Genomic DNA, 72,089 nt, shown 5'->3' with positions numbered 1-72,089 from the left:
CCACTTAATTGCCCTGAAGGTTGGGCCTTTTTCAGAGTAGAATTTGAACAGTTTCAGGGTTCACCCCCATTAACTCCATTTGGGGTTTTCTTGGCAAAGATACTAGATTGGTTTGACATTTCCTTCTCTAGCTCATTTACAGATAAAAGAACTGAGGAAAACAGGATTAAACAAGTTTTCGAGAGTCACATAGCTCCTGACTTAAAAACTACACTTGAAGATGAGCTTTCCTGACTACAAGACTTGCACTTTATTTACTGCAGTTAACTAGCTGCCCCTACAGTGAATTCCCTCTATTATATGACTAACAAGTTATTATCTACTTTTTCCTTAAAGTGTGAAGGAATCTAGTACCTACTAAAGTGACCTACTACAATTTAGAATAACAATTATTCTAAGGATTAAAACATTTTCCTACATAAAGACTAAATTACTTCCTTTAACTTGAATATTCTCTCTTTCTCTCTCTGACTCTCTGACTCTATCCCTTTTTTTCTCTCTCCCTTCTTTTTTCCTCCACCCTTTTCTTGTTATCTTTCTCTTTTTCATTTTCTTTTTATAATGAGCTCAATAATCATCTACATAAACATTTCAATAAACAAAGAAAAATAAAGGGAGAATTGTATAAGATATTATCATGTCCACTGTTACTTTAGAAGCATTTATACACATATTTTGATATAACATAATGAATGAAAAGATGCTTTGTATATCCTGTATTTGTATTAAATAAAAATTTTATTGATACTCATTTTTCACATGTCTATCACAATTAACATTATCTCTCCATCCACTTGCTAGAAACTCTTAACAAATATATACATATATAATACATATACAAATATAGGAATTATGCTATATTTATACAAATGTATGTATGCATGTATAGGTAGTTTTCTTATGCTACATTTCAAGTAATATATGAGTTTTTGTTTTATTTTGGTTTTATTGGGGGCATTGCTTGTTACATAACCGTGTAGATTCATATCAAGCTTGTGAAACACTTGTATCAAAACATATATATCCTAGAAATCTGAAGTTTTCCTTTGTCTTCATAAAATATACTTAATCTCCAGCTTGATATTTACCATCATTTCAGTGAGATATTCATTTTCCTTATCACTCTTTTTCATATAGTTCTCTTTCTTTCAATTGGGAGAAGAGAAGAAAACAAAACCTATACTAAATTTTTCTTCTTTACTTTTCTGGCTATGACCTTATAAAAGCTAGAGATATTTCCCATCTTCTGTCTCATGGTACAATAACATTTATCATCAGATAAGATGTCTCCCAATGTTCTTCTCAGCTATTCGAACTGGTCAAAGTACTTCCATTTCTACACTGTTCAGAAGAAAATTTTCAACAGAGACATAATTTTTTCCCCCTTTTGTGGTGACCGCATTAGCACCCTGGATACCTTAGAATCAGCTCGAGTCAGGATAAGCAAACATCTTTATTCTTGGTCTTTAGCAATAGAAGGGAAGGGAATGGCCACATAGGATCTCCAAGATCTCACCTCCTCATCTCTCACCCAGAGTGAGTCTGGCCAGTCTCACTGCATCTCCTAGTCCCTTCCACAATTCTCTGTATGCACAAAATGATTGGGCCAGCACAGGATAGTGGGAAGGGCCATTTTCCAAACATATTCTTATAGAGTATTGTCCAATCGGTAATTACCCTCAAGTGCTCAATTGTCTGACCTCAGTGCATTGACTCAAGAGTTTCAGCCCTTTATATCTCCTGCTTTCTTTTATTTTAGAACACAGGTGGACATGCCATCCCTGACTTGTCAGGGAGGTGAGAACCCCAAAAAGGAAAAGAAAAGAAAGCACTAAAAAGAAGATGATCACGTCCTCCCTGACAGAGGAACGGAGATGAAAAGCACCAAAGGGAAGCTGGGCTGAAGGGTCTTATTAGAAGCAGGTATGCACAAACACATCAGCATGAGATTACACAAGCACATAGCAATAACCCAGAGGCTATTAGTGATGACTCCCCACAGCCAGTGCAGGCTCAAGGTGGTATAACAAACATGAATTATAGATGCAACTAGTGATATAACAAACAATATAAATCAACATGGTGTTGTAAAAAATTTCCAGAAGTCCTAGAAGGAGGGTATGTAAACAATAGTCACACATGCTTTCTTCAGCAGCCAAGAGATAGTCCAAAACCAATCTATTGTCCATTGCTTCATATAACGTGCTGTTGTCTCCAGAAGCTGCTGATTACTCTCTGGGAGGAGATCTGCTGTGTCAACTCAAATCTCTCAGACAGATTCTTCTTCCTGTAGAAAACCATTGTCTCCAGACAGTTGCCGTTAACAGTTTTCCAGAGAAGTGACTTCCCTTCCTGCAGAGAGCCGAGTTAAGTCTAAAGCAGAGACTCTCTATCTCTGGAGTGCTGCCCTCTTTATCCTCCCAGAGAATGGGCGTGGGATAATGCAAGAGCTTCTGGGGAGAACCACTTCAACCAATGAGCTTGCTCCTCCCAAGTATGCAAGCTCTTCCCCAGGAATTCACAAGTCAAACTACCAGGAAAGGCCAGAACTAGAAAATTGTCAAGTACCGACTTAGCATTTAGTAAAAACCCAATATCTCATTATCTCATTAGCACTTAGTAAGAACCTAACAGCTTCACATGCCAGGGAATCCAATGATCCCCTCAAGTTTTTGAAGTCTTGCAACAATATTTTTATGTGCTAGGGAATCCAGTGATTCCTTCAGATTTTGAAGTCCTGCAACAGTTTTATCATTTCTCAGAAAATCCAATGATTCCTGAGGGTTTTCAAGTCCTACAACAGTCTTATCATGCCTCAGAGAATCCAATGATTCCTGAGAGTTTAGAAGTCCTACAATAGTCTTTTCATGTCTCAGGAATTCCAATGATTCCTAAGGATTTTGAAGTCCAACAATTTTTGATGTCCATGAGTCAAACACCATAACTGCCAGGCTCTTTCAATGGTGGGCACAGTCAGCAATGGAACCACCCAAAGTTTCTTTGGTCTTCTCCTTTGTTTTAAGGTCTGCACCATCTATCTAATGGACAATGCAAATATGGCTCTTTGGCATCCATCTGATTGCTTCTCCATCTGTAGAAATACAAGCAAACCCTCTCGCACAAGCACTTAATTTGTCTGGTCCCTTCCATTCACCACTTTCTGAGTCTCTCCACATCACCTGCAGATTATCTAAAGATAATGGAGCTGCTCACACTGGACACTACCCTTTCAGTGGATTATAAAACCTGTCTGCCGGCGCCAGTGCATCTTTGTCAAAAATCAAGAAGTGAATTGTATAAAGAACTAGATTGAGAAGTTCTCTAGTGTTACCTGTGGCTCCCCTTTCTTTTGTTTTTGGAGGAGAGTCTTAATATCTCTGTTTCTCCTCTCTACCATTGCCTATCCCTGAGGATTAAAAGGTATGCCAGTGGTGTGTAAAATCTTATACTGTGCACAAAAGTGTGTAAAATGTTTAAAAGTATATGCAGGTCCATTGTCTGTTTTTATTGTTTGTGGCACACCCATAATTGCAAATGTTTGTGTAAGGAATTCAATGACCACTCGGGCTGTCTCTTTTGCTGCTAGTATTGCAAAAGTGAATCCTGAAAAAGTGTCTACCACAATATGGATAAAAGACCGATGACCAAAAGATTTATAATGGGTCACATCCATTTGCCAAATTGCATTAGGTCTCAAACCATGAGGGTTCTTCCCAGAGAGAGTGTAGAAGCATGGAAAGGAAAGCAAGCTTTACAGGCTTTTATTATGCTCTGAGCTTCCTCTCTTGTTATTCAAAATTGTAAATGTAAAGCTCAAGCAGCCTGATGATATTTAAAATGAGATTCTTGGGCTTCTTGAAATAAAATATTGGCCAACATGGTTAGAAGGCTATCTGCCTTTGAATTACATCAAAAATAAGACTTGGAAGTCCACTATGAGAGTATACATACAAGATATAAATCTTACCTGGATGCTTTCTCACTTCCTCTTGAAGTTCCTTAAAGATCTGATATATGTTAGTGGCTAAAAATTTAATTTGGGCTGTGGCAATTCTTTGTACCATACCTACTGAATAGGCCGAATCAGATATTATATTTATGTCTCCTGGATAATAAGCAAGAGCTAGAATGACTGCATACAATTCATTCTGCTGAGTGGACTGAAAAGGAGTTCTGACTACTCTCTTTATACTTAAGTCACAAGAGTATAGAGTGCAAATATTATGTTTGGAGGCATCTGTAAAGATAGTTAGTCCTTTAAGAGAACTTTAGAAACTTTTTCTTCAAGAATCCATCGCCAATTATGTAATAGTCTGGTTATCTTTAATGGAGACCTGTGTGTAAAATTTGGAGCCATGGCTAATAAAATTTGCCACTCTGGGATGGTTTCACAGCATACATTAATTTGTGCATTAGTATAAAAGATGTATATTTTTTCAGGACTTATCCCAGATAATTGTACTACTCTCTTAATGGCCTTTAATAAAATTCCAGCCACAAGCACTGGGTAAAGAGTAAGGCTTTGTTCTGGTTGTGTTGGGAGGTTCACCCATTCCATCACAATATCTCCTTGATGAAGGACTGCTATGGGTGCCTCTTGTGTAGCAAAAACTGATATTTCCAAGGGTTTTTGAGTGACTCTTTCAACCACATTGGATAAAGCCAGTTCAACTTGTCTCAAAGCCTCTTAAGCTTCTTTTGTAAGCTGGTGTGGTGAGTTTATAGCACTGTCCCTCCTTAAATAGAATAAAAACAATTCTTAATGTCTATAACTCACAGAGGCCATTCTCTAGGCAATTGAATAGGAGATGGAAGTCCAGCCTGAAGAGTTCCCATAGTTTTCATCTGTTCATTTACCTTTCTTAAATCAGTCAATATCCTATATTTTCCAGATTTCTTTCTTACAACAAATACTGGGGAATTCCAAGGACTTAGAGAAGATTATAAGTGTCCTTGGTCAAGTTGCTCCTGTACTATATCTAATAAGGTCTGGATTTTATCGCTACCTAAAGGACACTGTTCTAACCACACTGGTGTATAAGTTTTCCATTGGACAGGAACAGGTGAAAGTGTTGGCAACCTTCAACAGCAGCCCTGACTAAAAAACCGAAGCACTCATTTTTAATCCTAATTGTTGTAAAATGTCTCTTCCCTACAGATTGATAGGGATTTTTTTCAACTATAAAAGGAGCAAAAACTCCTATTTCACCTTCAAATATCCATCTCAAAGGGGTAGCACTAACTTCAGCTGCTATTGATCCTCCTGCCCCAGACATGTAGGTGTCTGCCTTAATCTTTGGCCAGTGACTTCGCCAGTTGTCACCTCCAATGACTATATGATCTGCAACAGTGTCTACCAATCCTTCTAATGGTATGCCATTTATATAAACAGTGAGCATAGGTAGGCCAGCTGTCACAGCTGCTGTGCAGTATATTCCTGTATTGTGTTGCTTGGAGTCAGAATCTGGGCAACTATCACCAGATTGCTTGTTAGGAGTCTGTATCAGTAAACCTGATGCTATTACTTCTCCTGGTTGATAAGTGACACATTGTCTACCTGTATTAGTGACTAGGATATTATCTACACATTCCCCAGTTTCCCACATCAGTGTATGAATGGACACTGTTTTGTAAACCCTTTCAGAAGGTGAATGGTCAAGCCCACTGTGTCTGGAGGCAAGGAATCCATAAGCTGGAGAGGAACAGATTTCACCTCCTCATGTATTTTTTGTTTTGGGAACTGCAGCTAGGCCCCTCATCCCATTTCCCTGAATCAGTCTACATTCTGATGCCCAATGGAAACCACTGTTGCATTTTGGACATGGGGTATTTGGTCTTGTTCTCCCCCACTGTTTTCTCACTCTGTTTCTATGACATTGAGCTTTCAGATGCCCTACTTTACCACATTGAAAGCATTGACAAGGCTCTCTAGAAGTTCCTTGCCAAAAGAGGCCCTGTCTTCTCATGTTGGGATCTTGGGAAGTCTGTGTCATAGCCTGGCTATAAAAGGTATCTGTGCCCACTGTGGCACAGTGTCTTATGATCTCCTCTAAAGGAGCATCCTTGTGTAGTCCTAGTATAATCCTTCTACAAACTTCATTAGCATTTTCTTTAGCAAGTTGCCTTATCATAATATCTGTTGCTGCATTTTCATCATTAGTTCATATGACAGCTGTCTGCAAACACTCCACAGAATCAGCAAAAGGTACATTTGGCCCTTCTGCAATTTTTGGGAAGGTGTAATCCTTGCCATTTTTACCAGGGAGAAAAGCCCATGCTTTGATAGCAGCAGCGGCAATTTGCTCATATGCTGCTAAGGGGTAATTAATCTGTACTGAAATGTCTTCGTAAGAACCTACACCTTTTAGTTGGCCATAAGTGATTGGAGGATTAACTCTACTAGGATTATTTTGTTGGGCTTGTATCCTATAGAGTTCACTATATTCAGAAAGCCACAACAAGTTTTGTCCAGATTCTAAGCATGTCCTTGCTATAGAGTTCCAGTCCCTAGGGATTAAGACTTCATAAACCAAATTCTGTCACATCTTGACATAAGCTGATGTAGTCCCATAAAGAGTGCAAGCATTTTTTCAGGTCTTTAAGGTTTTCTATATCAAAAGGAGTGTATCTTCTACTTTCTTGACCTGAAGAGCTAAACTGTTGAATCACCAGATAAATACTGATTTTCAAATGAGCTAAATCCTGACCTTCTTCTTTGCCTTTAAGTAGTGCCTTTTGCAATCTACTCATAGGAGGGGGTAATTGCAAGGGGGGAGGTGCTGGTGATATCACTGTGCCTCCCACTACTCCTCCTCCCTCCATCCCAGAAGGTGAATTTGATGGGGGTGTGTCAACCAGTTCTGGTTTAGGCAGGGTTAAAGCTGCCTGGTCGTGAGAGAATCACCATGCCCTTCATCCTCACTTAACTCCACATGCTCTCTAGTGATATTGCTATTAATCCATTCATTGTCTTCCTGTTTTTCCTCACACTTCCTCATTTGACTGTTCTTAAATTTTTTTTTTCTATAACTTGCAGGATTCTGTAAGGCCAATTGTATTTTGTTGTATGTATAGAATGTTTCCTTGGAAATTGAATGAGGACCTTTATTTCTGTAGTATTCACAAAGTTGTTTTCCTACCAGCTTCCAATTATGTGGCCCTAATTTTTCTTCCTTTAAGAATCAAGGGGACAGGAAAGGGATCCACATGAGGAAGAATATTTGTGGCAGCCCTCTTTGTGGTGGCCAGAAACTGGAAACTATGTGGGATGCTCATCAATTAGAGATTGGCTGAATAAATTATGGTATATGAATATTATGGAATATTATTGTTCTGTAAGAAATGACCAACAGGATGATTTCAGAAAGGCCTGGAGAGACTTACATGAACTGATGCTGATTGAAATGAGCAGGACCAGGAAATTGTTGTATACTTCAACAACAATAATATATGATGATCAATTCTGATGGATGTGGCCATTTTCAACAATGAGATGAACTAAACCAGTTCCAATAGAGCATGAACTGAACCAGCTACACCCAGCAAAAGAACTCTAGGTGATGATTATGAACCACTACAAAGAATTCTCAATCTCTCTAATTTTTTCTGCCTGCTTTTTGAATTTCCTTCACAGGCTAATTGTACACTATTTCAAAATCTGATTCTTTTTGTACAGCAAAACAACTGTTTGGACATGCATACATAAATTGTATTTAATTTATCCTTTAACATATTTAACATGTATTGGTCAACCTGCCATCTGGGGGGTGGGAGAAGGAGGGGAAAAATTAGAACAAAAGGTTGGCAATTGTCAATGCTGTAAAATTACCCATGCATATATCTGGTAAATAAAAACTATTAAATATTAAAAAAAAAAAAAAAAGAAAAAAAAAAAAGAATCAAGGGGACGTGCATTCTAATGTACCCAAGAGTCTAGTGATCTGCAACCAAGTTATAATTAAACCTTGTCCCTTGATCATCTTAAGTATTTTTTCTATAGTGCCCCCTCGGGTGGGGATGGGGGTGGGGGTGGGGCTGGGGCTAGGCCTGGGGGAGATTTTTTTCCTAACATTTACCCCATTTCAGCTAGAAAAAGGTTATATTAGTTTAGCCCTTAACAAAGTATGTTCCCTGTTTGTCTATTAAAATACTCACCCTATTTCCTGGTCCCCAGGGGCTTCTTCAGTGAAATTAGGGTCCTTGGTCCATGTTGGGCACCAAATGTGATGACCACATTAGCACCCTGGATACCTTAGAATCAGCTGGAGTCAGGATAAGCAAAAGTCTTTATTCCTGGTCTTTAGCAGTAGAAGTAAAGGGAATGGCCTCATAGGATCTCCAAGACCTCACTTCCTCATCTCTCATCCAGGGTGAGTCTGGCTAGTCTCACTGCATCTTCTAGTCCCTCCCACAATTTTCTGTATACACCAAATGATTGGGCTAGCACAGGATAGGGGAAGGGCCACTTCCAAGCATATTCTTATAGAGTATTGTCCAATAGGTGATTATCCTCAAGTGCTCGATTGTCTGACCTCAGTGGATTGACTCAAGAGTTTCAGCCCTTTACACCCTTTGTGTGTCCATATAATGGTGTTTTGTTTTGTTTTGTTTTTATTTCTTTTTTTTTACTTCTTCAAAAAATTCTCTTAACTTATTCCCATGTATTTTTTTCTTTTTTCTTTTATTGCATAAGATAAAGAAATTCAATCTTACATCTTCATTTTCAGATAAAATTTAAGATAAGATCATATATATATATATATATATATATATATATATATATATATATATATATATATAACTGATGGATTTGTTTTCACTTACACTCATATCTGAAACCATAGTTTTCCTTTAATCTCATTCCTCAAATGATTCTCTATTGTTTAACATTTATTGCTATTTTTTAATACTTATGAGCATTTACAATGTCTTTTTCAAAGATTCCAAAATGAACAGTTAAACTAATAGTCTATCACAAATAAAATTCCTACATTGGTCAGGTTCAAAAATTCATTTTTCACTCTATATTTAAGTCTATCTTCTTTCCAGCAGGAAAAAAGTACAAGATTTTTTTTTTTTTTTACTTTGAACTATAAATTTATAATTGTATTGATTAGAGTTTTAAAATTTTTCAAACTTGCTTCTCCATATAGTTGTTGTCTTAGTGCATGTTGTAATTTATTCATTCTACTCAATAAAGTATTGCATTAGTTCATAGCAGTTGATCTAAATTCCTTTAAATTTTTCCATTATGGCATTTCTTATAGCAGAATAGAGGAAAAGAGGAAGAAAACAAGCATTCATGAAGTGCCAGGCAATATGATTAGCACTTCACAAATATCATTCATATAATCTTCAAGTAAACTTTGTGATATAAGTACTATCATTAGCGCCATTTAACAGATGAAGAAAATGGAGGTTAAATGAACTCTACTGGGTTGTTACTAGTATCTGAGGGGAGATTTGGAATCAAGTTTTCCTGTCTTCAGATCCAGGGCACTAGCCATCTAGCTACATCAATAAAATCATATTATATTACCATATAGCAATTTCTCTAGGCATTCATAATTATGCAAGTAAACTGTTGTTTTCTACTTTCAGACTATTATGAAAGAAGAGCTGCTAGAAATATTTTTGTACATATAAACCCTTTCCCTCTTTCTTTGATCTTTTTAGTATATAGGCCTTGTAGTAATTTAGCTAGTTCAAAGGATAAGTACAGTTTAGTAGCTTGGGGGCATAGTTCTAAATTTTTTCCCAGAATGACTATACAATCTCACTGGTCACCCTAAATAGGTGACTAGTAAGATTTGTAATTTTCTTTCTTTCTTTCTTTCTTTCTTTCTTTCTTTTTTTTTTTTTTTTGTTGTTGTTGTATTGAGGCAATTTGGGTTAAATGACTTGCCCACAGTCACACAGTTGGAATATGTTAAGTGTCTGAGGACAGGTTTGAATTCAGGTCTTTGTGAATTAAAGGTTAGTGCTCTATCCACTGTACCATCTAGCTATCTGCTGGTTAATTTTCTTATGTGATATTTAGGGAACAAGAAATTTCTTCTCTTTCAAACTTTGAGGCTGGCCTAACTCCCAGGACTCAAGCAACTTTAGAAATAAAGGTCTCCAAGCACATTGCTAAAGAGTCAGCTAAAAATTAGTATTTTATACTGCAGCCTGAATGAAAATATAGGTCCTACTGCCAATAAGACCACTGCCTATATAAAAAGCCTAGCAAGTCTAATTTTACTTTTTTTTCAATGAGAATTACTTTTCAGTGACTATACCATCTCTTCTGTACCTTTTGCTGCTGGTTTTGCTATATTGAATGTCTTTTCTTTATACTTTGGGATGATAAATGAGGAATTAAAAATCTAAACTATCATTGTACTAATAGTTAACAATACTATCATTTGTATTATTACTAATTAAATAATAATTAGTTGTAAAGAATGAGCTAGCTCCCTAGAGGGCCCTGGGGGTCAGACAGAGTGAGGATAAATTAAAGTCCTTGGTCTTGAGGGGGAAAAGTGAAGGAGGCAGACAAGCAAAATCCTGGATTCTGGAGTCCAGTCACCAGCCTTTCTCCTCCTAGTCCTGCTGCAAAGTGCCTCTGGCTTCTCTCCTACTTCCCTCCAATCCTTGCCTGTGATTATCTTAATACCAAACATTCAGCCAGCACCAATGGTGAGAAGAGCCATTTATCCAAATATATGCTAACAGGATCATCTCACATTCAGTAGGTAATTAGTTTTAAGTGCTCAGTTGTCTGATTCAAGCATATCTTTTTAGAGTTTCAGCCCTCTACAATAAGTATTAGTAAAAGTCAGTACTAATAAATAATAATAAAAATTTAAATAAATTATCTGGACAGGGAACGTATGCAAAGTGAAGTGATTTGAGTGCAGTTTCTGCTTTCTATAAAGGAAAATATTGGAAAGAGTTTGATACTCTATCCCCCATCACTCCAGACAGAAAGAGGGAATATGGAGGGAAGTAGAATCAATAAGTCCTTGAGTTCATATCATTTTAGTGACTTTAGAAATAGTGGGCTTATTCTGGAAGGGACATCTTATTTCCTGGAATGTGTATTTATATCTCTATGTACCTCTCTATCTGTCTATCTATCTATCTATCTATCGGTGTCTTTATGTATTTATTTCTGTGTGTATATATATATATATATATATATATATATATATATATATATATATATAGCATGTATATATTTGTATATAGTTGGTTTATATCTCTTAATTAGCTTGTGAGTTCCTTAGGAATAAGGTTGGCCTTATCCATTCCTATTAAAAACACTAGAGAGTATAGAAATAAATGGACTTTTACTTAAAATAGTTAGTAGCCTCTATTTAAAACAATCAGTAAGCATCATGGAATGGGGATAAACTGGAACCATTCTCAGTAAGATCAGGGTGAACAAGGTTGCCCACTATCACCATTACTATTCAATATTGTATTAGAAATGCTAACTTTGGCAATAAGAGTAGAAGAGATTAAAGTAATTAGAGTAGGTAATGAGGAAACCAAATTATCACTCTTTGCAGATGATATAATGGTATACTTAGAGAACTCTAGAGAAGCAACTAAAAACTATTAGAAATAATTCACAGCTTTATCAAAATTACAGGACATACATAAATCAGCACCATTTCTATACATCACTAACATAATCCAAAAGCAAGAGATGCAAAGAAAAATTCCATTTAAAATAACTGTTGGTAATATTAAATATTTGGGAAGTTGTCTGTCAAGGAAAAGTCAGGAACTATATAAGCAAAACTGCAAAACAAAAATAAATTCAGATCTAAACAATTGGAAAAATATCAAGAGCTCTTGGATTGGTCAAGTGAATATAATAAGGATGACAATGTTACCTAAACTAATCTATTTATTTAGTGCTATACCAATCAAAGTCCCAAGAAACTATTTTACTGACCTAGAAAAATTAACAAAATTAATTTAGAAGAAAAAAAGGTCAACAATTTTAAGAGAATTATGGGAAAAAAAGCAATTGAAGTTGGCCTAGCTGTACCAGATCTAAAAACTACTTTATATTGTAATCAAAACCATTTGGTACTGATTAAGAAACAGCATAGTTGATCAGTGGAATAGATTAGGCTTACAGTACAAAACAATCAATGACTATAGCAATCTAGTGTTTGACAAATCCAAAGACCCTAGCTTGTGGAATAAGAACTCACTATTTGACAAAAACATCTGAGAAAATTGGAAACTAGTATGGCAGAAATTAGGCATGGACCCATGTCTAACACCATATATCAAGATAAGGTCAAAATGGGTTAATGATGTATACATAAAGAATGATATTATAAACAAATTAGAAGAACATAGGATAGTTTACCTCTGAGATCTGTGAAAGAAGGAATTTGTCACCAAAGAAGAACTAGAGATCATTATTGATCACAAAATAAATAATTTTTATCATATTAAGTTAAAAAGTTTTGTACAAACAAAACTAATGCAGATAAGATTATAAGGGAAACAATAAACTGGGAAAACATTTTTACATTCAAATGTTCTGATAAAGAACTAATTTCTAAAATATATATAGAATTAACACAAATGTATAAGAATTCAAACCATTCACCAATTGATAAATGGTTATAGGATATGAACAGAAAATTTTCAGATGAAGAAATTGAAACTATTTCTAGTTATATGAAAAAGTGCTCCAAATCACTATTGATCAGAGAAATGCAAATTAAGACAATTCTGAGATATGACTACACACCTCTCAGATTGGCTAAGATGACAGAAAAAGATAATAACGAATGTTGTAGGAGATGTAGGAAATCTGGGACACTGTCTTCTTTCCAGAAATCAGCTGGAGTCAGGATAATCAAAAGTCTTTATTCTTGGTCTTTTGAGGTTGAGGTTAGGGGATTAGATCTAGTAATCTCCACACCTTCTTCCTCTCTCTCTACCACTAAGAGAATGCTTCAATGTACTCCTCCTACTCCACCCACACATGTCACTTCCCCTCCTTTGTCCACACCCCTGATCCAGCCAGCACCTAATAGTTGGGGAGGGTCATCCTTCAAACATGTTAATAGAGAATTGTCCAATTGGCAATTAGTCTCATGTGCTATATTATCCAAGTGCATTTGCTCAGTTCTAGCCCTTTATATCTCCCGCTTTTTTGTTTTAGAACACAGTGGTCATGCCATCCCTGACTTTTCAGGGAGGTGGAACATTGTTGGTGCAATTGTGAACAGATCCAAACATTCTGTAGAGCAATTTAGAACTATGCTCAAAAAGTTATAAAACTGTGCATACCCTTTATTCCAGCAGTGTTTCTACTGGCCTTATATCCTAAAGAGATCTTAAAGAAGGAAAAGGGACCCATATGTGCAAAAATGTTTGTGGCAGCCCTTTTTGTAGTGGCTAGAAATTGGAAAATGAATGTATGCCCATCAGTTGGAGAATGGTGGGGCAAATCGTGGTATTTAAATGTTCATCATATTTAACATCATTTGGACAATATTATGTCGTTCTATTTATATATGAAAAATCATTCATTTCTGAATTCTGACAATCTATTATTTTCTAATTCATTGTTATAACAAAATGATTTTCTGTGAATATTCTTATATATCTGGATCAAAGCCTTTAAAAAAAAAATCTCTCCTGGCAAATATTAATTATAATATCACTGAGCAAAGTATATGGACAACTTAATAATTTTGGAAAATATAATTATTGCCTGCACAAAGTTTTAGATTCCATGAGCCACCAAGAAAAATGTATATTCCTTTCTTTTTCCATTGAATTTCCTTCAAAGATCTATCATACCTAACTTTTCTAGTATTCTATTTACCTCTTTGACTTCTTTCTTATTTATTTTATGGTTTTATTTATCAAGTTCTGTGAGATCAATGGTGAGATACCGCACTAGTATCGTTTTGCTGTCTGTTTCTTATTGCAGCTCTTTTAACTTCTCCCCAAGGAATTTGGATGCACTTGGTGCATTTATGTTTAATATTGACATTATTTCATTTTTGAACGTACCTGTTAGCAAAACGTAGTTTCCTTTCTTATATCTTTTAATTAGAACTATTTTTGCTTTTGCTTGATCTGAGATCAGGGGATCGCTACCCCTGCATTTTTTTAAAATTTAATCTGAAGTATAATAGATTCTGCTCCAGCCTTTTACCTTTATTCTGTATTTATCACCCTGTTTCAAGTGTCTCTCCTGTAAACAATATATTATAGGATTCTGGCTTTTAATCTAATATGCTATCTGCTTTCATTTTATGGGAAAGATCATCCCACTCATATTCACAGTTAAAAATGACTAATTCTGTATTTTCCACCATCTTATTTACTCCAAGTTATGCTTTTCTCCTTCTTTTCCCCTTTTCGCTCCTTCTCAATATTTTGCTTCTAACACCTCCCTCAAACATCCTTCCCCTTTTACAGATCTCCCCCTCTTCTTGAACCTTTCCCCTACTACTTCTGTTTTCCCTTCTATTAGCTTCCCCATTTTCCTTTAATCTTTCCCTTCCCATTTTCCTATAGTGTGAGACAAGTTTCTCAGTGAAGCCAAATATGTCAGATATTCTTTGAACCAAATTTGATGAGAGTAGCATTCAAAAAATGTTCATTCTCCCTTTTCCCCTCAATTATAATAGGTCTTCTTTTCTTCTTCATGACAAGCGATTTCTGTCATTTTACCTCCATTTTCCTCTTTTTCCATTATAATTCCTGTAAAGGGGTAGAACTGAGCAATGCACTTGGATAATGAAGCACGTGAGACTAATTGCCAATTGGACAGTTCCCTATTAACTTGTTTGAAGGTTGACCCTCCCCAGCTGTTCTGTGCTAACTTGATTGGTGGGACAAAGAGGGGGGAGTGACTTGTGTGGGAGGAGTAGGAGGAGAAACTTGGGTCGAGGAACTCATGCTCTCTCGCATTCGTGACCTGGCATTGGGAGGTGACCATAAAAGATCAAGAATAAAGACGTTTAGTGATCCTGACTCTGGCTGATTTCTGGGAAGACAGAGTTCCAGCATTTGGCGTCCAAATGTGAGGCTGGCACCCTACTTCCACCTAAGTCCTCCAGTGACCAGGAGATTAGGTAAGTATTCTAATAGAAATAAGGAACTTACCTTGTTAAGGACTAAACTAGCAATCTCTAATAGCTGAGATGGGGCAGGTATTAGGTACAAACATTTCCTCGGCCTCAGCCAACCCTGCTCCAACCCCAGCCCCTGCTTCAGCCTCATCTAGAAATGCTATAGAGAATATAATTAAGATAATTGACAAGAAAAGTTTACTTATAACCCACCCACAAATGGATTGTCTATTAGATTCATTGAATCGCATGTCCCCTTGGTTCTTAAAGGAAGAAAAACTAAGTATAGATAACTGGAAGCTAGTGGGACTTGAAATAAAAGAATTTTATGCAAAAAAAAAAAAAAAAAAGGGCCTTGTTCAATTTCCCCAGAGGTATTTTATCTATACAACATGATTCAATTAGATTTAAGCTATCTAGCAGATTTTAGGAGAAGGAAAAGTTCTAAAACTGAACAGAGAAGAAAGTATGAGGAACAAAAGATAGAAGATAAGCAAACTGAAGACATTGCCAGAGGGCAAGGGGATTTGAATGAGGAATCAGGGTATGTTGACTCTGATTGTCCTGAAGAAATTTCAACCCCACCTAGAGAGCAGATTATTGATCAGCCCACATCCACTCCACCTTCAGGGACTGAGGGAGGAGGAGTAGTGGTAGGGACGGTGACATCATAAGCACCTCCCCCCCAGCAATTACCAACCCCTATAACTAGATTAGAAAAAGGGCTTATTGAAGCCATCTGAAATGGAAAAGAAGTAGATAATGATTTCAGACTTCAAATTTCTTTCGTGGTTCAACAGTACAATTCTGCAGGTCAAGAGAGTAGAAGATATGCTTCTTTTAATATGGATATCCTTAAAAACCTGAAAAAATCTTGCACTGTCTTTAGGGCTACATGAAATTATGTTAAGATGTTAATACACAATTTGGTTTATGAAACCTTAACCCCTAGTGATTGGAAAATCATTGCAAAGGTGTGCTTAGAACCTGGACAAAATTTGTTGTGGTTTTCTGAATTTAGTGAGCTCTGTAGGATTCAAGCTCAACGAAATAGTCAAAGGGGAGTTAATACTTCAATCACCTATGACCTACTAACAGGTGTAGGTTCTTATGCAGATGCTTCAGTACAGATTAATTACTCCATAAGAGCATTTGAGCAAATTGCTGCTGCTGCTATCAAAGCATGGGCTTCTCTCCCCAGTAAAAACTACAAGGGTGAGACCAACACAAAAATTGTACAGGGATGCAATGAACCCTTTGCTGATTTAGTGGCACATTTGCAGACAGCTGTCACACAGACTAATGGTGAAAATGAAGTAACAGACACTTTGGTAAGGCGACTTGCTAGAGAAAATGCCAATGAGGTTTGTTGAAGGATTATACTAGGACTACATAGGGATGCTCCTTTAGAGGAGATCATAAGATGCTGTGCCACAGTGGGCACAAACACCTTTTATAGCCAGGCTATGGTGCAGACTTCTCAAGATCCCAACACAGGAAGACAGGGTCCCTTTTGGCAAGGGACTTCCAGAGAGACTCGTCAATGCTTTCAATGTGGTAAAGTAGGCCATCTGAAAGCTCAATGTTGGCATAGAGACAGAGTGAGAAGACAGGCTGGGAGAACAAGACCCAAAACCCCATGTCCAAAATGCAACAGAGGACTCCATTGGGCCTCAGGCTGTACACTGGTTCAGGGAAATGGGATGAGGGGCCCAGCTCCAGGGCCCCAGGCAAAAACCACTTGGGGCATGATGGTAGCTGATGCCACACCCAGAGAGTGCCTCCAAGTCCAATACCCAGACATGACCAATCAGCCAGGAAGCTATCTGATGGGAGAAAGAGATTACACAATCAGTCAGCCAGGAAGCAACATGATGGGAGAAAGGCACTACAATTAGGGAGGATAGAGTTGTATGCAGCTGGGACAACTGAAATATCCCCTGGAGAGGTGAAATCTGTTCCTCTCCAGCTTATGGATTCCTTGCCTCCAAACACAGTAGGCTTGACCATTTCACCCCCCGAGAGTACTTACAAGAAGGTGTCCATTCATACACTGATGTGGGAAACTGGGGAATGTGTAGATAATATCCCAGTCACTAACACAGGTAGACAATGTGTGACTTATCAACCAGGGGAAGTAGTAGCATTGGGTTTATTGATACAGACCCCTAATAAGCAATCTGGTGACAGTCACCCACATTCTGACTCCAAGCAGAAAAACCCAGGAATATACTGGACAGCAGCTATGACAGCTGGCCTACCTATGCTCACCATCTATATAAATGGCATACCATTAGAAGGACTGGTGGACACAGGTGCAGATCTCACAGTCATTAGAGGTGCCAACTGGCCCAGTCACTGGCCAAAGACTAAGGTAGACACCTACATGTCTGGGGTAGGAGGATCAATAGCAGCTGAAGTTAGTGCTACCCCTTTAAGATGGATATTTGAAGGTGAAACAGGAGTTTTTACTCTTTTTATAGTTGAAAAAATCCCCATCAATCTATGGGGAAGAGACATTTTACAACAATTACGGTTAAAAATGAGTACTTTGGTTTTTAAGGCAGGGCTGCTGTTGAAGGCCTGCCAACACTTTCACCTGTTCCTATCCAATGGAAAACTGATACACCAGTGTGGATAGAACAGTGGCCCTTAGGTAGCGATAAAATTCAGGCCTTACTAGACATAGTACAGGAACAACTTGACCAAGGACACTTACAACCTTCTCTAAGTCCTTGGAATTCCCCAGTATTTGTTGTTAAAAAAAAAAAAAAAAAATCTGGAAAATGGAGGATGTTGACTGATTTAAGAAAGGCAAATGAACAGATAGATACTATGGGAACTCTTCAACCTGGACTTCCATCTCCTACTCAGTTGCCTAGAGAATGGCTTCTGTGGGTTATAGACATTAAGGATTGTTTCTATTCTATCCCTCTAGATAAGGAGGATATGAAAAGATTTGCCTTTTCAGTGCCCAGCGTTAACTTAGCTGAGCCTTATAAAAGATATGAATGGACAGTTTTGCCACAGGGAATGAAAAACAGCCCTACTATGTGTCAAATGTATGTTGCTGCTGCTCTTACTCCAGTAAGAAAAGCATTTCCAAAAGTAATATTATTACATTACATGGATGATATATTGGGATGTGCACCTGAGGAACAAATGTTAGAAGCATGTCTAAAAAAAACCATAGTAACACTAAGGAATTATAAATTGCACATAGCTTCAGAAAAGATTCAAAGACGTGCTCCTTTTCAATATTTAGGATATGAAGTATATCCTAAGGTACTTACAGTACAAAAACTCTCCTTAATAACAGAGAAGCTAAACACCTTAAATGACTTCCAGAAATTGATAGGAGATATCCAATGGATGCGTCCCATGCTAGGCTTGACTACCTGTCAATTGCAACCATTATATGACATTTTAAGGGAGACAGCGCTTTAAATTCACCACGCCAGCTTACAAAAGAAGCTCAAGAGGCTTTGAAACAAGTTGAACTGGCTTTATCCAATGTGGTTGAAAGAATCCTTCAAAAACCTTTGGAAATATCAGTTTTTGCTACACAAGAGGCACCCACAGCAGTCCTTCATCAAGGAGACAGTATGATAGAGTGGGTGAACCTCCCAGCACAACCAGAACAAAGCCTTACTCCTTACCCAGTGCTTGTGGCTAGAATTTTATTAAAGGTCATTAAACGAGAAGTAAAATTATCTGGGATAAGACCTGACAAGATATACACCTTTTATACTAATGCACAAGTTAATGTGTGCTGTGAAACCATCCCAGAGTGGCAAATTTTATTAACCATGGCTCCAAATTTTGCACATGGGTCTCCATTAAAGATAACCAGACTGTTACATAATTGGCAATGGATTCTTGAAGAAAAGGTTCCTAAAGTTCCTCTTAAAGGACCAACTATCTACAGATGCATCCAAACATAATATTTGTGCTGTATATTCTTGTGACTTAACTATAAAGAGAGTAATCAGAACTCCTTTTAAGTCCACTCAGCAGAATGAATTGTATGCAGTCATTCTAGCTCTTGCTTATTATCTGGGAGACATAAATATAATATCTGATTCGGCCTATTCAGGAGGTGTGGTACAAAGAATTGCCACAGCCCAAATAAAATGTGTAGCCTCCAATATATATCAGCTCTTTAAGGAACTTGAAGAGCGAGTGAGAAAGCATCCTGGTAAGATTTATATTTTGCATGTCCACTCCCATAATGGACTTCCAGGTTCTATTTTTGATGGTAATTCAAAGGCAGATAGCCTTCTAACCATGTTGGCCAGTACTCCTTTATTTCAAGAAGCACAAGAATCTCATTCTAAATATCATTGGGCTGCCTGAGCTTTACATTTACAATTTGGAATAACAAGAGAAGAAGCTAGGAGCATAGTAAAAGCCTGTACAGCTTGCCTTCCTTTCCATGCTCCTACCCTCCCTCCAGGTAAGAACCCTCGTGGCTTGAGACCTAATGAAATTTGGCAAATAGATATGACCCATTATAAATCTTTTGGTCATCTATCTTTTATCCATGTCATGGTAGGCACCTTTTCAGGATTCACATTTGCAATGCCAGCAGCAAAAGAGACAGCCTGAGTGGTTACTGAATTCCTTATACAAGCATTTGCAATTATGGGTGTGCCACAAACAATAAAAACAGACAATGGACCTGCATATATGTCTAAACATTTTACACACTTTTGTGCACAGTATAAGATTTTACATACCACAGGCATACCCTTTAATCCGCAAGGTCAGGCAATAGTAGAGAGAAGAAACAGAGATATTAAGACACCCCTTCAAAAACAAAAGAAAGGGGGAGCCACAGGTAACTCTAGAGAACTTCTAAATTTAGTTCTCTATACCATTAATTTTTTAATTTTTGACAAAGATGCACTGGCTCCTGCAGACAGGTTTTATAACCCACCAGAAGGGCAATGTCCAGTGCGAGCAGCTTCACTGTCTTTAGATAATCTTCAGGTGATGTGGAGAGACCCAGAAAGTGGTGAATGGAAGGGACCAGACAGGTTAACTGCTTGAGGGAGAGGGTTTGCTTGTATCTCCACAAATGGAGAAGGAATCAGATGGGTGTCAATGAGCCGTATTCACCTTGTCCATCAGAGAGACACAGAGCAGACCCTTGAAACAAAGGAGAAGACCCAAGAAACATTGGGTGGTTCCGTTGCTGACTGTGCCCACCACTGAAAGAACCTGGCAATTATGGCGTTTGACCCATGGACATCAAAAACTCTTGGACTTGAAAGTCCTCAGGAATCATTGGATTCTCTGAGGCATCATAAGACTGTTGCTGGACTTCAAAACCTGTAGGGATCATTGGATTCCCTAACATATAAAAAGACTGATGTGGGACTTCAAAAACTTGTTGGAATCATTGGATTCCCTAACATGTGAAGCAATGGAGAATAGATTGGTTTTGGACTATCTCTTGGTTGCTGAAGAAGGCATATGTGTGACTGATGTTTACATACCCTCCTTCTAGGACTTCTGGAAATCTCTTACAATACCATGTTGATTTATATTGTTTGTTATATCACTACTTTCATATACAATTCCTGTTTGTTACACCACATTGATTCTGCTCTGACTGTGGGGAGAGTCATCACTAATAGCCTCTTCCTTATTGCTATGTGCTTGTGTAATACCTCCCATGTTGATGGGTTTGTGCATACTTGTCTCTAATAAGGCCCTTCAACCCAGAAACCCGCTAACAAATCCCCACTTCTCTTTGGTGCTTTTCATCTTCCTTCCTGAGATGTCAGGGAGGGCATGATTATCTCCTTTTTAGTGCTTTCATCTCCCCTTCTGAGAAGTCAGGGGGGGCGTGATCACCTCCTTTTTGGGGTTTTCACCTCCCTGAAAAGTCAGGGATGATGAGACTACCTGTGGTCTAAAACAAAAGAAAGCGGGAGATGTAAAGGGCTAGAACTGAGCAATGCACTTGGATAATGAAGCATGTGAGACTAATTGCCAATTGGACAGTTCCCTATTAACTTGTTTGAAGGTTGACCCTCCCCAGCTATTCTGTGCTAACTTGATTGGTGGGACAAAGAGGGGGATGTGACTTGTGTGGGAGGAGTAGGAGGAGAAACTTGGGAAGACAGTTTCAGCAAATTCCCTTTCCACCTCGTTTCTTTTTTATATAATTATAATAAAATCAAATTATACCTGGCACTCTTTAAGTATACTCAGAGATATATTTCTCAGAAGTTCTTTTTTTTTTTTTTTTTTTTTTTTTTTTTTTTACCTTTTTATGTTTCTCTTGTGTTCCATATTTGGAGATCAATTTTTTTGTTCAGCTCTGAACTTTTCATCAGAAATAAATGAAATTCACTTGTATCACTGAATGTCCATCTTCTTCCGTGAAAGATACTGCTCAATTTAACTGGATAGTTGATTCTTGACTGAAATCTAAGTTCCTTTGCCTTTTGGAATATCAGATTCCAGGCCCTTTGATCTTTTAAGGTGGAAGCTGCTAGGTCCTGAGTAATCCTGATTGTGGCTCCTTGATATTTGATTTTTTTTTTTTTTTCTGGCTGCTTGCAATATTTTTTCCTTGGTTTAATTCTCAAATTTGACCATGATATTCTTTGGAATTTTCATTGTAGGGTCTCTTTCAGGAGGTAATCACTGAATTCTTTCGATGGCCATTTTACCTTCTGATTCCAGGATATCATGGCAGTTTTCCTTGATGATTTCCTGAAAAATAATATCTAAGCTCTTTTCTTTTTTTCATCATGGTTTTCAGGAAGTCCAATAATCCTTAAGTTGTCTCTTGTAGGTCTTTTTTCCAGGTCAGTTTTTTTTTTTCCAATTAGGTATTTATATATATTTAATTTTTGTTTGTTTCTTGATATTCATGGAGTCATTTTCATTTGTTCAGTTCTAATTTTTAGTGAATTATTTTCATCATTTGCCTTTTGAACTCTTTTTATATTTGGCCAATTGAATTTTTAAATGATATGTTTTGTAATAGATTTTTTCTTTCATTTCACAAATTTTGCTTTTCAAGGAGTTGCTTTCTTTTTTCCATTTTATCAAGTCTATTTTGTAAGAAGTTATTTGCTTTTTACATTTCTCTGTGTCTATTATTTAAGAGTTTTTTTCAGATAATTTCTGTGTTTCCTTTTCCAAACCCTTTTGCATAGTTTTCGTTTCCTTTCTCCATTTTTCTTCTAATTCTCTTTTAAGGTTTTTCTGAATTCTTTTAAGAGAGTTTTATGAGTTGGACACAAATTCATATCACCCTTTGGGGCTTCATCTGGAGATGATCTGCTTTTAGTGCTTTCAGGGATTGAAATCTATTCTTCTATTTCTCCATAAAAAAAATTATCTATGGTCTTTTTGTTCTTTTTGCTTTTGTGCTCATTTTTTTTAAGTTGAGGTCTGCTTTTATGGCCAAAGGAGAAATTGCCCAAGCTTCCTCTCCAAGTAATGGTGGCTGTGCTGGATGGGTGCTGAATGTGTGAGGCCAGGCCCTATTTTATTCTGGGATTTAGGGGTTCACTATTTCCCTTTTGCATTGATGTTGGATATCTTGCAGCTAATCTACTGATCTGCTGGCCTGCAACCAGATTAGAGTAACTAACACTGCTGTAAATTCCTCTGGTTATATTTCCTAGCTTATGGGAAGCCACACTGCCCTAGATCCCTTCATTGGCCTATCCTTAGCCCCTCCCTTCATTCCCAATTGAAACAAACCCTTTATGAAGTTCTTCTAATATATCTTTTTCATGAAAATTTTCACTCCCAAAATCAATTCAGAATCTTGATTTAGTGTTGATTTGAGGAAAAAGATATGCTTCCTCTCTGCCTTCTTGGCTCCACCCTTGGATATAAGTTCTTTATCAGAAATTAATGTGATAATTTCTTTGTGATTTCCTTCTTGAAAATTGCACATTTTAAATATTTTAAAATTTAAAATATATTTTAAATAACTTTTATTGCTTTCAGGAATAATGCATAATTTAAAAAATATTTCAATAACCCATTGCTAATAATGAAACCATTACTTTATAATAATATTTATTGGTCTATAGTTTTGTTTCACTTCTTTATGTTTCCCTTTATTGACTACTAGGGTAGCTATATGACTCAGTAAAGAGCACTGAGTCTGTGATCAGGAAGATCTAAGTTCAAATTCAGTCTCAGATACTTATTACCTGTTGACTCTGAAGAAGTCACAGCCTCTGTTTGCCTTAAAGGCACATAGGTTGTTCAGTGGATAGAACCTAGAGTCAGGTAGATTTTAATTCAAATGTAGACAGTTACTAGCTGTATGACTCTGTTTTGCCTCTTTGTAGCTTAATCTGTTAAAAAATCTGTTAAAAAAAAAAGAAAAGAAATGAAAAATCATTTCAGTATCCTTAACAAAAACTCCATAAATTGTATTAGTATACTATGTTCCAGAAGGTCATGAAGAGTCAGAACTGACTGAACAACAATCTTGGGTATCAGGAGTATATTTCCTTTAAAAAAGAAAATTGGAGAGGTAGAGCCAAGAGGGTGGAATAAAGAGAGAGACTTGTCTGAAGTCTCCCCCAAACTCCTCCAAATGTCTTTAAATAATGAATTTAAACAAATTTTAGTATGAGAATCCATAAAAAAGGCACAATGGAGGAGAGAGATTGTTATATAATATACCAGAGAACAATAGAGCTAGGATTACAATCAAGAATCGCCTACCTAGCAAAACTGAGTATAATCCTTTAGGGAAAATGTGGATAGTCAATGATATAGAGAATTTTCAAACATTCATGATAAAAAGACTAGAGCTAAATTCAAGACTTGGGAGAAGCATAAGGGTAATCAAGTAAAGGAAATCATAAAGAGGGAGAGGGAGAGGGAGAGGGAGAGGGGGGAGGACAGGTATAAGTTGAAAATGAAGGAATAATATCTGAAAAATTAAATTAAGGGTTGAAAGAGGAAGATAGTAGAAAAAGATGTGGAACAGAGTAAATTATCTACTATAAAAAAAGCAAGAAAAAAATTTCTGAAGTGGAGTGGAAAGGTGCGAGAAGGAGTGATCATAAGCAAAATATTTTTGAGTAGGAACAAAGTTAAAGGAGAGAGAGAAAACAGAATTATTGGGGGTGAGGGACATACAGTTAACAACAGTAATTGTGAGCAGTATTTTGAAGTTCTTTAATAAAAGCTCTATTTCTAAAATTTATAAGGAACTGAGTCAAATTTATAAATAAAAAAGAACCATTGCTCAATTGATATATGATCAAAAGATACAATTTATTCCCAGAAGACAATAAAGACATACATATCCTTTAACCTAACAGTACCACAACTATAAAAGAGGTTAAAAGGGGGAGGGCTATATGTATAAACATGTTTATAATAGCCCTTTTCTCAAGGCAAAGAGTTAGATATTAAAGGGATGTCCATCAATTGAAGAATGATTAAATAAATTGTGTATGTGACTATAATGATATTATTGTTCTATAACAAATGATGGGCAGAATACTCTAAGAAAAACCTGCAAAGTCCTCCATGAGCTCATATAAAATGAAATATCCTGGTAGGCTCAGCAATACAATGATCCAAGAATACTCTTGGATCCAAGAAAAAGACCTGAGGGAAAATACTACCCAACTCAAGAGAAAGAACTGATTGTTTCTGAATACAGATTGAAGCATATATATTTTAAACTTTATTTTTCTGAGGGTTATTTTTTGGGGCATGGTGGAGATGTATGTTTTCTTTCTCAACATGATTTTTGTAGAAATGTTTTGAATAAATTTACATGTCCTTTCTCCATAACGAAGAATGAGGGGAGGGATGAAGGGAAAGAATCTGTCACTTAAATGTAAAAAAAAAAAAATTGCTTTGCATGTAATTGGAAAAAAAAAAAAAAAAAAAAAAAAAATATATATATATATATATATATATATATATATATATATATATATATATATATATATATATATATATATTTTAAAGAAAGTTGGTAAGATGTCTTTATTTCCTATGTTTACAAATCATTTAACTAATTTTAGAGTTACTTTTTTTTAATATTTGATAAAAAGTATGTGGATGTTGGGATGCTTAAGCCTAATTGTTTTTTTTTTCTTTTGAGGATTAATTTATAAGTTATTAAGTTGTTGTGTATTTTTTTTTTCTTCAAAGTAGGCTATTTATCATTTCTCTGTATTGTTCCACTAGGCTTTATAATTTGTATTTTAGTGAAATTGATCTTTCATATGATATCAATTTTGTTTGCATATGATTTTTCAAAATAGTTAATATTTTCCATTTGTTCCTCATCTGTTTATTGTGATTCTTCCTTTTTCAGTTTTAATTTTCATACTATGCTTTTTATCTTATCAAATTAAAGTTTATTTTTCATTACTAAAATATTTGATTTTACTAATCTGATAATTGTTTTCAATTCTGTTGATCTTTTTTGATTTTTAGAATTTCTATCTTGGGCTTAATTGCTTTTTAAATTTTTTCTTCCTATTTAGCTATTTATTATTAATATTTAAGTCTTTAAGAAATTGTCCTCTAATTTCTCTTTTGTTTTTTAACGAGTTTTTAGGAATATCAATTGTCTCCTAAGTACTGCTTGGACTTTATTTATATTTTGATACAATGTCTTAATGTTATTTTCTTTGATTAAATTATGATTTTTTAAATTGTTTTTAATCCACATTTTTCAAGATATTATTTTAAAAATATATTATATATATTATTTCCCCCAAATACATGTTAAAACAAAATTTTAGAACATTGGCTATTTATATTTATAACATTTATACTATATAATATTTATTATCGTTAACAACATAACATACAATATAAAGTATATAATATAAAATAATATATTTATAACATCTGGCTTTCTTTAGAGTTCAGGAACTGACTTTTGGTTTCTCAAAAGCAGTGGCCCTCAAACTTTTTAAATAGGGGGCCAGTTCACTGTCTCAGACTGTTGGAGGGCCATACTATAGTAAAAACAAAAACTCACACTCTGTCTCCCCCCCTCAGCTCATTTGCCATAACAAATTTGGAAAATTTGGGAGAATCAAAGAATTCCTTCCTCACTCTGCCATCTTGGCACTGCAAATTTCACATGATAGTCTTCTAAAACTACACCATTTCTTTAATTATCCTTTATTGATTACAATTCTGTTTATTTTAATTCTACAAAGACATTTAACACACTGCTTTTCTAAATTCTTTATGTATGTAATGCTCTAGTACAAGATAAGTTTGTGTAATGATGTAATGTAACCTGAGCATTTCATATATTCTTTACTATTCACTGTAATTAGTTTCTATGATTTTAGCTTATCTAACTTTTCTACAATTTTATTCAAATCTTTAACTTTTTGCTTATCAATTTCTTGACAAATGTAGTTTTTATGAATTAATTTATTTACTGTCGACTTGGCTGAAGAAACACAATAGGCAAATGTGAGACCAAATATAAATATTTACAGCTATCAAAATCTGAGCATTACAGATTTCATAATCTTAAAATTGGATTCATTTAATATTTGAAACAAGCATGATTTAAATAAAAAAAAATCAAAGATGTCAGTTATAAAAGATCATACATTACACATGCACACTACAGACACACACACATCATTTTTGATTAAGAAAAGATTTAGAAAGTGAATTACCAAAGATCAGAATTGCAATAAATAATGGAGTTAGAGCTAAGTTTCTATCCAGATCTTCTTAATCCAAATCTAATCCAGTTTTGTGCATCACAAGGAAATAACGCCTCCTAACCACTGGTGGAACAATTCCTTGAATAATTGTGCTGCTTCCATTGTCTTTCCACACCAAATAAAATATATCCCCATTTAGTTCTTCCAATGCCCCATACTCCCAACCTAAGAAATGATCTATAGAAGTATATTAACTTCTGATGAGATGAATCTTGCTTTTGGGTTCAGGGATACGGAGTGAATTTTTATATCCTAACCTTCCTAATATGTAACAGGTGCTTAAGGAATTTATATTAGTTTAAACTGTGTTACTTAGGGTTGAATATGCTTAGCATTTTTAGAAGTGTAACAATATCAGGGTTGCTTCAGTTGGATCTTTTTGGAAATAAGAGGATGATATTTAAAAAAAGACATTTATATATAAAATATAAGATTTTAATGATTTCATTCTAATCATTACATCCTCAGAAATAATAGGACATAAGTGTGGAGAACATTTTCTTGAGGACAATTTAAGTGTACCACTGCATTATTTTTTGAATGGCACTTAAACTATGTACATATGCATACATATTTTATATTGGATGAATAATTCATAGATATACAAATACCATACTTTATTGAGGTAAAAGAGCACAGCAAGGTTAAAAAATAATGGCCAGGCTGAATGCTGATTTCACAATGCAAGTGACAGCCATTCTTAACCAATATAAAGGTTACCTCCATGCTGATATTCATCTATTGATAAATATTTAGGGTATTTTTTATAATTTTGCTCTTTTGTAAGATGGACCAAAACTGATCTATTTTTGGGCAACCTTTGGAGGTGTTAATATCCATTCACTTTATTTTGTGATTAACAGGGGGAAATATTCTTCAATGTTAGACAAAAAAAAAAAAAAAAAAAAAAAAGCTTTAATCATTTATATTTACACTTAAGTATCATTCTAGATTTTCAGAAAATAATTTTTCTTCCAGAAAGGTTAATTTTTTTCCATCCTTCACATTTTGCTAGCAATATTACTTAAAATTCTGAGTCCTTTTGCTATTTTCAAAATAGATTGCAGATTCCCTAAATATAGACACTATCTATATAGATTATTTTGTCTGACAACTATTCAATGCCACTACTCACTTCCATTGTTTCTTTAGAGAGGTAAACAATCCAATATACCAAGTTGAATCCTGCAAATGCCACAGGAAAAAGAATTCTGGAATACTGGTCTATTTTGCTTGTGCCATTAGTGGCTGGTGGTAGCAATGGTGGTAGAGGTGCTGATGATGGAATGCCAGGCATAAACTGTGAGTTAGAGGCTCTGCTAAGAACCTTTTTCACCTCAGGTGATGGAAGTTTTGACAGGGTCAGAGAGTTCACTCTCTTCTTTAGAGTATAATTGGAATCAGGATGCTGTGGAGAGAAAAGACTTAGTTGTTAGTGACATGCTTATCAATACAGATAGCAATCAATTTATTCAGTAGACATTTATAGAGTGCTTTCTGTTTATTTTCAAGGCAATGTGAATGGGTGATGCTAAGATCTATAGTGTCGTAATCAAAGCAGTATAATTTATAAAAAAAAAAAAGTTCCTTTTATACTTCCTAGAAAATCACTGACTTCATTCTACTAAATTTCTAACTAGTCAACTTAGAATGATTCATATCTGAGGCTTGTTGTCCTGATTAGGATATGATAGTTTCTCCTGGAGTTTATAGTATAGGGATAGACAAAATATAAAGGAAATTGGAAAGGAGGAAAGGAGAGTTAGGCAGCTTGCTTCACAAGCAATTGGGTAATACTGAGTCAAAACAGCTGGTGGGGTGGCAGAACAATCCAGAAAGTGAATTTAGATAGAAGTAAAAACTTCCTTAAGAAATGGCAGTCCCAACTAGGACATTTATCAAGAAATCAATAAGCAAAAAGTTAAAGATTTGAATAAAATTGTAGAAAAGTTAGATAAGCTAGAATCACAAAACTGTTGACAGTGAATAGTAGAGAATATATGCATTATTCACTTTTTACAGAAGATGAAATTAAATCCCAAAAAGTCTAGTGACTTCCTTGGGTCAAAAAAGGAATGGCAAAACTTTAATTAAAATCTATATTGATTCATTCTGAATTAAGTAGCAGATTTTGTAGCAGATTTCCTCAAAGTCAAATCATTAGTAAAATCTGAAAGAAAATGACTGGGATCATAGAGATTATTGGAAAGATGAGCATCCTTCAAACAGGAATAGAGTTTAGAGAGATGAAGATATATTACAGATTGAATTTAAAAGAATTAGGGAATGTTCTACCATTTTCAAGTCATCTCAACTACATCATAATAGCAAAAAGTACTCATACTCACTCTTGATAAGGAAACTAAAAAGAAGAGAGGTAAACAGCCATTAAGGAAAACATGTTAAGCCTATTTTTATAAGAAATGTTTTCTGTCACTTTCTATGTATCATAATTTCCCACCCTCATCCCTTGTGCTAAATAACTCTGTTAACTGAATGTTTTGTTCACCATGTTACTCTGAGATCCTGCCAGGCTGGCACTAGGTGTTTGAATTTGTATGTGTGTCATAGAGAGAGAATCATAGTTCATTTGGAGGGAGGAGACCATGAGACAAGGATTGAGACAGAAGGAAGAGTTTATAAATAGAAAATTATCTGCAGATATTTCTGAGAAAAAGAATAAAGTTTGGCCACTCTCACTCCCTTGGTGCTAATAACCATAAAATGATGAATATTATCTTCTTCCTAAAATTGTATTTAAGTTCAAACTGGTATTTGGTTTTCTTGCCCATATAATCATTAGTTTTGGTCTTTCTTCTTTTTCTCCTACCAGGAGTTGGTATTGGTAAAAACAAATTGAATTCTTTATTGATCAATATACTTCTTCCTGAAATATTTCTTCATAACAAACATTGATATTACTATATAAAAATATAGGTCCCAATGAATCACTGAGAGATTTAATTTCATTCTCTTTTCCCTCTTCCTTCTTATGTCTGTCAGTTAGCCTGTCTCTTACTCTCTCCTTCCTTCTTTTACTTTCTTTCTGTCTCCATTTCTGTGTCTCTGTCTCTGTCTTTGTCTCTGATTCTATCTGTCTCTCTCTATTTCTCACTCTCTTGCTCACTCATTCTTTCTCCCCTTCTTTGGGTCTCACTCTTAAAATCAAGAAAAATAACAAGTATGACCATCATCTACACTGATATTAAGTGCTAAAAATCCATTGCCATATTTAAATTTTGTAAAGCAATGTTCCCACAAGAATTTACCTTTATGTTTATTTTCCTTGAAAAAATGTGACTCAAGATTGTTTGAATCAAAAATTCCCAAGAGAACAAAATTTTGACTATTTCCTGCACAGTATAGACTGAATTCTTAATATTGGCATTTAGAGTTTTAATAATTTAGTATTATCTTATAAGTTTTATTTGGCAGTCTTGATTGAACATATGTTTCTATCAAACAATAAACATAATTCACCAACATATCTTTTTTGGGGAGTGAGACTACCCTTTTGGGCCTTAAATGTTCTTGTATTTTTGACAAGAAATATATATTGTATAACTCCACCTTAGATTTTTATTTTTCTCTTTTAGCATTGATAAATAATATCTTTTGTTTCCTGACCCTAAATAAATAGTTCAAAACATTTTACCTAAATTTTACCAGAACAATTTTAGAAAACTTTGCTACTCCTGCCATTTCACAGATGAAGGAACCAAGCCTTTGAGAAGTTAAATAACTTGCTCTAGATGAACTCTGCTCTCTCAATGTCCAGTCCAGATTCCTTCCCAATACACTCAATTCCTTATTTGTTTTATGATAAAGTTGAATGCTAACAATCAGATTCTGCATGGTTTGGGCATCTTCCCATCCATGCTGTGAATTATACAATTACCAACTCTGCCATCTTAACAGCCCTGTTCTTGGGAGGAAATAAATTGAATTATAATATTAAGATGAATTCATATGTTAGTTCTAGGGCTCATTAGGGATGTTGGCCCCATTTCTCTTGTCCTTTCATACTGAAAGAAATTAACTTACAGATAGAAACCGACCTGGATTTCTCTGGTCTGAAGTCATATCTCTGTGAGGTATTTGTCCTTTAGTGGCCATTTCTCAGCTTGTCACTTGAGGCTGGGTTTACCTTATAGCAAGTGTCCCTCACAGCATGTTATATATTCTCCTTGTTTACATATTGGCAGCAGCATTGCTCCTTTGCTGCTCTGTGGGGTATATTTCTCATATAAACATACCCAATGTGACTCTGGCCTGGAACCCAGCAGCCACCAGATAAGATGGGCACTTCCTCAGTGTTGATTAGTCTACAATAGCAGAGGGGCCTTGACATTTGGTGACATTTGGAAAATAAGAATCAACACTGGTTATAATTTTTTTTTCTCCATAGACTTTCTTCCTTTTGAAGTCTTTCATTCAATTTACTAAAGAGAATTGAGCATAAACATAGACTTTGGTGTGAAAGATAAGATTTGATTTTCAGGGAAATAATATGTTCTTTTTTCAGTGAGTCTGTTCCAAATATTCTAGTGCATTAGTGCTCTAGTGCATCTCCTACAGTGGTGGCTTCTTTTAGCTATTCTGTTATTATCTGCTTCAGTTGATGAATCAAATCATCTCTTTCACAATATGCACAATTGGCTTGTACCACCAAGTTTAGACTGAAGTGCTCATCACACATGCTAAAATATTTCTTGCATATATCCTGTATAATGAGCAAGATGCAGGCATTTTATCTCAACCAGTACAATGAAAGAATGGCAGTCTTAAGCTCAATTCCTATTTCATTCTGCCTTTCTATTTCCAGTACATTGTGTAGAGCTAGGCATATAGTAAACACTTAACAAATGATTGATTAATTTATTTAAGACATATATTTTATAGTTATAGCAGCCTTCAAGAAATAAGAACTAGAAAATAACTACAATTGTACTGTAAAAGTCTTAGAAAAAGTAAACTTAGGCTTGATATATGTGTATGGTATTGTCTTTTTGGTAAGTAAACATTTTGGTTGCTGGAAAAAAAGAATATTTCTTGAGAGAAAACTGATAAAAATCAACATGCCAAAAATGATTTTTCAGGTAAAATATTGAGGAGAAACCAATATTTTTTTTCAGCACCTGATAGAGAACTGATACTAAGATGAATATACTAAAAGGAATCAAGGACTTTAGTTATGATGGCTACAGGGATATGATGGTTTATCACATAATTTTCATGTTATAAGTGAAAACTATAAAACAAATCTTTTGGTCCTAGGGGAAGATTATATAACATTATACCTAACATAAAAGTATAATTGTTGATTTTTCACATAAATGAGAGATACGTGACTACTCATTAAAATATATTGATATGTATCATAGAAAATGAAAGAAACTGTGGGAAAACCCACAAAAGACAAGGAAGTAAGAAATTAAAAAAATTAATAAGGACTAAATAATCTGAGGAATGCTTTTTGATAGTCTCTATACCTCCTAGAAGATCATTGGAAGGCATCTAAATCCTACTTTTTTTGACAGGAAAAATATTTGGACTTACTGCTGTCAATATGATCTATAGCCTAAAAGAAGAAAAATCCTCAGGGGAGACCTAGTTGCTCTTTATTTGAGAGAATAAAACAGAAGAGAACATATAGGCTTTAAATCTGTTTTGCTATGGAAAGAGGCTTGAATGTCCCGAGTGAAAATTGGATGAAGCAGAATCCCTTACTATTTTGTAGATGAGGAGCTAGAGAGTTGTCTACTTTAAAGGAATTCCTTGTTACTAAAAGAGCTTAACTCTTTTTCAGTATACTATTAAAGATGAATATGTGCTAAAGAGTATGTTACTGTTTCACTTGTTGAATATATATATATAAATATAAAGAAAAAAGGAGCTTTGCTCAGTGGGATAGTTTTGAAAACTATAAGATGAGAAAGAAAAGGTTTTAGGCAACAGGTGATGTGTCAAGCACTAATTTCTAAAGAGACCAAGGTCTTCAAGCCTTTTGTCCAGCATTATAAATTGCCCTAAATCCATGAATTTTCTACTTCTGTCTTCCTGTTAAGTTTTTGCAAACGTGTCTATTTTTTCTCATGCATATTGGGTACATTTATAGGAGAATATGATCCAAGGTAATAGTTTGATGATTCTTGTTCTTGGCTTCTATGATGTAAATATCATGACTTTTCCCCTGCTATCTTCCTATTAAATTTATGCTTAGATTATTCCTGTTTTTACTTTATTTTTAACTAGATGTTTTATACTTAAAGTTCAGTGATATCATAGTAACTTATCTTGTGTGAATAAGAAGCCAGTGGAGGCTAAGGATGCTCAGTAATAGGGATTCAGTGATGTAGTAGGACTGAATACCAACACACACAAACACACACACACGTGTTATCCCTAGTGCCCTGGGGAAAAAAAGTTTTCATTATATTCTTATGGTCATGACCAAACTTACAAGTGTAAAGAGCAGGATACAAGTAAGTAAACTATCAAGGGAAAGGTGCCCTGTGAAGTGCCATAGTGGTGGACTAAATTTCCAGAATATGTGAGTCTGGTGCTATACTCAAAATAAATGAGAAGAGGAAAATTCTAAAAATCCTAAAAATTAAAGCTCTCTAAAAGTGGAATGTACCAATATGAGAAGTAGTAAGAATCTTTTCATTGTAAGTTTTCAATTAAAGACTCCTATTAGATATTATAAAGGAAATTTCCATGGGATTACAAGGTCACTGAATTCAAATGATTCTGTAATCATTTAATAAAAACCAAGATCTAGAAACTATTATTATCATCTTATAGGTGAACAGAGTTTTTAAATATTTAAATTAGGTTACATTCCAGGTCTGTGTAGGAAGTTTGGATGTGACAGATAAGAATACCCAAACTACTTTATGTATTCTTTTACCTACTATTGATTCTGAAGTGATAGGGTCAGGACAGTAGAAGTTGTGTTAAATACTTCTGAGAATAACAATATCTTAGATAAAGTATAGCCATTATTTTAACTACTGGCACTTTTGAAATGAAATATTTGTCTAAAAGCCAATAAATTGATACAACTTTGGAAGAATTCTACTATTTCCATTTATATCTTGCTTTTGTTGTTGTCAGTTATTTAGTCATGCCTGATTTTTTTTTTTTTTTTTTTTTTTTAATAATCCCATGTGCCATAGCTTGCCAAAACTGTTCTTGGAGTATTCTTGGTAAAGTTACTGAAATGCTATTTTCTTCTCCAATGGATTAAGGCAAACAGTTTAAGTGACTTTCCCAGGGTCACACAGACAATGTCTGAGACTGGATTTGAATTAAAATGTTCTTGATTCCAGTATCAGTGCTGTATCCACTGAGCTTTCTAGTTGCTGCTATACATGTAAATAAAAGAAATAAAGAAGTCACATACATTGGGCATCAACATTTTCATTTGAGAATTGAACAGATAAGTTGGCTGAAATTGTCACATTTCAAAAGTAACAAAAAAATTAGTCCATGGGACACTTGATAATGTCTTCCCATGTTCATGATGAGCATAAATAGAAAAATATTAATATAGATAGATATGTGTGTATATATATGTGTATATACATATACATATATATGTGTATATATATACACATATATATATAATTTGTGTGTGTGTGTGTGTATATATATAAAACTATATGCCAAATTAGTAGAGGGAAAAATATTCTACATAGAGTTAGAGGGCTTGGATTCAATATTAACACCTTACTATCTGTGTGTGACCTTGTAAAATTCTCTGGCTTTCATTTTCTTTACATAAAATAAGAGGTTTAGACTATGCAGTATGTAAAGTCCCTTCCAACTTTATATCTCCGATGTTATTATCTCCAATTAGGAAGAACAAGGTTTGGTGAACTCTCCAAACTAAATGTAATATATATCTGACACATGCCCAACCCATCTAGAATGAAGTCTCTCCATGAAGAACAGTTGGGAGCCTGTTTCTCTGGTAATTTTAAGGACATTTAAGGAGAGATTATAGAGCATGAGTGAAAATTCTGTAACTTGTTCTATTCAAGTAACCACATGGTTTTGAATGGTTTCAGAATGCATTCAAAAAGGGCATTCAGATTTGGCTATTCCCTTTTTCCTACTCTTTATTTGTTGCTTCTGTATAAACCCTGGGTTGTAATGGTAGCCAATGAGAAAGGAATTTTAGAGTCAGGATCCAGATTGGGTTTAGCAATAAGTATAAAATTGCTATACCTAGGAGCAAGAAGCAATTTGCAGAAATGAGAACTCCAACAAAAATTTTCATTGGATATCTGGACATGGATTTGGTGAAGCCAATTCTATGTTAAAATCTGAGCCAAAATCTGAGGTGGTATAAAGAAGACTGTAACTAAAAGATAATATTGAGGTGGTAAATGTTTATATTTTTATTTTTTGCTATATATTTTATTTAAAAAAATAATCTCTTTGTAAAAGCAAATTGATTTTGAGTAATTCTAGTTAAGTTGTTGCCCAATAAATGGATAAAGCATAATTTGGGTCTTGATGAGACTTTTCCATTTCTAACTCAGATTGAGAGAGTAGAGTCAGAGAATGGATATTAAATATGCAAGCACATTCATTTATACTTTGTGAATACTTTTCAATGGGAATAAAAGCATTTTTTTGTTTGTTTTAAAACATAGGAAATTTACTTCACTATTTTTAAAAAATCCAAAGATTTTGATACTTGCCTGTATATTCTGAATGTTCTCTAAAAGAAGGCTATCCAGAAAGCACTAGAAATTGTGCATACTAAATAAATAAAAAAATGAATATATCCTCCAAAATTGCTTTGTCTTGATAAAAAGAAATGTCTAGTGATTGTTAAGTTAGTCCTATATTCAGCTATTGTTATTATAAAATGACCTACTGGTTTGAAAAAAGATCAAAAGGAATATCAGAAGATACTGCTTTTTATAACAATATCTACAACCCATTCTTTTAGTAAAACTACTAGTTTCAAAAATGGAAATTGACCTGTGCAAAGATATTTATTCTAATCATCACTATTTTTAGCCAAGTTTAATTAATGAGAACATTAACTACAATAAAGAGACAAAAAGAGCTCAGAAACCAACTTAGCACTACCCGTCCTCGTCAAATAGATCAATAAGCATACAGATCTTATAAACTATTGTACAAAAGATTCCTGAGGATAATTATAATTTTTTAGCATATTATCTCACAATATAGTAAAAAGTAGTTAATGGTAAAACAAACATTTAAAATATTTCACATAAAGTCCAGAGATCATATTAAGAGCATTGGAAATGAAACGATCCATAATTATAAAAATGAAATATAAAGAAAAGAAACAAAACTCTTCTCACTGTTCTTTTGATGGAATATTCTAATTATCAATATTATTAAAATCATCACATTTAAATTCTTCCCTATCTTATTTTATTTATTATGGGGTTAAAAAATAGTGACATTTAAATATATGTCACTATTTTAGTATATTTATGATATGTAATATATTAATATAACATGTATTTAAATATATCATCTCTAGGACAATGTAAGTTCCTTGAGGAAAGAGGTTACAATTATCTTGCTTTTTGTTTGTCTAATATTGAGTGTCTTAAAGTAAGAAACCAATAATTGTTTCTTGAAATTGTGAATATAACCAAATATTCACAGAATAAACTTCTGTTAGAAGTAACACAATTTTAAAGACCCAGAGAGGAAGATTTTCTACATATCTTAAAGGGGAAAAAATTTCAAAATAATTATACAAAATAGCACAAATCTTAGTAACCAAAAAAAGGTGACTAAGATATAAGCATCTATTTACTCAAGTGCTTACATTCTCATTTCTACAAAATATTTATGAGAATGGGCCATGTATACAAAAATAATTTAATTGTTAATAGGTGGATATTCACAAACAAGTTTCTAGAAAAGTACGTATTTTCAAATTCACAAAACTTATGGAGAGAGAGAAAAGAAAAAAGATTTTACTCTCTTATATTGTGCCTATTGAGTATTGATTTAAAAATACATTTGATTCAGTAGATAGATAAGACTCTAATAATTCTTCTTAAACAAGTTATCCTTTATGCATATGTCAAAATCATGGAAATTTTATGACATGAAATCTATTTTATTGGATGATCTTTATCAAATAAGACAGTAATAAGATTATATGTGATGGTCAAAGATTTTCTCTAACATCATGAAAAAATATCCTATGCAAATTTCAGAAAAAAATAACCAATTCATGTCATATTATTAAGTACATTATAGAATTCCAAAACAATGGGCTACATCAGGCCATGGAATAAAGTTGTTTCTTATCAATGAAATCAAAAACAACTTCATTATGAGCATAAAATTCCATTTGTTTTTTAAGGAATGGATAGGAATTTAGTAGATTAAGGAAGGAGGGACATTACAACCATATGGGACAGAGAAATAAAAGACATAAGAAAGATAGAGAGAAGCTAGGAAAATAGAAAATAGGAAAATCTTGCCTAGAATAGTCAGTATGAGCAGTCATGGATCACTGAATTGAATACAATGAATGTGTTATAAAGTAGCAAGATTCTCCAGTTCTATCAGTTCATGGATGGCATTGTGCTAATTATATCAAGTCCTAGTATAGTATAAGGACTATCAATAAGATCCAAATTCCCTCAAATAAGGTCAGTATAGCTGTCCACATTGTGGGGGAGGGAGTGAATGAAAAATCCAGAATGTAAATATTATAATATGACATGCAATTAAATGAATAAACCCTTCATTTGGATCATAAGTATATATGTGTATGTATGTATGTATATATTCACACACATATATGTATGTGTAAATATGACATATAAATATGATATGGTGATACATGTATGTAATCCTTGTTATCAGAGAAGTTGGTGAATCACTTGATCTCAGGAATTATGAATTATAGCTGGGCTAAAACAAATTGGATGCTTGCTATCCACTATCAGACACAAATATAATAATCTCCTGGTAATGGTAGGCTGCCAAGATATGACAAGAAAAGCAAAACAGAACAGATTGGAAATGGGTAGGTCAAAGGACTGGTAAAAAGACCCACTCTCAAAAAACAAAAAGAATGTGCACATCAGTGAATGTAAACACACATGTGGTATGCATATATATACACATTTATGAGTATAAGTATATATAATGTACATATATTTTCTAAAAACCTTAGTGCCATTTTAATATTTAATAACTTTAGTATATAAATGCTACAAGCTTAAAATAACAGCATTTGGAATGTTAATTATTTGTTTTTAAAATATGGGAAAGTTTCATATTTAAATTCAACATAACTATTGTTGTTGACTATATATTTGATCTAGTCACTTTTGGATTTTATAAAGTCTTTTATCAGCTGCCTCTCAGTGACTTAGAGGATTGCATTTGTAAACTTAGCCTTAATATCATGCATACATAATGGTATTGGTATGACTTCAATAGAAAGTTTAATGGAGAAAAATCAGGTTATTAAAGTGGCCAAGCAACAGGACCTCATATTTTGATAAACTTGTCTGAGAAAGTCTCATCCATGATATAAAACTAAAATTTAAAATATTTAATTTGAAATTCATAAAATTAAATAAATATTAAATGTAAACATATTTTCAAGTAATTTTGTATATTTATAGCATTTATGCAATAAACTTTGAAAATATAGAATATAACTGTAAATAACTAACAACTGGATATATATAGATATAGATATAGATATATAGATATTGATTTATAAATATATATACACACAAAGAATGTGTAATTTAGATTTTTCTTATAAAATGAATAAGAAGACTATTGTAATATATATTGTATATTTTTTCCTACCTTTTCACTGCAGGTATCCTCATGCACCTTGCCATTTTTGCTTCCTAGCTTCCTGGGCTTCCTTCATTTCCCATATTAAATTCCATCTCCTATCAGAAAATTTTACTAATCACTCTAGTCTCTGAGTTCTGCTGACTATCTTTAATTTATCCTGTATATATCTTGTTTGTATAGAGTTGTTTAAATGTTATCTCTCCCAACTCCTTAACAATTAAGGACTGCCTTTAAGCCTTTTGATTTTGTGAGTACTTCCAGTGCTTTGTCCTGGTCCTGGTATATAGTAGGCAGTTAATGAATGCTTGCTGATGACTAACTAACTGATCTTTGAGGGGGTGATAAGAATCCTCATCCTCTTTACCCACATAGAGAGTACCACCTAGGAAAGAATAATATCACAAAAACCCAGAAAAGATAAAGTTTCAAGGACGAGTAAGTAGTCAAAAGTTACACAGTCAAATGTTGCACAGAGATTAAAAAGGAAAACAATTAAGACTGAGAAAAGATAGTGAGATTTGGCCATTGGAAACTTTAGAGTAAGCAATTTCAATTGATAGATGAAATTTGGAAACTAGATTGCAAAAGACTAGGAAGCAAGAGAAGTGGTGGCAATAAATGTAAACAAGCATTTTTTTGTTTTTGTTTTTGTTTTTTTCTAATAAAGAGAACAGAAGGGGGGATGTAAGATGATGGTTTGAAGAAATAATAAAGTATAGTAAAGTCCTTAGTTTGTGATGAAGAAAATTTAGGTCTGTTTGAAGGTATAGAGAAAGAATTAGTAAACTGCTTAGCACAAGGCCTGACACATAGGAAGTACTTAATAAATTTTCATTTCCTTCATTTTCTCCCTTTCTTCTTTCCTTCCTTCTTGCCTTCTTTTTCTTTCTTCCATGTTCTCCTTCCTTCCTTCCTTCCTTCCTTCCTTCCTTCCTTCCTTCCTTCCTTCCTTCCTTCCTTCCTTCCTTCCTTCCTTCCTTCCTTCCTTCCTTCCTTCCTTCCTTCCTTCCTTCCTTCCTTCCTTCCTTCCTTCCTTCCTTCCTTCCTTCCTTCCTTCCTTCCTTCCTTCCTTCCTTCCTTCCTTCCTTCCTTCCTTCCTTCCTTCCTTCCTTCCTTCCTTCTTTTCTTCCTTTTTCCATTTGCTGGCTAACTGACTTTTGAATGATAAAGAGCTAGCAACAGCAACATAAAAAACAAAAATAAAAAAATAATAAAGCAAAATTAAAAAATAAAAATAAAATAATAGATTCCTAAAGTCGAAAGCAAAGCCAATTTCCAAAGCATTCTTCTGTGTTTTGAATTAAGACTTACCCATTAAAGTACAAGGGGAGAGGCCCCATTCAGTGTTAAAATGGGCTTCTGCCAGAGTGCAGATGAGGACTCAGCTTGAGACTATCACTATTTGGAGAAGAATGAACACCTATGGTTTTGAGTTTGCAGAGGGCACACCTGCCACTGAGTGCCATCCTGCCATCTATATTTTTAGACAATGCTTGGTTTTGACTAATGCTGTTTTTTTGTTTTGTTTTGTTTTGGGGTTTTTTTGCAACTTGCATCAAACTGGCCATTAGAACTAACTAATCCCTTAGGGAAAGAGAGAGCATTTGATGGATGTTTAAAGAGTGCTTTTTTGAAACTTGTTCTATTTCTAGAGAAAAAAATGTATTCAGAAATATGCTGCAAACCCTTAGGCTCAAGGGGTTAAGAGAAAAATACATTAAAGATCCAACCCTCTTTAACTGTGCTATTTTAAAATTTGATTTGGTAACATATTTTGTATTACATCTTCAGGAACAAAAGATCTGGGGACAGGACAATCCCAGTTCAAATTTTTTCTTTACTATTTGTGTGACCTTAACCAAAATACATATCTTTTCTAGGACTTTATATATATATATATATATATATATATATATATATATACATATATATATATATATATATATATATATATATATATATACATAATCTTTAAAATGAGTGGAGTAGAATAAATATATATGCATACATATGGACATACACACAAATCTGTAAGACAATAAATTATAGATACCATTTTGCAAATAAAAATATCAGGACCCAGAGTCAAATAAATTTCTACTCAAGTTTGCAAAGATTATATAAGTCAAAACAAAGACTTAGTAAGTTCTCTTTCTATTATTATACCAAGAAGAGAAATCTTTTTCAAATTAGTAGAAAACTTAAATTCAATGCTAATTTTTAGGAAATATAGTTCTGTTAATTTCAAGTACTGTAGTCATTATATACTCAGTTGATGTTCAATAAATGTTAATGATTATGATATAGGCTATAAACAGACATAGACAAGTAAAATGAGAACAGTTAATGAGAAAGTTCCAATTCACCACATTATGTGATTTTTATATGCTGAATGTAAAAGTCCTGATTCAGTTACTTGGAAAATTTACTGAATAAGGATCATGTTCAATTTCTCCCAACTGATGCAATAATTTTGAGGCTTCACTATCTATTATATAGGTAAACTTTTTTTTTTTTTTTCATGGAAGTAGTTGTTTTAGTAATTCATTAATAAAATAGAATGTATTGATAAGACAACATAATTTGAAATCACATTACCTGGGGTTTCAAGTCTCACTTTTGCTTATTTGTTATTTTAACTTAGACATGCATTATCCATGCCCAGAGCATATATCTGTATGGAAATAATAACAATTGGACATACAATCTCACAGGTTTGTTGCAGATGGTCAAGTGATAAAATACATATAGGAATGCATTACTATTTACTTCAAAGCAAAGTTTTTTGTTCCTTACACATAAGGAACTGTCAGTGTGAAGAATTCATATATTATCAAACATTTTATGTATTGCATATTTTTACTGTTTTTTTTCCTTCTGTTTTTCATTTTTTTTGTTACAAGGATGGCTTCATCCTGAATCCCTAGACCCGGATGAAGATCATAATGTTAAAAGATATTAAGAAGAGTTCCAACAATGAAAGTGCTTAGTAATTATTGTATTCAGTAAATGCAAGTTGTTATAATAACATAGATGTGGTGCAAGTACAGAAACATTGAACCCCAAAATAGATTGGGGTTAAAGGACTCTCCTCAAGTGAGCTACCAAATTTTGGGATTCAGGGGCTGAAACCCAAAGATATAATGGGGTTTTATGCCAATATCGTGAAGGGTCTCAAAAGCATTTGTAGCCTTAACCATCTCCAAATCAAGAGACAAAATTTTATTATGCTGTTAGCATTGGGCTAAATTACAAAGCGGAGATTAGTGATTAGCAACGTGAAAGATAAAGGCTAAGTTCCCTAGCAGAATTTGCCATTTACCAAGGAGAAAATACCAAAATAATGAGCAAGATGCCATAAGGCATGCAAAGTTCCTAGATAACTTGATGCAATAAGATGGGCAGTTCCTAATAAAAACCATTATGGTGCTCAGTAAGTGGCTAAATTCCTAAAAATAGTTGGAATAAGTGAGGTACCAGTGGATTATAGGAGAAAAATAATATGGCCTGCTGAGTGGACACCATAATTGTGGGGGTTATGATAATTTTGTCAATTCAAGGAATTCAAAAAGGGTTATTCTCAAAAACTCCCTTCATGATAATAAAAGGCTAACTCAAGAAAAAATAAAATAAAATAAACCCACTTAAGGATAGGATAATCCTATCAATCCTCCTCCCTGCTTGTTTCAGGGAGTCACTTGGCTTCCTGATTGCTTATAGCACTTCAGGTTCTCTCTCCAGTTAGTGTCCCTTGATGTGGCTCATTGATTTTACCAAGGACCTAGGGTCTCATTCATCCCCACCTGAATTCTTTAGGCCAGTTTGATTATCTCAAGAAGTGTCATGATATATCCAATCATTTAAGAACAGGCTACTAGAGTATAATCGATGTGTGTGGGTGTTTAAGCAAAAGTTAATCTCTAGTTACTTTTTGTTCTTAAACTGAGAGATCTTAAAAAAAATAAATAAATAAGTGATCCAATGATAGAGCAATTACATATATTGAAGGTCATTTTAAAGTATACAATTTATGCTTACTTAGTGACCAGTTCTAAACAAGAAGAGTCTGAATCAACTCTTCTTCCTTTCTTTTCTAATCTATTTTATGAAATTTCTAGGTTAACCTTAAATCACAGTCCTAATTATGTTACTTTCTTACTCAAAGACTTTCAGTAGTTCCAAATTATTTCTCACTGCATTCAAGAAATGAAATTATAGCCATGAATTAGTCCAAATTTACCTTTTCAGTTTACTTCTTCATTCACCTCATTTAGCAAATAAGCTGGACTGATTATCATTTCTGCAGCAAGCCCCATACTTCACTGACTTTGGTATCTTTACTCACCATAATCCTTATTTTTTCTGTTCACCCACAAATTCCATTTATTCAGTTCATACCCATCTTTCAAAGTTCAACTCAAATTATGTTTGTCAAAGTCATCCCTGCAGTTGTACCCTTAATATGAATCCATTTTTTTCTTTCAGGAATTTGTTTTTATTAAGTCATCTTCACCCCCTTTTTAATTTTCAATTTCTTTTTATCTACTAGTTCCTTCTCCACTGTCTACAATTAGCTAGAAATTCCCTTTTAAAAAAAAAAAAAAAAAGACATCTTTCACTTGACATTTCCATTTCCTCAGGATATCCTGTATTTTCCAATTAAACCCTTGGGTTCAAATGTTTGGACAGAATTTACTTTCATTACCTTTATATCATCATCTCCCATTCATTTCTCAATCCTCATTAATGTGGTTTCAAGCTCTACCACTTGACTTAAATAATATTCCCTAAAAACATTAATAATCTCTTAATTGCCACAATGCATTTTCCTTGATGTTAGTACTTCTTGATCTTTCCATAGAATTTGACATCATTTACATCTACTCCTTCCTGTATATTAGATCAATCATCTCTAGTTCTACAAATTGGAGCAATCATCCTTAAGCTCTTTTGATTCTGTTTCACCAATACTCAATAGTCTATAAATGTGTCCATCTAATGTCTTCTCCCTGGATCCTTTTCACCTCTCTGTGACATTTGCAGCTAGCTCTCATTAGAACACTTATTTCAATGACTTTCAAATCTAGCATTAATTTCTCACCTAAGCTCCAGGATTACCAATTAGCGCTAGTTGTCTCATAAATATTCTAGAACCAACAAATTATAGTAGAAATCATTATCTTACCTTCCTATAACTACCCTCTTCCCAACTTCCCTATGTGTGAAAAACTAAACCTAGCAATCTAAGTTTACAAATTTGGTACCATTCTCAACCCTTGACTATTCTTCATCTACCATAATTCACTATAGTCTTGCTAATTCTTCCCCTAGGAATGTTACAACTGTCTCTTTTTCACTCACATTGCTATCACTAGTTCAGGGCCTCACCTTTATCCATCTGGACCATTGAGCAAGCTTTCTCTGCCTTTAATATCTTCTCTCTCCAGGTCATCCTTCAGTCAGTTATGAAATGGATCTTCCTAAATTACAGCTTTGACTATATCACTCTTTTATTCAATATGCTCCAATAGATTGCTATTACCCTCAGGATCAAATAAAATATATTTTTTTTTGTTTTTGAAGTCTTCATACCTTTCTTTTTCTAACTTTTCCTCTTTTACAGCTTACTCTCCTCCATGTATTCTATGACTCAGTGACACAAACCTCCTTATTCTTACTCATACAAAATACTTCATCTTTTGACTTCCTGCATTTTCATTGGGAATCCTTCATCCTTGCAATGCTCTGCTTCTGAATATCCACCTCCTGTCTTTTTTGGTTTCCTTTGAGTCTCAGATAAAGCTCTAACTTTTCTGGTCCTTGCTAAATGCCAATGCCTTTCCTCAATAACTATCTCTAATTTGGCTTTTATATATCTTGTTTATACATAGTTGTTTGCCTCTTATCTGCTCATTAGATGATGAACTCCCTGAACTTAAGAATTACTTCATTTTTTTTCTTTTTAATTTCTCTCATATTTACCATAGTTCCTGATCCATAGCAGTTAAATCAAGCCAATTAGTATTTATTAAGCATCCGTTTTTTGGCTGGGCTCTAAGAAGAGTACTACAAACATGACAAAAGGCAAAAATTAATAGTCCCTTCTGTCAAGGAGTTCAGCCTAATACTAATGAGTCCCATATCAGAGTTATGGCATTGTCAGAGGAAAAAAATGGGCATTTAGGAGAATTATAGAGATAGAAATAACAGGACATAATTAATTTTTATAAAGGATGTAGAGGATGAGAAAAAATGATGAATCATAGATTAAACTGAGTAAACTGGAAAAGTAGTTGTATCCTTGACATGAATGAAAAATTTGTAAGGGAACACAATTTGGTATGGAAGTTTATAAATCAGTTTTGGTAGTGTTGAGTTGAAGAGATCTACAGGCACTTGTCTAACAGGACATTGGAAATACAAAATTGGATATAAGGAGACAGATCTAAGATAGACATTTATATATGAAAGTTATCCGCACAAGAATTACAATTGAAACTAAGGAGATAATAAAAACCTTCAGAAGGGCAGAGCTTTGGAATATTCTTATCATTAGTAATCATGACATGGGTGAAGATTCAACAAAAGAGGTGGAAAGAAAAGGAGAGATCAGAGTCAAGAAAAATCTAGAGAAATAAAAAAAGAGTGGCTCAAGGAGAAAAGGGTGATTGATAGTGTCAAAGACTTCAAGCAAGTCAAGAAAGATGAAAATTGGGGGAAAGTTTTTAGGTATGGTAATTAATGTTGATGGATGATTAGCATATTCTGACTAACTTGATTTGACACAATAGATATTTATAAAGTATAGTGTGTATATATATATATATAAAGTATATTTATATATATATATACATATATATATATATAAAGTATATTTATAAAGTATAATAGAGCATAATATAAAAATATATAATTTGTCAAGAATGGCTCCCAAGTTTCTTTAAGATAAAACACAAACTCCTCTGGTAACATATCTTTTTATATTGATTTCCCATCATTCCCACTTTTATGCTGTATACTGCAGCCAAACTGGTATACATTCTATATTCACATTCTGTCTCCTATTTCTATCCCTTTTAGTTTCCATTTTGTTTTTGGTCTATTTTTCCTTTTATTAAATCATAATCTAAAAAAGAATGCATTTAATATTTCTGCCTTTCTGAATTTGATTTTGAGGTTTTTATGTCTGGCCAATTTGTGTGTAGGTATTATGTATCACTGATAAAAAGGTATTCATTTCTATTCCCATTATATTTTATGCAGAGGTCTAACATTTCTAGAATTTTAATTCATCTTCTTAATTTATTTCTTCCTTCTTTTGTGCTTAGATTTATCTAGTTCTAAGAAAGAGAGAGATTGGAATTCCCCACAAATACAGTTTTGTTATTTATTTTTTCCTGCAATTCACTTAACTTCTCTATATCCTTGCTATATCCTTTTGTGCATATAGAAATTTTTAACAGTGATATGATTTTTGTTATCTATGGTAGTCTTTAGTAAGATTTAATTTCCTTGTAACTATCTTAATTAGGTTTACTTTAACTTTTGCTTTGTCTGAAATTAGGATCATTATCCCTGCTTTTTTTTTTTTTTTAACTTCAGTTGAAGGATGATATAGTCAGCTTTAGACTTATCTTTATTGTATGTGCATAATTCTGATTCATATGTGTTTCTTGTAAAGAACATATTGTAGGAGTCTGGCTTAGTCCATTTTGATATAGCCTTCCATTTTATTGGAGAATTTATCCCATTCACGGTTATGATTACTAACTCTGCATTTCTCTCTTTCCTCTTTTCCCCCTTTTATATGTTTTTCTTTCTTTTTTCATCTTTCTCCTCCTCACCAGTATTTTGCATTCCATCCCTATTTCCCTCAATTTGCCCTCTACCAGTCCTTTTCTTACCCCTTTCTCCTTCTACTTCTGACCTCCCATCTATCAGTTTTTTCACTTCCTTTTTCTTTCCCCTTTCTCCTACTTCCCTAGGGTAAGATAGATTTCTATACCCAATGAGGTGTGTGTGCTATTCTCTCCTTGAGTTAAATCCAATGAGATTTAGATTCAAACAATACTCATTTCTTTCCTTGTATTGTAATAGGTGTTTTGTGCCTTTTTTTTCATGCGACATAACTTAATATACTTTTGCAATTTTGCTTCACTTTTCCCCTTCTCCTAGTACAATCTTTATTCCACTCCTGAATTTACTTTTACATCAACAAATCAAAGTCAACATATACCAACATCCTCTGTCCATGAATATTAACTTTAAAGAAATACAAAAAAAAGTTTTAATGACCATTTTATCACAGGAATCAATAATAAAAGTGATAACTACTCACCTAATACTATTTTAAGGATTGGAAGATCCTACTCACATAAAAAAATTAGAATTAATACTGATATGAGACACTGAAGTGTTTAATGTCAGTTAAACTCCATAACATTAATTTATGATTCCACCAGCAAGCATACTCTGTGTTATTTTTATGACAATAATTTTTAAATGTCATGATATTTAGGGGTGGGGAAAATGGCCTAGAGTTTATTATATTATTTTGTTTCTCCTTATGCTTTCCATAATACGAATAAGGGTTTTGGTGAAAATAAAACATAATGCTCTAAGTTCTAACTAAGTTCATTTCTTATGACTTTAGGGATGAATATGTTCTTTACAATTAAGTTAACCTTTTAGAAACAAAAGGTTTTTCACTATATTAAAAAAAAAATTCTTGAAATAAAACAAGATTATGAAATGCCTTTTTTTTTCCAAAAAGGGAAAAGGTTATTCATTTTTAAAGCAACCAAACAACCAAACAAAAAGATAAACAAAACAGGATCACAGAATGTCAGAACATTTAGAAATCATTTAGTCCAATCATCTCATTTTACAGATAAGGTGCCACAAAAGGGGAAGTAATTACTTTCATACATTTTTTAAAACATTTTTTTGAAATGTCATTAATAATAATAACCCCCAATAAAGTACAACTACATTATGATTAATTTGAGGTTAATCTGTGGCAATGATAAAATTATTGGAATTGCAGACATATGAAAAGATTAACTACTAGAAATTATAAATGTCAATACCTCAACTATTGGAAGTGATTCAATGCAGATGTAGGCATATGATGAGTGCTCATGAAAAGGGATGAATTCATGAATATTTTAACTTTGTCTAGATGCTGTATAATACTGTACCATAATTATAATCAGTACCATGTAATAATAAAGTTGGAAATGAATCTTAGTGATTTTGGGCAAGGGGTTCACTATTTTTAGTCAATAAAAGCTGTAGGACCAATTTAGGCAATAATATAGTGTCCATATCATGGGACCAAGACAACTATAAGAAAAATTTGTTTCTAAACAGATTAAAATAAATAGGAGATAAAAAGGATGTGTTACCTAATCTAAAGAGAGAATAGTTAAAGAGCAAAAGATTAAAATGTGATACAGTGAACTGGGACCAAGGAAGTTCAAATCTCATATGAGACACTTCCTACTATGAAGCTTTAGGCAGGTCATTTAAATTCCATATAAAGCATAAGATCAATTATGATTGGCTCAAATGTTCCACAGTATAACATGAATCTCAAATAAAGCATTTTTACAACTTCCTCTCATATCTGAGACTCATTCTCCCCCTTTCTTAAAGCAGAGTAAAATAAAATTGCTATCAAGAGAGATTTCAAAAGTAATCTCTCTCTCTCTCTCTCTCTCTCTCTCTCTCTCTCTCTCTCTCTATATATATATATATATATATATATATATATATATATACATATATATGTATGTATATATGTGTTAATTATGTTATTTTGAATTTTGTAAAAAGTACCTTCACAATATTTCTTTCTTTCTTTCTTTTTTTTTTTTTTTTTTTTTTTTTTTCTGAGGCAAATGGGGTTAAGTGACTTGCCCAAAGTCACACAGCTAGAAAGTGTTGAGTGTCTGAGGCTAGATTTGAATTCAGGGCCTCCTGACTTCAGGGCTGGTGCTCTATCCACTGTGCCACCATATTAACTAAAGAGCAAAAAGGATGTGTGAAAATGTCCCAGGGTGTAAACATACCTTATTACCTCAAAAAATTATTGATTAATTTGCCTAAAAATGCTGCAACATTTTATTTATTGATTACTGCAAAGCTTTTAAATTGGTTTTGCATGCATATCTCCTTCATATACAGGGGATATATAAAATAAAACCAAGTAGAGGGAGAACACAATACTTAATATACACTTTAAAATGGCTATTTAAATCAACACCAACAAACACATGATAAAAACAATTGTTCATAAATGTGAAATTTTTCAAGGAGATTGTTTAAGCTCGTGGTTTTGACTACTTTTAAATCCATTACCATCTTTCCTAAATAGTACTAAATATAGCTTCTGTCTTAAAGAGGAAAACAAATGAAAATATTCATATTTTCCTCCTTTTATGTAAATACATTATTTCAACTTATATAGCTTCATCAACCCTCCAAAAAATAAACAAAACCTATCAAAAGGCTATTTTCTTTATTGGTAATATTTTTGAAGGATATAACAATGTGCTTTGGGATTTAATAAGTATAGAATGTTTTTTTTTTTTCAAAAAAAATTAAGAATATACTAAAAGATTGGGTAAAATAATTTTCAAGCCAAATACAACTTAAAAGTTCAGCAAAAAAGTTCTCTTGCACCTGGGTGAGAGTGGAGTACAGTCCAGTGAAGACCTCCCCAGCATGAACCCAGTCCCAGCAAATTAGAAGCAAGCCTTAAGAATTTGAATTCAGAAATCAATCAAATTAATATTATACTTCAAAATAATTTGACCTCCTCCATGCAAAATAGAGTGAATTTTAGGAAAAAGTGGGGCAGTGGATACAGTTCTAGACTTGAAGTCAAGAAGTTTTCTTGACTTCAAATCTGGCCTCAGATGCTTACTGGCTATTATGAGCCTGGGCAAATCATTTAACCTGGTGTGCTTCACTTTTTCATCTGGAAAAGGAACTAGAAAAAGAAATAGCTAATCCTAGAATCTTTGTAAAAAAAAAAAAAAAAAAAAAAAAAAAACCCAAATGAAAAACCCCAAATGGGGACATGAAAGTAGTTGGACACAACTGAAATGAATGAACAACAAAAAACAAATGTAGCAAGAGACACTGTTATCCTGAAATAGAGTAAAAATGGATAGAATATATTAAAAAGAAATTAAAACCCAGTTAACGTGAAACTGAATGTTCACTGCTGAAATAATAAAATGGATAATAAGAGTGCTGGAAAGATTCCTAATACCTATTGTAGCTGGAGAAAAGATTAGACTAATTTGGTAAAAGGAGGGAAAATAAAGACACTCTCTCTCTCTCTCTCTCTCTCTCTCTCTCTCTCTCTCTCTCTCTCTCTCTCTCTTTCTCTTTCTCTCTCTCTTTCTCTCTCTCACACACACACCAAAAACTTGCCAAATAGCTTTGTAACAACCAGTTATGACTTCACTGAGGAATACAAAAGACTGAAAATAAGCACATATCATTTAATAAGTCAAACATAATCTATGGTGATTTGCTTCTGTGTGGAATCTATATTAAATAGCTTAAAATATAAAACCAAAACATATTCGAAGAGCTACAACCATCTGAATTTAAGCACCAATGAAGAAAAAAAATAGCAACATGATTTTAGAAATAGAGGGGCCCCGCAATTTATGATCATGTTGTTGTCACTGAAAATTATATAAAAAAAATTAATCCTTGAATACTTCAGCAATAGTAATCAATAGAAATGGTATAAATGAACTAGCATCACTAAAAGCTACAAAAATATTGAGATAGAGCTAAGGTGATGGAGAAAAGGCAATGAATCAGCTCACCTGAACTCTACCTAAAATGTCCATGAACATCTTTAAATAATGTCCTAAAGCAAGATTCTTGGAGGAGCAGAATCCACAAAAAGATTGGGCAAAATAATTTTGAAGCTAAATACAACTTAAAAGTTCAGCAAGAAAGTTCCCTCTCACCTGGGTAAGAATGGAGTACAATCTAGTGGAGGCCTTTTCAGCATGAACCCAGTCTCAGCAGATTAGAAGCAAGTCATAGGAATTTGAATCAGAAGCAAAAGTGGCTACTTCCAGAGCAGCACACAGTTGGTAAGGGGTCAAACAACCTGTCAGAAGGAGAATTCAGGGGTCTTTTTTGCTAGCACTGAGGTAAGACTCTTTTGCTTTGTCCATACTTGGATCTAAATCACAATCATAACTGGCAGTATGGTGATAAGGGAGATCAAAATACATACTCAGAAGAAGGTAATAAAGTCAGAGCTCCCATATTCAAAGCCTCCAAGAAAAAATTGAATTGATCTCAGGCCATGGAAGAGCTTAAAAATGATTTTTGAAAATCAAGTAAGATAGGTAGAGGAAAAAAAAATTGGAAGAGAAATGAGAGTAAGGCAAACAAATAATCACAAAAAACAAGTCAACAGCCTAGTAAAGGAATCACACAAAAAATGCTGAAGCAAATATTATCTAAAATAAAATAAAAATACCTGACCAAATGGTAAGGAGAAGGAAAATATCTTACAAAGCAGAAGTAGGGGGGATTCTTGGAAGATGGCAAAGTAGGTCAGTATATTTCAAGCTCTCCAGCTACCCCCACCCACCCCCTACCGCCACAAACCAAACAAATCTGCAGCTCAGGACAAACATGTTCTGATGAAAAATCAAAAAAGATTTGAAAGAAAACTTTCAACAAAGTCCAACAGCAAGATATACCAAAAAAAAATAATAATTCCACTTAAAATAACTGTTGATAATATAAAATATTTGGGAGTCCACCTGCCAAGGCAAATTCAGGAATTATATGAACACAACTACAAAACAGTTTCCACAAAATAAAGTCAGATCTAATCAATAGAAAAATATCAAGTGCTCAAGATTAGGCCGAGTGAATATAAATGACAATGCTACCTAAATTAATCTATTTATTCAGTGCCATAACAATCAAACTCAGAAGAAATTATTTTATAGATTTAGAAAAAATAACAAAAATGTTCACCTGGAAGAACAAAAGAATTTTAAGGGATTTAATGAAAATATGCAAATAAAGATGGCCTACTTGTGCCAGATCTAAAATTATATTACAAAACAGCAGTCATCAAAATCATACAGTCCTGTCTAAGAAATAAAGTAGAACAGGTTAGATTCATAGGATGAACTATTGACTGTAGTCAATGACTATAGTGTTCTAGTGTTTGGTAAACCCAAAGACCCTAGCTTTTTGGATAAAAAACTAACTATTTGACAAAAACTTCTGGGAAAATTGGTAACGAGTATGCCATAAACAAGACATTGACCCACACTTAACATCATGTACCAAGATAAGGTTGAAATAGGTTCATAATTTAGACATAAAGAGTCATATTATAAGCAAATTAAACGAACAAAGGATAGTTTATATCTCAGATCTGTGGAAAAGGAAGGAATTCATGGCCAAAAAAGAAATAGAATTCATAACTGAACATAAAATAGATAATTTTTATTATATTAAGTTTTTGTACAAACAAAACTAATGCAGACAAAATAGAAGTTTCACATTCAAAGGTTCTGATAAAAGCCTCATTTCTAAACTATATAGAGCATTAACTCAAAATTATAAGAATTTTAGCCATTCTCCAATTGATAAATGGTCAAATGATATGAACAATTTCCAGATGAGGAAATAAAATCATTTCTAGTGATATGAATATATGACTATTAACCAGAGAAATGCAAATTAAGACAACTCTGAGGTACCACTACATACTTCTCAGATTGGCTAAGATGACAAGAAAAGATAATGACAAATATTGGAGAGGATATGGGAAACTGGAACACTATTACATTGTTGGTGGAGTTATGAACTGATTCAATCATTCTGAAGAACAATTTGGAGCTATGCCCAAAGGGCTATCAAAGTGTGCATACCATTTGACCCAACAGTGTTTCTACTGGGCTTATATCCCAAAGAGGGAAAGGGATACACATGTGTGAATATATTTGTGGCAGCCTTTTTTGTAGTAGCAAGAAAGTGGAAACTGACTGGATGCCCCATCCTTTGGAGAAATTGGGTGTGAATGTGTAAGTTATAGTATATGGATATTATGGAATATTATTGTTCTAAAAGCAATGATCAGCAAAATGATTTCAAAGAACCCTTGAGAGACTTGATTAACTGATGCTAAGTGAAATGAGCAGTATTGGGGAATTATTGTACACAGTAATAAGAAGATTATACAATGATCAATTCTGATGTATGTGGCTCTTTTCAACAATGAGATGATCCAGGCCAGTTTTGATGATGCTGTGATGAAGAGAACCATCTACACCCACACAGAGCACTGTTGGAATTGAGTGTGGATCACAACTTAGCATTATTATTCTTTTTTTGGTGGTTGTTGTTTGCTTGCATTTTATTTTCTTCCTCATTTTTTTTTCCTTTTTGATTTGGTTTTTCTTGTACAGCAAGATAATTTGTATATATATATATATATATATATATATACATATATATATGTATATATATATGTATGCATATATTGAATTTCACATATATTTTTACTATGTTTAACATATATTGGATTACTTGCCATCTAGGGGAGGGAGTTGGGGAAAGGTGGGGGGAAATCAGAACACAAGGTTTTGCAAGGGCTAATGTTGAAAAATTATCCATGCATATGTTTTAAAAATTAAAAAGCCTTCAGAAAAAAAGGTAATTAAAAGAAGAAGAAGAGGGGTTCTCTTAGTGCTACCCAAGAAGATCTGAAGAAAACTTCTAGGCTCAAGACTAATCAGTGTGAGATGCAAACAGCTTCCAGCCACCTCTACAGAAACATCAAGTGGGGATCCCTGGGAATAGCTGGGTTTGGCTGAGGCTCAGCAGGAACCACAGAAACATTCAGGATTGAACTGGGGTTGGGAATCAGAGTTCAGGAAGACTGAGAGAGGTTGGCTGATTAGGAACACCAAGTATAGCTGTGCTGCAGATACACTGCCCTGAGTATACCTATGAATGCAGAAGCAATGGGGTAGGGATGTTGCTGGCAGTGGGCACTAGTAGGAGGGTGGAGCTCTTGGTTTGGAGTTCCAGGTCAGAGATGAGGACAGAAGTGCAGCTAAAGGCACCATTTATCCCACCCCAGAATTAGAAAGCTAATACTTATACAAATGAGGTAGAGAAAAACAATACACAAAGAAAGATTTATAGGGGGAAGGAGGACTTCTGAAAACCTACCACAGTGGAAATGGGATAAATAGGCAGGGCTACATACATATTACGAAGGGTATAGCAGCCTCCAAAATCTATAAAGAAATAAAGGGAGAGGAATGAATGAACAGAGGGGAAGTAAAGGGTGAGGGAAGAAGGCAAGGGAGGGACCCCTAGGTGGGGGGGGGGGTTAAGTAAGGTTATGTTAACAAGTCAAATTAAGGAGAAATATTAAAGCTAAATAATTAGCAGGTATAGGAAAGAATAGATATATACAAACATTTCAATAAGGATAGGGAGTAGAATTTTTTAGGGGAAAAAAGGAAGGCTAGTATTCACTGATCTTAGACAAAGTCAAATGAAATTCAATCAAGAGATAAACTTAGATAATATGTCATCCATACTAATATTGTTTTAGATGCATGTGTATATGTGTGTATATGTATATATGTATGGGGGTATTTGTAGATTTGTTTGCATGCTGCTTTACACATTTAAGTATATCAATATAAATATCTGTGTGGGTCTATGGGTGGGGATGCATGTATATATGTGTTTATATGTATTTGTGTTTATGTATATATCTGCATATGTATATATAAATATATTTGTTCTTAATTATAACCTGTTTGAGGGAGGTGGGAGGGATGAAAGAGGGAAAAAAATAAAGTTAAAAAAAAAGTACACCACAGAGAACAATCTACAAGAAGCAAAGAAAAAATGGACACTCATTAATATAATTCCTACCACTATTATATATCATTGTTTGAACTAAAAGCCATGATTTAAAAAGAGGCTAGATACCATTTTCAAAAAAAAATATCAAGAAAAACTGTTCTGATATTATAGAATCAGAAGATAAAATATAAATGGAAAAAAATCTACCAATCAACTCTTCAAAGAGATCCCAAAATAAAAAGTCCCAGGAATAATAAGGTAAAATTCCTGACCTCTCAAGTCAAGGATAAAATACTGCAAGTAACTTTAAAATTTAAAATATTGCAAGCTCTAAGGTATAGTGCAACCACAATCAGGATAACATAAGATTTAGCATCTTCTACCTTAAAGGATAGGACATCTTGGAATATGATATTCCAAAGGGCAAAAGAGATAAGATTATAATCAAGAATCCCTTATCCAAAAGAAAAAAAAAAGTATTTTTTTTTTTTTTGTTTGTTTGTTTGTTTGTTTTTTTGGTTTTTTTTGTTTTTTTTTGTTTTTTTGGTGGAGGGATGTATATTCAATGAAATAGAGGATTTTAGAATATTCTTGAAGTAAAAACCATAGCTGAATAAAAAGTTTGTTTTTAAACTCAGGAGAAGACTAAAAAAGCTTAATAGGGAAGAGAAAACATAAAAGACTTAATTATTTATATTCTTACGAAAGATGATATTTACAACCTAAGAACATTGTCTTAGGCAGTAAGAGGGAGTATACATATATATGTATGTATGAATTGAATATGAAGGGATGACATATATAAAATAAAATTAAGGAGTGAGAGAAGAGTGTATTGGGAGCAAATAAAAAATGACAAATAATGGGAATGTGGGAAAATTAGGGCATAAATGCCTGGTTGATAAAATTGTTAATCTGATTCAACCATCCTATAAAGCAATTTGGAATTATGTCTAGAGGGCTACAAATCCATGCATATCCTTTGATCTATCAATACCTCTACTAGGCCTACATTCTAAAAGATCTTTTTTAAAAAGGGTCTAACATACACACTTGTAAAATATATACACACTTGCACATACACACATAAGATAAAAAGCTGCTTCATATAATGTGTTGTATAGCAAGACAATATTTGAATTATTACAATGCATTGGCTGATTTACAAATCACTGAGTTTTGCATAAAGCAACCCATTCTGAAAATAGTTGATCATTTGGGAGAAAAAAATTCATCAAGCATGAAAAGTTTGATTTGATTTCTCAAATGATCTGTGCCTAGTTTATAGAGAATAACTCTCTAATAGGTACCCATTCAAATTGAATTTCCAAAAGCAAATACAGTAAAAAAAAATTGTAAATAATTGTATTCCTATACTATATATATATATATATATATATATATATATATATATATATATATATATATGAAAAAGGGGGAGGAGGAAGGGATTTATGTGTGTGTGTGTGTGTGTGTGCGCGTGCGCGCGTATGTGTATTAGGGGAATTTTCCAGAGTTATGTGTACATTGTATAAAATTCATTGCTACTATAATTAATAACATCACTAGTCAAAAGCCAGTTATGTAATATAATCAGTAGATTTTGGGGAGTCAAATAAGAGTTGTTTCTAAAGCAGCTCAGCTTCTTGTATAAGTAGATAAATTGACACAGTTAAGCCTTTTTTTAATATCTCTAAAATATGAATTAGTTGATGTTTAAGATATCTTTAACAGTTAAAGATTTCTCCTATGATATATTTATAACATTATATATAATATTATAATACTATGAATTTCCTTTGCAAAGAGCTCCAAGAGGGGTTTTAAAAAAGAATTTTCATTGATATTATCATCAGAGTTCTCCATATTTATGGTAATCCCCTCTATTTAGAATGGGAAAGGGGAATTTAATTTAAATCACTTTACCTATGTAACATGAGTAGAAAATATGGAAATAAGTGGATGCTCTGCAATGAATTATAAACAATCATTTTTGTTTTTCTTTTCCACCTTAAAATGCATAGGAACCTTTCTTTAAACATAGTGAAACAAAGAAATGACTCTGAAGAATACTCTTGGGAATTTCTAAATATACTAATTGTTTAGATTTTGTCTACATGAAATTATCCATCTGAGTGAACAAAGAAAATATTTGATTGCTATAACTTTCTGTGGGTAAAGCCAAGATGATGGAGTAGAAAAGCACTCAAATAAGCTCTCCCCAAATTTCCTTTGCAGCACCTTTTAAAATAATACCTCAATATCAATTATGGAATGGCAAGACCACAAAAGGTCAGAATAACACATTCTTCCAGCTGAAGACAACATCAGAAATTGAAAAGACATTTGTGAGATGTGGGAAGAGGTTTACCTTAAGTCTACCTGGCGGAAACACCAGTTGTGGGACCAGGTGGTAGAGAAAGAAGTAGCAGTAATTTCGGGAGCTTCCAAGTCAGAGACAGTAAGAGGACCTAGCAACTGGTCAAAAGGAAAATAAATAAATAAATAAAAGGGAATATAAAATAAAATAAAATAAATAAAATAAAATATAAATATAAATATAAAATATAAAATAAATATATAAATATAAAATATAAAATAAAATAAAATAAATAAAATAAAAAGGGAATAAAAGGGAAAATAAAATAAATAAAAGGGAAAAGGGCTGGTAATTCTAGAATCCTACTCATATCTGAAATGGGTTAAAGAAGGAACAATATATAGCTATCTGGAAGGGTATAAAAGTCTTCTAAATTTATTAAGAAATAAGGAAGGTTACTATAAGAGGTATAAAGAGGAGAGTATAAAATGGAATTAGGTGCAAAGATTAATAGAATAAAGAGAGAGGGGAAGAGTGAGAAGAAAGGGTGAAATGATAAATGAGGGATCCTGGAGGGAAAGAGGAGATTAAGCAACAACAAGGCAAGAAAGAGGGTAGAAGTACAGTAGAGGAGTCCATAGTGACAGGAAACCAACATACAAACATAATAAAAATTATTTGGAATAGAATTTATTAGGAAAAAAAGAAGGGCTAGTAATCATTGATCTCTGACAAAATTGAAGATTAAATAGATTCAATCAAAAGAGAAAAAATGGGAAAACTATACTATATGTCAGCTATATTAATACAGCTTTAGACTATTTAAAACAAGTGACTAGTATAAGGTTGGGATGTTTCTGTGGTGTAGTAAGTGATGGGTTGGTGGATTTAGAAAAATATAGAAAGGCTGGAACCTAAGATGGATATTACCCACCTTCAAAAGGATAATATTTAGAGAAAAAGAGGAAAAACAAGCATAGTACAACTTTATATAAATGTATAATAATATATATTTATATATGTGTATGATTATAGATAGCTGTATGTATATGTGTAAATATACATGTGGATGTGTGTGTGGTTGGTGTGTGTGTGTGTGTGTGTGTGAGATCAGTGCTCAAATGTAGACTTCTTGGGAGAATTGGGGGAAAAGAAGGAGAGAAAAAAGAATAAAGTAAAAAGGACATAGCAGAGAGCAAAAGAAAATCTACAAGGAAGCAAAGGAAAGATAGACAGTTCTGAATACAATGTGTAGTATTTATTTTATACGCTTTCTTAAAATGGAAACTTATTTTACATTTTTAATCCGAGTTTCAGCCTTTTTTGCTCTCATGTCTACTGTGCATATAACAATGTTTTTCGTTTTTTGTTTTTTGTTTTTTTTGCTTTTTGTGCTTTTCCCCTCTTTTTTCTTTTGTGTTAGTTTTAAAATAAAACAAATACATTATAATGAAAAAAGGTGACAATTTATTAAGCTTTAAAATCCTTGCAACCAATGTAAGAAGGCAGAAATACATAATGGACACTTTTCAGACCATAATGCAATTAAAAATAAAAATACATTCAAGGGGGCAACTAGATAGCTCAGTGCTATCTAGCACCAACTCTGAGATTAGGAGGACTAGAGTTCAAATCTTAAAACTTCTTAGCTATGTGACTCTGAGCAAGTCACTTAATCACAATTGCTTCAGAAAAAAAAAAAAAAAGTTATAGAAGCATAGGTTAAAATTAATTGAAAAATAAATTATGTTATCCCAAAGAATGATGAGTCAAAGAAAAAGAGCATAAAAAAATCAATAATTTCACTAAAGATAATGATAACATGCCAAAATTTAGGGGATGCAGCCAAAGTAGTACTTACAGAAAAGTTTCTAAATGCTTACATTAAAAAAAAAAAAAAAAAGACCAATGATTAGGCATGCACCTAAAAAAAATGTTTTTTTGAAAAACAACACAAATAAATAACCCAATGAAGAAACAAAATAATCACTCTTTGTAAGTAACAGGATAATAGAGAGAACCATAAAGAATCAGCTAAAAAACCAGTTAAGCCAATTCATGAGCAAAGTTGTAGGATATAAAATGAATTTACATAAGTTATCAGCATTTCTGTATACTACCAACAAAACCCAGGAGCAAGGAACAGAAAGAGAAATTCCATTAAAAAATAACTGCAGACAATATAACCAATGGATAATATGAACAAAATTATAAAATATCTTTCACCCAAATACAGATTTAAACAATTGGAAAAATTCTAATTGCTCACAGGTAGGCTAAGCCAATATAGTTTGTTTTTTTTTTTTTTTTTTTTTTTTTTTTTTTTTCTGAAGCAATTGGGGTTAAGTGACTTGCCCATGGTAAAAACAGCTTAGGAAGTGTTAAGTGCCTGAGATCAAATTTGAACTCAGGTCCTCTTTGACTTCAGGACTGGTGCTTTATCCATAGCACCACCTAGCTGTCCCAGGCTGAGCCAATATAATAAAAAAAATGACAATTATAGTTAAATTAATTTACATATGGAGTGTTACGCCAATCAAATTACCAAAAAATTATTTTATAGAGCCAGAATTAATCTTAATAAAATTCATTTAGGAAAAGATGAAAAATAATAAGTGATTTGATGGGGAAGGGAATGTAAAGAAAGGAGGGCTAGCAGTTTTATATTTCAAAAATATTACAAAATGGTAATCAACAAAAAAAATCATGTAGCAGGAGATCAGCAATTGATTAACTACATAATACACAATAGCAAATGATCATAGTAAACTATTTCTTGATTACCTCAGTGATTCAGATTTTGGGGTAAGAACTCACTGTTTGACCAAAAAAAAAAAAAAAAAAAAAAATTGCTGGAAAAATTTGAAAGCAGTTTAGAAGAAACTAGGTATAGAGCAACATTTCACACCATATAACAAGATAAGGTCAAAATGGCTAAATGATTTAGACATAGAAGATGAATAATAAATTATGTAAGCATGGAAAAATAGGTATATCAGATCTATAAACAAGAGAAAAGTTTATGATAAAACAATGTATATTGGAGACTATGAAAAGAAAAGGATAATTTTGATTGCATGAATTTAAAAAGTGTTTTATTAAAACAAGACTAATGCAGCCAAAATTAGAGGAAAAATGGAGGAAAGTTGTTTGTTCTCAAATACATAGAGAATTGAGCTAAATTTGTAAAAATAAAAGCTATTCTTCAGTTGATAAGTGGTCAAAAGATTTGAACAGAAAGCTACAAAAAGGAAAAAAAAATCAAAGGTATGATCATATAAAAAAAATGCTGCAAATCACTACTGGTTAGAGAAATATCAATTAAAACAACTGTGATAAACCACCTCACAGCTATATTGGCTGTCATGAAATAAAAAAAATACTGAAGAGGATGGAAAAATTGTTGCATTAGCTACACAAGATGTGATAATCAACAACTTTAGTAATCTACTGTTTGTTTAATCCAAATACTCCAACTTGGAGGATAAGAACTCACTATTTGACAAAAAAAATGCTAGGAACTCTGTATAGTATGTCAGAAAGTAGCTATAGATCAACATCACACATTCTAGATCAATAAGGTCAAAATGAATACATGACTTAGGTGTAAATGATGGCACTATTAGTAAATTAGAAGAGCAAGGGTATTTTATGTATTAGATCTTTGCAGAAGAGAGATATTTATGACCAAAGAAAAACTAGAAACCATTATGAAATGAAAAATGGATAATATTGATTAAATTAAATTGAAAAGGTTTTTCATAAAAAAAAATGAAACCAAGATATGACAGGAATAAGGAAACTGGGAAATAATTTTTAAAACCAATGTGTCTGATAAAGGCTTCATTTCTAAAATATATAGAGAACTGAGCCAAATTTATAAGAATACAAGTCACTCTTTCCCCAATTGAATAGATGGTCAAAGGCAATAGACAATTTTCAGATGAAGACATTAAAGTCATCTATAGTCATATAAAGTACTCTATATAATTATTGATTAGAGAAATGCTAATAAAAACAACTCTAAGATAAATCTCACACTTATCAGATTGGTTAAGATGGCAGGAACAAGATGATAAATGTTGGAGGAGATGTGGGAAAACTGGGACACTAATTCATTGTTTGTGAAGTTGTGAACTGATCAAACCATTCTTGAGAGTAATTTAAAACTATGCCTAGAGGGCTATAAAAACTATATGTACCCTTTGCTTCAGCAGTGCTATTAATCATAAAAGAGGGAAAATGACCCACATGTGCAAAAATTTTTGTAGCAGAATGGGGAATGGCTGAATAAATTATGGTATATGAAAAAATGGAAAATTTTTACTCTAAGAAAAATGAATAGGCTGATATTAGAAAAGCTTGGAAAGATTTACATGAACTAGAGTTGAATGAAGCAAGCAGAACTAGGAAAACATTGTACATAGCAACAAGATGCTGTGTAATCAATATGTTGAACACTACTTATTTCTTTTTATTTTCTATAGTTGGCATGTGGGGCCCTGTTCAAAGGGAACTTCTAAAGCCTAAGGACATTCTTACAGATCCTTAGAGTACCTAAAATCTGCTATTAAAATCATGAAAGTAAAATAATTTTAAGAAAATGAAAATAAAGACTAATTATGAGTTTTTTTCTTCCCTGAACATTTTATTCTCATCACATTTTCTTCTCTGAAACAGTCAAGTTTGATTACAATAGAATGAAAACTTCAGAATTAGGTGTTTTGAGCTCATCTAACACTGCTTCAAGTTAATTCAAGTACTGGAGTGGATTACTTTTGCTGAAGGATTCAAAACATTAGAAAAATGAATCATTACCAAAACAATCTCATCCTTCACTGGTACCATTGTCACTGGTGGAAGGGCCATCCTGGATACCTTCTGCATTCCTCTCTGGTTCTGAAGGTTGGTGAAATAATTGACAGCTGCAAACTCAATAAGTGCAGAGAAGACAAAGGCAAAACACACAGCTATGAACCAATCCATAGCAGTTGCATAAGATACCTTTGGCAAAGAGTGCCTAGCACTGATACTTAAAGTGGTCATGGTTAAAACAGTCGTAATTCCTAAAAAAGGAAAAAGAAATGCATGACTTCAGAACTGAGGATCCTATAAAAAGATCAAATGAGATGGTTTTAATGCATAGAGGAATTGCTGAATTAATGAAACATATTATTAGCTACAATGGTGCTTTTAAATATTATAAAGTTTGACTACAAATAACAAGAAATTGACAGTTATTGATTAAATTGACAATAATGGGAGAAATTTAAGGACATTAGAGTTTTTCCTGAAGTTATTTATTCCTGAAATTTCTTGTCATTTCTAATCAACCTTTTAGGAATAATGCTGATGTACATGGAGGTGGATGGAAATACCCTGTTTCATAGGATGAGATGATTTCTTAGGTCCCCTAAGTTTTTAATTTCATTGGTTTAAAGTAATCTTGAAAAAATAACTCAATTATTTATTCATGATGAATTAGTCTTTAATCTCACCTAATTTAAACTAAATTAATCCCTTTTCATAACAATGTAAGAGATCATTAATGTTAATAAAATAATAATTGTTATTGGTCTGACTATTATTATCTTCCCCTGTTGATTATATTCAATTCACCCTATCTTGTTTGTACCTAGCTATTTTCAAGCTCCCTCTCCTACTATGAGTTCCTTGAGAATAGGGACTGTCTTTTACCATTCTTCTTATACTCCCCTTTTAATATAATGCCTGAAACATAGTAGCTGTTCAATAAATGTTTACTGACTAACTGAACTAGCAGCCTTATACTGAAAATTAAAATGAGGTAAATATTTCTATGAAAGGAAATTATAAACTGAGATTAAGCTATTTTTTAAACTTATGCATCATATTTTTGTTTATGTGTAATTTATTTTTGCACTTTAAAATTTTTATTGCAGCTTTAGATGTTTTGTTTATAGCCACCTCATTTTGCTCTTTTAGATGCAATCAATCAATATAAATTACATAATATCTGCCTACAGAGCTGTAGTTACAGAATGGCAAGGGCGGGGTTTAAATATCTGGGAACTATTTTCGCCATTTTTTGTTATGTTATTCCTTTGGTTGAGGATTTTTTTTTTATTTCCATATTTAGACCTATCTTCTTTTGTTTATTCTGATTCAATTTGGAACATAAGCTAGTAACCAGAAAGAACACCAATCACCATTCTTGCAGAAATAGCCCCTTAGTTGGTCAAGAAAAAAAACTTAAGTGACAGTAATAATGAGTGGGTAGTCTCTCTGAATAAGATAGGAATCAGTTTTCATTGGCAGGTAGCAGAAAAGCAATTTCAATGAATATTCAATTGTTATAAGGAAATAATGTAAGGTGATGGATAAATAGTTTGAGGGCAGAGACAGTAAGTCATACCGAAAACAGTTCTAGCAGGCACAGACTCCTTATTAATCCAGAAAGACACCTGAGATAGAATGACTGTCATAATGCAGGGAGTATATATCTGTATCATGAAATATCCCATCTTCCTTTGCAAGTGGAAATAAACTGTCATGATTACATATTCACCTGGAAGGAGATACGTATATCAGGGTTATTGTTGTTGACACCATGCACAGAAAGAAGCTTAAAGTAAATCAAACAGAATTTTAAATTTGCATGTCCTGGGAGAAAAAAAAAAAGAAGGAAAGGAAAGGAATAGTTTAATACATACACACATACACAAATGTATGCACAAAGGGATCTGATCGTTCTATAGAACAAAGAAGCACATCCATTTATTCTTTGGATATTTTTGTCACGTACTGACAAAAGCAGAATCCTTCAAGGTCAAGCCAGACTGCATACATCTACACATCTCATGGAGAAATCAATTTTTAGCAATTTGTTTTTTGGAATTTTTAAGGAGGGCAAGTTCAGCTAAGGAATAATAAATAATTAAAATAATGTCAACAAGATAAACTACTAGAAAACTGTGGGGTGGTTAACATGTGAGAGCAGGCACCACATATGCCAGATTCTTACCTGTATTAGACTTTATTATCTCACTAGATACAGTCTGTCCAATCAGATCATACTGTAAGAGACTGGAGGATTCTTGAGGAACTTCTACAGAATAAAGAGGACCCTTTTTCCATGTATAGATGATCTCACTTTTGGGGTAAGCATCTAAATTTTAAGAACAGACATTAGGCATAGCAATGAATCTTACTATTTTCTTCTGTAAGCTATTTTTTGTTTCATTTTATGTAAGAAGGAAATTCAATTGCACCAAATGGGTCTGTCATTTTCATTTTATCTAGATAGTTAAAAAGAAAGTTTCCTAGAACCTGCATCACTCTATACACACAGAAGATGCAATGAATTAATTATGCTCGCTAAATCATACCAAAAATTGCCAATAAGCTTCAAGTTGTTTATATGTTTTATAGTGATATGCCTTTCTAGCTTCCTAGGATATAGATTTAGTTACTCAAATAATAATTTATATTGAATAAGTTATGTACATATGTGAGGTTTTCAGACTTACAGCTCCCAAACTTCAGTGGACAAGCATGTCCATCCATAGGAAAGTTAACCAGCCTCATGGGGCAGTCAGCATTGATGGTAAGTCTAAAACACATTGAAAAAGAGAGTGCTATGATATTGTTATCATAGAAGGCCCTGAGGACCAAGGAAACATAGCTGTTTAAAGCTCACCTCATTGTGTAGAGAATAGTACCATTCTGCATGATCCGGAAAAGCTTGTTTGGGGTTGTCATGTTGTGAGCTATGGATTTTTTCCCATTCCTAAAAAAAGTGTCAGGTGTCCAGATTTTGCTGACCATCAAATTGTTCAAACTTAGAATCTTAGATGGGCCCCTGAACTTCAGTCTCTCATCAGTCCATGTCTGACGAAAGAAAACATCCATTGTGTATTCCTGTAAGAATGTAAAACAGTCACCTGCTAATTTGTTAAGCACCTTTCCTTCACTGCTTTAATATCAAATCCTATTTCCTTAAAGGGATAATTAGAAGGTAGTCATTCTTTGCAAAATAGCCTTTTCAAAAGGCTTTGATGTTATTGCATCATTACGCTTCTTGTTTCCTAGAATATTTGTTATTTATTGTCATTGTTCACATGAAGAGAAATAATTACACATAACCTAACATGAAAACAATTATCTTAAGCAATCTCTGAGTGTCCCACCATTTGTATACCTCTCTTTCTCTCTTGCTTTCTCCTCCATCTCCAAAACATCCATCCCCATCCTTACCTATATGTTTAACCTCATGCCCATCCTCTTTCATATCTATATCTATACATCCATTTTCATCTACATATTCATCCTGATCTTTATTTCCATATTCTAATGAAAAATATAACTTAAAAATTCTGTTCTATTCTAGGTTCAGTGTCTTGGCTCATCTAGTCTCAATGCATCTTATATCCTCTCTTGGCATTTAGTTCTCTATTAAGTGGATACAGGAATGTGGTCTCAGCATTCAGTGGTGCCTTGAAGGTAGCTAAATTGCTTGCCAAATGTTTTGCTATCCTCAGATCAAAATTTGGTTAGAGGGTTCTCAAAATAGAGCATTAATTCCAATATTCCAGTGTCTAGTCAAGAAATGGTGTCTCTTAAATGTACAGCTAAAATTATTTGTAAGTAGTTTATAACTCTTATTAATTTTCTTCAAAAATACTATGCTAGGTACTTTGTAAGTAAATAAGTGAAGCAACAACATTTTTACAAAGAGGGATAATTTCCCCCCCAAAGACTTCAAGAAATATTATATTTGTAAGGTCTGATCTAGGGGACAAAACTTGCAACTGATTTCCCAGTTCCCTTTTTATTTCTGGCTTTTATTGCCAGCATTTGTTTGTTGAATTAGACAATATGTGAAAAACAAGATCTGAATCTATGCATTTAAGCTCTGGGTCCTAGTGGTAAGATTCAAAAGTAATGATGCACTTAAGGAAAAAAGAAAATCCCAGCAAAAAGTTCTAGGTTTCCCTTTTGACTACTCCTTCCTCATCCCTCAGCTAATTAGGTCTTTAACAATAGCACTATAGAAATTCACAGCAATTACCAACATCAGTAAAGTCCAACAACTAGGTTTTGAATTTTCATATTATTAAAAGCCATTAAGGCTTTGAATAATACAAGCTCCCCAATTTTCTCATCTCCAGTTGGTACAAAAAGCAGAAAGTAAATGAAGACAACAAATGCAGTTCCACTATAAAACCTAGTAGTGCTGGGGCAATTTGAGGATGATTATAGGTGGTATTTGACGTTGTTTTAGTGGATCAGTTAAAATATTACTAGAGGACATTCAAAGTCCAAAAATAAATACTTAATTCTGGAAGGCCAGCTTGGAGTTTAAGTGCCATTTACTATAAATATAATCCCTCCTTTACCTATTGTTCTATCTATGAAGTAAATGGTTGACTGCATCATGTTATCCTGAATGGTGCCTTGTTATATTTTGTAAAATTTTCTTTCTGGGATTTCAAAATGTAGCCATGCCACAAATGTTAAACATTTCCTCAGTCTTATTGTTAGTTACTTAAAACCTTAGTATCCTTTACTCAAAATGATAATCCCCACCTTTCCCTCATTTAAACCTTGTTTTTTTTTTTTTTTTTTTCCTTCAATAGACCCTAAATCCTGACCCAAGGAGAAAGGTCTTGCAAAAATGACTAATGAATACTTCAAGCTTGGCTCCTTAGTGAGATTTTCTAGGAAATTCAATTTAACAATCTACTTTAAAAACAGCATTCCCCCAAATATGATGGGAAATATTTCAATCCAATTCAATTGAGCAAATATCCATTAATCATCTATAAAGTGTCAGACATTGGGCTTAAAAAATGAATACTGCTTCATGAATCTAGGGCCATAATTAAGTGGAAATCCTAGGTATATCCATGATATCTGCGATTCACTCAGATTTCCAAATAGACTTACCATTTCCACATCAGACACAGGACCAAAGCTTGTGACATAAATATCTGTTTTCACCTCAGTGACAGCACCTAAAATGAAGGTGAAGGAGAGTGTTTTTTTTTTTCTTTATACCCTACTCATCAGAATAGATTTTTAGGAAATTTATTTAGGACTACTCAACAAATGCAGCTATATTTTGCACTTGATATTCCCACCATTCCCTCAGTCTGTTCTTTCCTCAGAATCCTTAGTTCCATTCAGTTGTGAAAATTCATTTATGCCAGCCCAAACTAAAAGATTCAAAGTGAGCTTGAATCCTGATTTACCCAATTACTTTGTCCAGTCTGTGAAAGATAAGAGTGAATAAATAACAACTTGAACAGAATTCAGTTGAGGATCCCTGGAAATGGTGTGGGTCTTGGAAGAACAAGGAAGAAGGAGGATATTGTTTGAAAACAAATAATGGTTAAGTTCCCCCTCTCTTACCTCCAAATCCTGGCCGAAGCCTGTTGTCATACCCATCTAACAGGTTGTCCAATATCCTGCTGATATTCTTTGAATAGAGGTTTCCTTCATACACAGGATCACCCAGGGCATTGTCCAGGCTGCAGATAAAAGGAACATGCTATGTGGCTCACTTTCTCCTCTCCTACCCTATTCCTTAATGCAAACAAAGAAAGGAATTGGGATAGTTAGGAAAATGACTTACCATACAATGATGTACAGCCACTTCAGAAATGAGGGCATCCTGCAGTGCTTTGTACTATGCAGGGACTTCCCCTTTTTAGTCTCCTGATTCCCACCCTCCTCTACCAGTCTACTGGAGTAGGGTCCAAAGACCTTACATATCCTTTATTCTTATTCTGTTCAACCCAATAATTCAGTGGATGAAGAAGCTCCTGGGAAAGAATTTGAGGAGAATATACAAGAAGGTGCCTTTCTTTTTCCTTCTCCCTCTTCTGGGGGAGTTTCTTTGCAGTCTTAGACTTCTTCACCCTGACTCAGGCTTCTCTGACTGGCTCAGTTGGAAAATGAGGGTTTGAAGGGACAATGCATGGTGAGAGAACAGTGACAATAATAGAATGAGGCATTACAGGAGATTAAAAGGAAGAAATCCACTGTTAGTTTTGGCAAAGAATTAGCAGGGCCTCATTAGGGAATCTGGAAAAGCAGTGGCATCTTGCTGATTGAGATTATGTTCAAAATGGGCTCAATATTTACTACTTTTATGGTTCATAGTGAAATTTCTATTCATATCTTGCTATATTAAAAAAATATATATATATATATATATATATATATATATATATATATATATATATATATATATATATACTTTTTGAAATAAAAGGTCTTCCTCAGGCCTTCATTTGAATTTTTATGTGGTATTTATTAATGATAGAATCTTTCTTTACATTAAAAAACTACTATAATTCCCTATGTAAAAACACAGAAAAAAGGGCTTCTCAGTTCTGTTAGTACATACAATATATGTTTTGGTTTTTAGGATTTTTTGTTTGTTTGCTTTTTGCTTTCTGAAGCCAAGAATCCACCCCAAACTAAACCTATTTATACCTCTATTTTGTTTATTTTTTTCACTTCCAAATTATTTCTCTAATCTATTCCCCTCTCTAATCTATTGAGGAGACAAGAAATATTATACTCTTTATACATATGAAGTGCTACAAAACATTTCTACTTATTCCTCCATTTTAGACACATACCTTTACAACCTGAAATAATCTGTCCCAACACAAAATTTAGAAGGATGGCCAGTTTTTATTAGCTAGATTTATTTTTTATTATTATTAAAGTATTTATTATTAAACATATGCATGGGTAATTTTTTTCAATATTGACCTTTGCAAAGTCTTCTGTTCCAAATTATCCCCTCCTTCTCTTCATTTCCTTCATCTGAAAATTGTGGGTTCATATCCTTAGACTATTTATCAATTGGAGAATGGCTAAAATTCTCATAAAGTTGAGTCAATGATCTATATTTTTGAGAAATGAGGGCTTTATCAGAACCTTTGAATGTAAAAATGTTTTCCCAATTTATTGCTTCCCTTCTAATTTTGACTGCATTAGTTTTGTTTGTACAACTTTTTTCAACTTAATATAATAAAAAGTATCTATTTTGTGATCAGTAATGATTTCTAGTTCTTTGATCACAAATTCCTTTCTCCTTCACAGGTCTGAGAGGTAAACTATCCTATGTTCTTCTAATTTGTTTATAATATCATTCTTTATTTCTAGATCATGAATCCATTTTGACCTTGTCTTGTTATATGTTAATTTACTTATTTCTGCCATACTAGTTTTTTCCAAATAGTGAATTCTTACTGTGAAAGCTGGGGTCTTTAGGTTTGTCAAACACTAGATTGCTATAGTCATTAACTATTTTGTTCTGTAAACCTAACCTATTCTACTGATAAACTGTTTTATTTCTTAACCAGTACCAAATGATTTTGATGACCACTGCTTTATAATATAGTTTTAAATCTGTTATAACTGGGCCACCTTCATTTGCTTTTTTTTTTTTTTTTTTTTTTTTTTCAGTAATTCCTTGAAATACTTGAACATTTGTTCTTCCACATAAATTTTATTGTTATTATTTCTAGGTCAGCAAAATAGTTTCTTTGGAGTTTTATTGGTATAGCACTAAATATATATATATATATATATATATATATAAGTTTAGTTTGTATTGTTATCTTTATTGTATTCGCTTGACCTATCCAAGGGGATCTGATATTCTTCCAATAGTTTAGAGATGACTTTATTTGTGTGGAAAGTGTTTTGTAGTTTTGCTCATATAGTTCCTGACTTTCCCTTGACAGATAGATTCCCAAAATATCTCTTCTCTCAATAGTTATTTTAAATGGAATTTCAATTTGTATCTGTTGCTTTTGTATTTTGTTAAGTTATGTATAAAAATGTTGATGATTTATGTGGATTTATTTTGTATCTTGCAATTTTGCTAAAGTTGTGGATTATTTCTAATATTTTTAGTTGATTTTTTAGGGTTCTGTAGATAAACCATCATACCATCTTCAAAGAGTGATAATTTGGTTTCCTCCTTACCTACTGTAATTTCTTTAATACATATATATATATATATATATATATTTTTTTTCTTTTCTTATTGCCAAAGCTAGAATTTCTAATGCAATGTTAAATAGTAACGGTGATAGTGTGCAACCTTATTTCACCCCTGATCTTATAGAAATTGTTCCAGTTTATCCTCATTATATATGATACTTGCTGATGGTTTTAAATAGATGCTACTGACTATTTTAAGGAAATTTCCATTTATTCCTATACTTCCTAGTGTTGTTGTTTTTTTTATAGAAATGGGTGTTGGATTTTATCAAATAACTTTTCTGCATCTATTGAGATAATCAAATGGCTTTTGCTAATTTGATTATTGATAAAGTCTATTATGCTAATAGTTTTCCTAATATTGAACCAGTCCTGCTTTCCTGGTATAAATCCTATTTGGTCATAATATATTATCCTGGGGATGATTTTTTTTTTTGGTAATCTGCTAATATTTTATTTAAGATTTTTGCATCAATATTCATTAGGGCGATTGGTCTATAACTTTCTTTCTCTGTTTTCATCCTACCTGGTTTAGTTATCAGTACCATATCTGTGTTACAAAAGGAATTAAGTAGGAGTCCTTCTTTCCCAATTTTTTACTGTTGGAGTTAATTTTTCTTTAAATGTTTGGTAGAATTCACATGTAAATCCATCTGGTACTGGGGATTTTTTTTTTAGGGAATTGAGTAATAAATAGTTTGTTCTATTTCTTTTTTTTTTTCTAAAATGGGACTATTTAAGTAATTTCTTTCTTCTGTTAATCTGGTAATCTTTTGTAAATTAGGTCATCTTTAATCTAGGTTAATTTAGGTTATCAAATTTATTGGCATAAAATTGGGCAAAATTGTAGAGTCAGAACTCTGGAGAAGTATACTTGAAACAAGGTGTTAAACTCAGAGGAATTGATGATACAATGGTTATCTAGTTTACAAATATACTTAGTACTTAGCATGGTTATGTAATGGTTCTCTAAGTTCACACATAATCAGTATGCTGTAATGATGTAATTACAATGAGGTATATAAGAGCCAACAAGGACTGGAAGAGAGACATTCCATCTCCCACCATCCTATTGGCTCTCCTGACTTCTGCATTCTTCCACTAAGACCACAGACCATCTGAAAGTCCCCCAGAAAGCTAGTCTGGCCCCAAGCCAAAGAGATAAACTGTGAAGGAGATAATAAAGACTTTGACCTTTATTTCTGACTATTCTTGAGGTGATCATTGTGCTGAAACCAAGGCTTATTCGGAGGCCCTTCAGAAAGCTAGCCAGAATATTACATAAAATAACTTCTAATTATTGCTCTAATTTTCTCTTCCTTGGTGGAAAGTTCTCCCTTTTCATTTTTGAGACTAACAATTTGATTTTCCTCTTTTCTTTTTTCTAATAATATTGACTAAAGTTTTATCATTTTTTTTTTCATAAAACTAACTCTTAGTCTTATTTATTAATTCAACAGTTCTTTTTTTCACTTTCAACTTCATTAATCTCTCCTTTTATTTTTAGAATTTCAAGTTTGGTATTTGATTGGGGGGGTTTAATTTTTTCTTTTTCTAACTTTTTTTTAGTTGCAAGCCCAATTCATTGATCTTCTCTTTCTTTATTTTATGCAAGTAATTATTTAGATACAAAATTTCCCCTTGTACTGCTATGCTGTATCCCACAAATTTAGGTATATTAGGTATATTGTCTCATCATTGTCATTTTCTGATATTTCTGAAATTTATCCATGATATTCCTTGGAGTTTTAATTTTGAGATCTCTTTCAGGAGGTGTTTGATGAATTCTTTCAATGACTATTTTACCTTCTGATTCTATGACATCTTCTTTAATGATTCTTTTTAATAATTTCATGAAACAGTGTCTAGGCTTTTTTTTTTTTTATCATGGTTTTCAGGGAGTTCAATAATCCTTAAATTGTCTCTCTTAGATCTATTTTCCAGGTCAGGTGTTTTCCTGCTTTTTTTTTTTTCATTTTACAAATTCTGTTTTTTGAGGAGTTATTTTCTTTTTCCATTTCACAAATTTTGTTTTTCTGAGAGTTGTTTTCTTTTTCCATTTTTATCAAATCTATCTTTTAATGAGTTATATGACTTTTCCAAACCCTCTTGCAAAGTTTTCATTTCCTTTCCCCATTTTTCTTCTAGCTCTCTTTTAAGATCTTTTAAATTTCTTCTAGTAGAGCCTTGTGT

General features: G+C 33.3%; 1 protein-coding gene across 1 annotated transcript; it reads right to left on the bottom strand.

Annotated features, from left to right (window-relative positions):
- Positions 1-27,941: 27,941 nt before the first annotated feature.
- Positions 27,942-67,362, bottom strand: GABRA6 (gamma-aminobutyric acid type A receptor subunit alpha6). The gene is made up of 9 exons (XM_074285149.1): positions 67,281-67,362; positions 66,816-66,883; positions 64,567-64,787; positions 64,397-64,479; positions 63,892-64,035; positions 63,283-63,435; positions 61,713-61,954; positions 30,720-30,737; positions 27,942-28,235 (listed from the first exon to the last, which is right to left on the bottom strand). The coding sequence occupies exons 2-9, from the start codon at positions 66,816-66,818 to the stop codon at positions 27,942-27,944; spliced, it is 1,158 nt and encodes a 385-aa protein (XP_074141250.1). The 5' UTR covers positions 66,819-66,883; positions 67,281-67,362.
- Positions 67,363-72,089: the final 4,727 nt, after the last annotated feature.

Source organism: Sminthopsis crassicaudata, chromosome 2 (assembly GCF_048593235.1).
Source record: "Sminthopsis crassicaudata isolate SCR6 chromosome 2, ASM4859323v1, whole genome shotgun sequence".
NCBI lineage: Eukaryota > Metazoa > Chordata > Mammalia > Dasyuromorphia > Dasyuridae > Sminthopsis > Sminthopsis crassicaudata.
The sequence above is the reverse complement of the archived record's forward strand: the minus strand, read 5'-3'. Positions and strand labels throughout refer to the sequence as shown.

Bases quoted from the DNA above. Each gene is read 5' to 3' on its own strand.
- GABRA6 (XM_074285149.1), bottom strand. The intron at 64,480-64,566 runs GTGAGCTTTAAA...AATGTGTTTTAG, and splicing joins ACTATTCTCTACACAATGAG to ACTTACCATCAATGCTGACT. The intron at 63,436-63,891 runs GTAAGAATCTGG...ATCTCCTTCCAG, and splicing joins GATAATAAAGTCTAATACAG to GTGAATATGTAATCATGACA.